The following is a 72,089-nucleotide window of genomic DNA, read 5'->3' as shown; positions in this document are numbered from 1 at the left end:
GACTGGGCTCCATTGAGATGGAGCAACCCTCACTTCAAATTTTGTCTCGTGCTCCTCTACAAAAGAAGGTAAAGTCTTTAACATTCCAAGATTATTCTCTATGGATACTTCCGTTCCTGCATCTCCCTACAATGACTGTATGTCCCCTGGATAAATCTTACGGTCCATGTTGATTTTTGGGATTGGTGCTGACTGCAACGTGGCATTGCCATCTTTTCCGTTTTTGATTGTTTCCCACAAGGATTGTGGCCATGGCTCGTCCACTTCAGGAATTAGTTATATTTCTTGAGACTTGGCCTCATCCGTTGTGTTTGCCACTACCCTCGTATCCAATGGTGTTTCATTCTTGGGTTTCGTTGGTTCACCCATTTTGTTTCCATTATGTGTGCTTTCATCCTCCTTTTAGGTATCGGCACTACTTATTCAGGAATGTTCAATATTTCTGGCTGCATTAGAGCTTGGGCTATCTCTATGAGCCGTCTGCACATTTCCAACCATTTTGTTTCAACTTCTGGGTGCAGATACGTCAACCATCTATGTTCTAGTGTCTAGTTGTTTTCAATCTCACTTTGTAGGCTTGCATCATGGTATCTTAGTGCTTAGTTACCTTTTCTACTAAAGATTAAACCACCCAATAAAGTATTTGATACTTCTACTCCCTCGGGTTTTCCTTTGTTTTCTTGCTCACGCTTGAGTTGTTCCCTTGTTTGGTGCACTCCTTTTCCTTTGTTTTCTTGCTCACGCTTGAGTTGTTCCGAGGTTGTTCCCTTGTTTGGTGCAGTTCTATCTCTAAGGCCATATTTTTCCTTAGCCATTTTGCTTTCGTTTTATCTCTTTTTTCTTTCCACAATTTTTGTTGAGTCCTTACTATCAAGCTTTCAAACTTGGTTTGTTCAGGAGGTTTTGGTTCGACTGCTTCCGATGTGTTTTTTTCTGCTTCTTGAGCTCGAGCTCTAGTCACTACATTGACAGAAACTGTTGGCTCTGACCCAAATTTTCTAGAACAAGGCAAACCCCCAATGCCATCACAATTTCTTTTCCCTTGTTATCTCGATTCTTTGCACAGTGTTGGATCGGGTGTTCTTTCCCACAACCTTCACAAAATCCAAATATCTTCATTCTCTTGCCCTTGTCTGGACAAACTTGTGCCCAATGATTACCTCAACATTCATAGCATGGACCTTCCGGAAAAGGAGCTTGTGGTGCCCCTATTGGTTGTCCTATCCTAGGAGGATATCCTTTCGGTTTGTAAGTTTGTTTTACTATGAGCATGAGCGTGTTTTTGTCCATTTGTACTAGTTTTTTGCTAGTTGAGCCACATGTGAAGGTTCTATAGTCTCATTTGAGCTTGCCCAAAAAGGATAGTCCTCATTGGTATATGATATTCCCACATGCTCTCTCCCATGAGTTTCCTCTGGTTTCTCGTAATAAGAAGTTGGCAAAAATATCTATTGACCCATGAGTGGTTCTACTGGCTATGTATAACGAACAATGGCTCTATTGCCTTGAGGTAAAGGTGCTAGTTTCCCCACACACGTTGTGGCTTGTCCACCCCTTGTATTGCATTTTTTTGGCTCTATCTTTGGAAAAAAGATCATGCCCCCTCACCACTTATTTATACGGTTGAACTTTCCCATCTTGGTTTTAGAGAATGAAATAGAACGGGTATTTCCTTGTTACTCGTGTCATTTGTATGGTTTGTCTACTATATTAAGTTGAAAATTTGGTAATGAAATGTCTCATGTACATGAAGATTTGTCAATTTCACATGGTTTTGTTTCTTCTTCCTCTACAATGGCTAATAACTCACACTTAGAACAAGGATTACTAAATATACAACCAATTACCAAACTACCCAATCATTTGAAGATTTAGCACAAGTCATACAACAATTTAAAGAGTTTCTTTGGGAGTAGAATTGTGTCTTATCGAATGATTTATAAGTTGGTCTACTACTTGTGCAAGATGTGCAACATGACATACATGTCATGCGAGGCAGTAAACCCATAAGCAAGCTCCCTCATTGGCTTAGTCATAAAGGAGAAAATGAGGTAGAATGATAGCTTGTGAATTTCCTTGAAGGATTTTATTCAACCAAGCTCTTCACCATGGGCTTTTCTTATTCTATGGTGAAGAAAAAAGCCACATATATGTGTAGATTAATTTAGTTTGAACTTGATTGCTACCATAAGAATAAGGATCTGATACCAAGGGTAGATGAATTTTTTGATCAATTACATGGAGCATGCTATTTTATAAGGTAAGAATTCCAAAGCAGTTCAAGCAACGCCCAAAAGCAATTCAAACAGAGAGGGGTCTTTGTATTGTAGGTTTATACCCCAAGAGTTTGAGAGAGTATGATGTGCCTAAGAAAGATTAGTTATCCATGTTCAAGAATCCTAAGAACCCATCGGACTATGAGAAAAGGTGCAAATATATGTACTTACATTTTATTCGGACTTGGTGTTTTTTCACTCAAATGTATATCAGAAGACCACAATTCAAAAGACTAACATTTGCAATGGCCCATGTATGGAGTTTTGTCCACAAATAGTGGGAGAGGGAAGATTGGTAAAGTTTGCATGGGAAAAGTTTGTAGTTGAGTATATCTCAAAGCTAGAGAAGGGGGTACTTCAACACAGAATAAGCACCATGGCTAATAGTGGACCACCCAAAGGGTTATGGGCAGTCCATTTCAAAGGATGAAAACAAGTCACAATTAGAAGCAAATTTTGTGTGAAGCGACTCACACTAGCAACGACAAGTGAGTAAGTGACCAACAAAGTTATGTCATTACATGCATGGAAATACATAAATAATACAGTTAACAAGGTGTGTGAGGCCTTAACGAGCGCAGAGAGGAGGCTGTATACAATGGCAAAGAGTTATCAACAAGAGGCAAGGATCATTGGATCCTACATCACAAATATTGAAGCAATCATGCAGGGAGTGGAAGAGAAGATGACCAATGCAGTGGTGGAGCTAGCATCTCTATCTCTAGAAATATGTGTTGATGATCCACAAAACATGGCTTTGGAATTGGAAATTGAGTCGAGCAAGGGATCCATCAACATGGTTCATGAGATGTACAAGCCTATTGATATATTCTTCAGCCATGCAAGGAATGGAAGACAAGATGGCCAATGCAGTGGTGGAGCTAGCATCTCTATCTCTAGACATATGTGTTGATGATCCACAAAACATGGCTTTGAAATTGAAAATTGAGTCAAGCAAGGGATCCATCAGCATGATCAATGAGATGTACAAGCCTATTGATCTATCTCACCTAGAGGATATGTAGTGCAATGCTTATTAATGTGGAAATTTGCAATGTTTAATATGTGAAGGAGTACAAGCGGAAGTGCGACGCGAGAGAGAGTGCGAGAAGAAGAGCACGACGATATGGTGAACTCGCTCTACTGTAATGTGTAGAGCATAGTGAGTTCTTATTAGGTTTTTACAAAAGAATATGTGTGCATACCTAGCGGCCCGCCCACTTACCTGGGCGACCACATTGGGCTTTATACCCCAACAACCTCCCACTTAAAGTCCAATGTGGTACTTTAAGTGTGAGAGAAGCTACTATACAAGCTAATATACAAGAGATGTAGAGAAGTGATGTACTACCCTCCACCTAACTGCTTGCGAAAATGCGCAAATCTCTCTGAGGGAAGTCCTTTTGTAAGTAGATCAGCAGGATTTTCTGTGGTGTGAACTTTGACAAGCTGAAGTTGCTTATCCTCGATCATTTCCCTGATGAAATGATACTTCACATCCACATGCTTTGTCTTTGAGTGATAAACTGGATTGCGAGCCAATTGTATAGCACTTTGACTATCACAATATAACACAGGCATCTCTTCTTTGATTCCCAAATCTATTACTAGTCGATTAAGCCAAATTGATTCTTTGCATGCCTTTGATGCTGCAACATATTCAGCCTCTGTAGTAGACTGAGTAACACAATCTTGTAATCTAGAACGCCATGATACTGCTCCACCAGCCAATGTAAAGACATACCCTGACATAGACCTTCGGTTGTCTAAGTAACCTGCATGATCTGAGTCTGTAAAACCCTTTACACTTAGCTCCTGACTCCCATAGCATATACGCATACTCTTTGTAGCTTTCAGGTATCTCAATATTCCTTTCACTGCCTCCCAATGTTTCTTGCCTGGGTTTGACATGTATCGACTTACTACTCCCACTGCAAATGCAATGTCTGGGCGAGTAGCAATCATTGCATACATCAAACTACCCACTGCAAACGCATATGGAATCTTATCCATTTCAGCATGTTCTTCCTCAGACACAGGACAATCTTGTTTGCTAAGTTTCACATATGGTGTCAATGGAACACTCGATGCCTTTCCCTTCTCCATATTGAAACGTTGCAAAACCTTGTCAATATACTCTGTTTGAGATAACCAAATCAACTTCTTTGATCTGTCTCTCTCAATGCGCATACCAAGTATATGACTTGCCTCACCCATGTCTTTCATGTCAAACGATTTTGCCATCTTTGACTTCAAAGCTGAAATTTCTTCCAAGTGCTTGCCAGCAATCAACATGTCATCCACATACAAAATAAGGATCATCCAACTGCCATCCTTAGCCTTTTTTGTATATAGACAGTGATCGAACTCACTACGTTTGTAGCCTTGAGAAAGCATAAACTTGTGGAACTTATGGTACCATGTCCTCGGTGATTGTTTTAATCCATAAAGACTCTTTAACAACTGGCATACCAAATCTTCCTTGCCTTTCTCAACAAACCCTTCTGTCTGCTGCATGTAAATTTCCACATCTAAATCACCATGCAAGAACGTTGTCTTGACATCCATTTGGTGCAACAACAAATCTAATATGGCAACCAATGCAAGAAAGCATCTCAATGTAGTCATCTTGACCACCGGAGAGAAGACTTCATCAAAGTCAATGCCTTGTTCTTGCTTAAAGCCCTTGACAACAAGCCTTGCTTTGTACTTTGGCTGACTATCATGAGCGGTGATCTTATACCTATAAACCCATTTACAAGGTAGAGCCTTTTTGCCGTGTGGTAATTTAACTAGCTTCCATGTCTCGTTTTTATGCAGAGCTGTCATCTCTGACTGCATGGCCAATTGCCAATTCCCGAAGTCCTTCATTTGCACTACTTCCTTGTAACATGAAGGCTCATTGCAATCAGTCAACATGACATAGTTCATAGATGGAACAAACCGATCAGGAGGTCCCGTGATACGTCCAGATCTACGCAAAATAGGTGGCTCAGGCTCAGCCACAACCTGTGGTTCCAATCTATCCTGTCCTTGCTCCTCTTGAGCCCTGACATTTTGTCTTGCACGTGCAAGTCCATCTTCTTGGAAGACAACTCTTCTAATCTCCTCAATCCTCTCTGGTTTAGAATGATATTTGGATTCATTAAAGTGAACATCATTGATGAGGATAACCTTTCTGGATTCGGGATCCCAAAGTCTGTACCCCATCTCACCAGAATTACCATAGCCTAGAAAGATGCACTTTCTACTCTTTGTCTCAAGTTTGTTCCTAAATTCCTTTGGAACATGAGTATATGCCTCACAGCCAAAGACTCTGAGATGCTTGTATGAGGGCATTTTGCCTGACCATACCATCTCTGGCACTGAATCCTTCTGCAAAACCTTGCTAGGAGATCTATTTATAAGATGAACAGCTGTTGATACAGCTTCAGCCCAAAACCCATTTGGCAGTTGTGCATTAGACAACATACTTCTGACCTTCTCTTGTATGGTCCTATTCATCCTCTCACCAACACCATTTTGAGGAGGATTGTAAGGAGCAGTAAGTTCACGTTTTATACCTTTTGACTCACAAAAGTCCTGAAAGGCCTTTGAAACATACTCTCCACCATTGTCAGTGCGTAAGCATTTAAGCTTCTTGCCACTCTGATTCTCCACAAGTGTCACAAACGTTTTGAAAACACTAAATGCTTCATCCTTGTGCTTGAGAAAGTAAACCCATACTTTCCTCAAGTAATCATCTATAAATGTCATAAAGTAAGAAGCTCCGCCTAGAGATAGGTTAGGCATAGGTCCACACAAATCACTATGAACAAGTGCCAACTGTGTATCTCTTCTACTGCTTCTATGCTTATGTGGCTGATGTGTTTGCTTACCATACAGACAATGTTCACAGAATTTAAAATCATTAAATGACAAGCCAGGCAAATAACCAGAACGAGACAAGATTTCCATTCCCTTCTTGGACATATGTCCTAACCGGTTATGCCACAAAGAAACGTTCGGCTGCTCGGTTACATTGATTACATTTTTAGAGACATTTGATACATAAATCATGTAAAGTCCTCCGGACTTTACTCCATGTGCTACTGGCATAGAACCCTTGGATATCTTCCACATGTTCTGTCCAAAAGTGGTGACGTAGCCAGCATCATCAAGTAAACCTGTGCTGATCAAGCTCTTTGTAATTGCGGGAACATGTCTCACATTCTTCAGCGTGAAAGAAAAGCCATTCTGAAACTTCAATTGAACATCTCCAACGCCTAAGATCTCACATGTCTATCCATTGCCTAGCCGAACATGATCTTTACTGGTCACATAAGAGGTAAACCACTCCTTCTTTGGAGACACATGAAGTGATGCCCCTGAGTCTATAATCCAGTCACTCAGTGCATTTCCATCAGATGCTGTAAGAAGAGCTAAGTCCATTGTATTTTCAAGAAGTAGATATCTCCTAACACTAGACTGTCATCCTCTACAACAGTGTTTGTCACATTTATTTCTTGAATCTTCACTGAGGACTTGTTCTTCTCACCATGGTCTTCAGCTTTCTCTTTTCCTTTTTCTGCTTTCCATTCTCTGCAATCTCTTTTCATGTGACCCTTCTTGCCACAATGGTAGCATTCTATGTCACTCTTGCCTTTAGCACTGCAGGACTTGCTACGAGACTGATCCCTCTTTCCACCTTTGTACTTTTCTTTGGTCCTTCCCCTAACAACTAAGGCTTTTCCTTTGCCTTTGTCCATTGTCTTTCTGTTGGTTTCTTCAGTAAGCAGACTGCCTTCTACACCTGCTATGGTCAAACCATCTGGAGGTGCAAAATTACTCAAAGCTGTGCGAAAAGTGTCCCAACTTTCCGGCAATGTGATCAACAGGAACATAGCTCTAACAGGTTCATCAAACTTTACACCTTGAGCTGACAACTGACTGTAGATTGTGTTGAATTCATTCAGATGATTGGACATAGGTGTCCCTTCTTTCATCTTCAAGTCAACAAGCTTCTTAAGCCAGTATACCTGTGAAGCTGCACTCTGCTTCTCATAAAGATCACTCAGCTTGAACCATGCTTGATAAGCCGACATCTCGTCTGCTACATTGAAGTAAACGCTTTCTGCCAAAGTCAGCATAATGGTAGAAAGTGCCAATTCATCCATTTCGCTCCATTCATCTTCGTCCATATCTTGTGGTTTTATCCCCTTGAGCTTTATAGGTTTTATTTGCTTCTTTTGTACCAACACGTGCCAAATCTGCTTCTTCCACAATGGGAAATTGGTTCCATCCAGCTTCTTGATATTGTAAAGAGCAGTGTCCTGTGATCCAGCCATAGCTACGCTTCACAGTAGTTTACTTTCCTGGGAAAAATTCGGCAGAGTTTCCCCTGTAAACTGACCTCTGAACCAATATCAACCTGTCAAATGAACCAAGAAAGCTTCAAATTCTGCAGAAATTTTGGCAGAATCTCCTTTGTAAAATGGCTCTAGTGTACTCAAAAACAGATCAAAAACAGCTCCAAAAAACCATTGTCTCTCTAACACTGTAAGCTATGGGTAAACGTGTCCTGCACCTGTACTGTCTCTAACTGCTGTCTCTGACTGTCCTGTCACTGTCTTGTAAGCATAGACTATGACAATTCCTCAACGGCAGTAAAGCAAAGATGCAATCCCAACTGTCTAACTCACAGTCAATACATCCTAGCTGCCTATCTAAGGGTGCTCGAGGGATCGCTCCAAGACCTATATCACCAAAAGGATCTCAACATTCGAGAATCCCCCAGCTCAATAAAACCTCACTCGACCCTCAACAAAGTCTACAGTAAATCTGACAATACATAGACTTCCCACAAAGTCATACATCCACAAATTTCCCACTATATGATGTAACTGCTGCGGTAGTTGTTTGCTGCGTGACTCACAGCCAGCAAACCCTCAACAGACATACGTCATCTCTGACAATACATCCCATGTGGAAGTACCTGCAATGTCAGGATGAAATCTGGAATATCAAGCAGCAAACACAAGCTACCTGATGAACTAGTGGATGTCACCTACAGTCTGTGTGTAGATGCGTCCGTGTCGTATGTGACACGCCTCCAAGAACTATGAGCCGTCCTTCGATGTGTAGACAGCCACAAATCAACACTCTGGGAGTGCCGATATCCTCAGCACCTGCAGTCGTAGGCCGAAACCCCAAATTTGCAGAGTCGGATTTGTACCCGTTGAGACCACGTAGTCGAAAATGGCCTGCGCAAAACTTTGTCGAAGCCGAGCGGTGGCCAAGATGACCTCAGAACGGTGGCCGAGATGGCCGTGTCTTCGCCTGTCAAATTTCACTCCAATCTGAGCAGGTGACTCTAGCTACCTGCAAATGCTGCCCAGAGCCTCGATCTGAGCTCTGATACTAGTTGAAGGAGTACGAGCGGAAGTGCGACGCGAGAGAGAGAGAGTGCGAGAAGAAGAGCACGACGATATGGTGAACTCGCTCTACTGTAATGTGTAGAGCATAGTGAGTTCTTATTAGGTTTTTACAAAAGAATATGTGTACATACCTGGCGGCCCGCCCACTTACCTGGGCGACCACATTGGGCTTTATACCCCAACAATATGTAGGTTGTGTGTCCTTCTCATATGAGGATATGTCCCATCTTCTAGATTGATATGAGCTAGGAACATGATGTAATCAAGGAGCTCAATGGATAGTACATGTTGCCTTTAGAGATGCAATGGCAAGAAATCGCTAGTCTCTATACCAATTTTTATAGGAGAAGCATAGGAGAATGTGAGGGTGTTACTTGGCCTAAGGATGCTAGCTTGTAATGGCTTGTGTTAAGACTATTCTTATGTAGTAGTTGGGCTAGTTATATTGGCTTTTCCACTCAAATGTGAACCCTAGGAGAGGAATGTGGAAAACTATAAAAATCTTTTACTAATCAAGAGAAGCTTGTGGAGTGGTTCACCTATTTTAGATCTAGAGCTCTTGACATGATGTGAGTAGCTTTCATTGAACACATCTATGCTTTATTGTGATCCTGTCTTCTCCAATTTCTTCAATGCTTACTTGTGAGATGACCTTTACTACAATAAAATTTTCATTCTACGATAATCTTCTTGCTTTCATCATTGTAACAAATGCATAATGCAATGTTGATTGCATAATCTTATTTATGTTGGAGTTTCTTGTGCCTAAGTACTGTTTTCTCTCCTTTGAGTTATGTATTGATGAGGGTTAGTGCTAATGGATATGCTTGGAATAGATCTATCATAGCTTCGGTGTAAGAAGGGCCTCCTCTTCCTCCAAGGAGTGGTGCTACATCACTAGCTTCTTATTGAATGTACATGAGCCCTTTGCAAGATAAGACTTTGCTACAAAGCACCATGGGTATGGATTGAATAGTTGAGTGACACTCAGGGAGTGAGCTTGGTGTTGAGTATTGGGTTCACAATGGTGGTTATGCAATCCTTGTTTCTTTTTCTCTTCAATTTGTAGTGGATTTGGGACTTGCCACATTAGGAAGCGGATGGAGTTTAGGAGGGCCTCTTTATTTTCTATGAGATTATGGAGGTGGTTAACATTTTGACAAATAGGTGCATGTCATGTGCGCAAGAATGGTGGGTGTGTGAGAGACATGTAAGAGTGGTCAAAGGATGCACTCCCCCCCCCCCCCCCCCCCCCCCCCCCTTCCCCCCCCAAAAAAAAAGGAGATGGACAACTTTATGATTTTTGGCCTTCCATAACTCCTACATATGATCTCCCATTTGAACGAAGATTATAGATCTATGATCTATGCACCAAGCTCCTTTCCATATATATGCTACATTTTCAATTACATTTTGGGAAAAAAGAATGAATTCAAATAAACTAGTTATTTTGTTTGTTTGAATTCAAAAGTTGTTCTTTGATTGCTTTCTCAATACTAAAGGCTTTGACTCCCTTAAACTACTACATAAAGAGGACCTCCTTAACCCCATTATCTTCTTGATGCCATAGATATAAGTTGGTTTGGATATCCCCTTCCAATGACTTTTTAGAGGATTTGTGTCTATTCATGGAGTGTTAGGTTACTTAACTAGCAACTACCCAATCTTGATTTAGTATTTCACTTTACCGACTTAATTACAAGCAAGCCTGAAAAATTCACTTTCCAAAACATACATGTATGTTGACTATGCAAGAAAGAGAGAGTACAAGCAAACTTGCCTTTCGAATGAAAAATTAGTTTTTAAAATTCACAAGTATGTTAAGAACTATGCACGAAAGGTGAGAGTGCCTAAATTTTGTACCTTGGTTGTTTCTCTACATTGAAGTATAACTATAATTTTGTGTGTTTTGCTACCATGGGTGACAAACACAATCATGGGCTCCTTTGGGGTTTTTGGTTCTTCTTTTTGTTTCCATACATTCTAGGGGTTGCCAAACTAGGGTTGCTTGGTTGCAACTACAATCTAGTTGTATGAAATTATGGATTATGATTACATGTGATTGTCGGCTATTTGTATGTGATTTCAAGAAACACATGATGTTAGATGAACTTTAATTGTTGTCTAGGAACGTCAAGCTTTGTGTTATAGAGGTGATCATTTACTTCCTTTTCTCCTATTATCTTTGAAACATCGTCTAAGCTATGCATGATAAAGGTGATCACTAACTTCCTTTTTCACTTATTTACTTGTTTTTTAAACTCCTTTTGTGTCATAGATTTTGTGATGTGACAAAAACATTATCATAGCTAGCACATCATTGATACATATTGACAATACCTTACACTAGATTGATTAGGTAATACAGCATAAAAGACTCCTTTTAGAGTTTTGGGAAAAATCCAACTCCTACCAGACTTATCATTTTCAAAAAAAAATTGTGTTTGAGCTTGAAGCTAAAAGACCACTTCTTAAGGGAAAAATAAGTAACATCCAAAATTCGTTACTATTTGGTCATAAAGTCTATGTTTTGCTCCATTTTGTCAAAAATGGAAAATTTTGTAGTTCAATCCCATTTTAAAGAGTATAGAGATTTTTCTAGACCACCAAACTACTTTCCCAACAAACTTCAATGGGTTGGCGATCAAAATCCATGGTTGTAGAAACCCCACAGTTTTAATTTTAAGCATGGAATCGATACAAAAATATCACAAATTTTAATTATGTTGAACTACCACCAATAAGATGTTCACATATTGCCACTAAGTATGTGTTTCCATGATACACTTTAGTACTATCCATTCATACAGTAACATAAAAACATACTAAGAAGTACTAAATTTGTTCACATGAAAACTCCGACTTCTATAATGTGGCAATTAGAATTTTTCAAAACCTTTAAAAATGTAGTAAAATTCAAATTGTGCATTGAGATTTTGATACAAGTTACAAAATTACCATGATTCTCCAAATGAAACTATCAATATTGAAAAGAATATAATGTGACTCAAAATGAGTATGATTCTTGTAAAGTCAAACAATTGTCTCAAGGTTGTGTTGCTAGTTGTATGAGGCAGTGGGTGCCACAAAACTGAAGGAAGAATGTTTATAAGGTATTGAATCCATAAATCCAATCAATTTTGCCTTTAAATTGAATCAAGGAAGAATGTTTATAAGATATTGAATCCATAAATCCAATCAATTTTGCCTTTAATTGCATGCAAGCTACCGAAGCAAATTGCCTAAGTGAAAATTTTGTCAATAAATTAGCACACTTTAAAATAGAACATAGCTTAAACTAAGAGAATTTTCTATTCCTTAGAAACATGCAAATGTGTGGACTATTAAAAATGTAATTATACCGCACTTTATCCATCAATTGGATGGATTCTACGGTGGTCTATTTCAAATATTATGAAAAACAGCAGAAAGTAACACACATTTGTTTTAGGTTGAGAAACCTTTTGCAAGCACAAGGTTAAAGGTGGAATTCATAGCTCCAAGAAATTCAAAGTTTTTTTACAACTCACAAGCCAACTTTGTGGATTTTAAACACGTTAAAACTAATTGTGCTTCCCTTGGATGAAATATAGAAACTGCTCAATTTAGAGAACATATAAGTGTCTTGAGAACACAAAAGTGTCTAAGAACATAAAAGTGTCATGCTGCCATTCTAGTATTAAACATTAAAATAAGGACACTTGCTTAAAAAGACATATAACATGGTTAGAGGCCTAAAATTGAAGGCTCAAATGACAAAAGTGCTTAGTTGAGGAGTCATAGTTTGGCAATCTCAACCTATTTAAAGGTGTGTCTGCATGTGTGAACGTGCAAGGGGGGAGAGAGAGAGAGAGAGAGAGAGAGAGAGAGATAGAGAGAGAGAGCCTTTGTTTTTAACAGTGAGAGTAATATTTTAGGCAAGAAAGGTGGGATGGAGCAGTATGTAGGTGAGGTTAATTTCAATGGTGAAGTTACTCACCGTGGTAAGACAAAAGGCACAAGATGTGGATGTTTTGCATGGAAGCAGCTTGATGTGGGTGTTTTGCCATGAGGGTAGTCAATGTACAAATGGCCATTAGGGTCAATTCGAAGGAGTGCAAGGTCATCAAAATGCAGTGATCTCACCATTAGGGGTGAAAATATAAAAACAACATTTGTGACTAAGCAAGTTTACATGGTAGGAACATACCCATAAGGTTAAGAAACATTAGAAGTAGATTAAAAAATGTCACTAGCTATGAGCAAAGGACTAATGTTGGAAAGAGGTGCTGAAAGGACACTAAGGTAGTTCACTTCCAAATGTTTTGGTTAAGTTTGGTTCTTCATGCTGAAAGGACACTAAGGTAGTTCACTTCCAAATGTTTTGGTTAAGTTTGGTTCTTCATGTGGCACAAAGTGTGGTTGTGGGTGTGCAAAGTTGATCATTTGCCTGCCTTTTGCATTCTCACAAAGGAAATAAAAGGTTGAGTTGTTGGATTGTAGTGTTGGGTTATGAAATAGGATATACAAGGTAGCATTAGAGATTGTAGGGAGCCAACAAAGATAAATAAAGAGAGGATAAGGAGATTTATATATCATCTTTGTTCAAAAAAATATATCCCAACAAGAAGCTCAGGAAGGAGAAATATAAATAGACCAAGGTGTGTTATGACAATTTAACATCACAATAGGATATATAGGACATGCAAGACAACCTAAAATATTTTGGGCCTTGAGAATGGACTCATGGTGTGAATAACAAAGATAATAGTGTATTTGAGAGACAAAGTGATCACCAAAAGAAATTTTCTTACATTAATCTCATTGTAGAGAGCACAACAGTACAAACGCTCTATGGAGGGATCAACAATTTAGACATATCCTCAGTTCCATGACCAAAGAGGATTAATGCCTTTGATATTTTTGATCAAAAAGGTTTTCTTGAGAATAGGTTGGCAATGCACTAGGTGGGAAGTTCCTCCCAACCTAGTGGTTGGTGTAGTGGTGAATGTGGGGCACTAGGTGGGGAGTCCCTTGTCCCTTCAAAATTTATTATATGAATACAAGTTGGAGTTTTGAGTTGCCACATATTTCAAACAACTCAGGCCTAAAGATCGCTAGCAAACCTTAGGTCTATAGAAAGCATGCTTTATTGCACGAGGGCATGTTTAAACGACCTTCTCTCTCCCTCTCTTCTTACAAGCAGAGCCCAAAAATGTTCCCAAGTTAGAAAGGAGGGGGGAAATTGGATGTAATGTCTCATCTTTTTTATAATTAAAAAATAGAAAACCTAAAGTTAAGGGCAATAACTGCTTATTTGAAAGTACACTCATAGCTCAAAAGATTCAAGATACTACTGGAACCTACTCTCTCAATGGGGTCTCTCTCCCATTAAAAGATGTAATGTGGCTTAGATGTCATGCATCTTTCTCATTGGCACACAATAATAGCTCTGGTTCATCTATAATGTGGGGTTGTATATATGGCTCCTCCTCCCCAAGATATATAGGAATCTAGCTTAACCAAACAGTACTTTTCAAGCTCATGCAAAATGCCTTGATGAAGTATCTTTGCTAATGTCAAGGTAGCTAGCAAGCAACTATAGTACTTGATAATGTGGCAATGGACTAAGATATGATCATGCATTAACAAGGGCTACTCTGTAGTAGAATGACATCCCAAATGTCTCTAGTTCCCAATCCACACAATCTATCATAATGCTCGGAATTTCTTCGAAATACACACCTCTTGGACCATAATATATCATACAAATGAAAATGTAGTGCTCCTATATGCTATGTAGACTCATCCAAGTGCTCATGTCATCTAAGGATACCAGAAAGTCTTATCACCCCTACCACACCTAGTCATGGGCATTTATTTCGTAGGAGATCCCATTATCTGGGAGAAAAGTCACTTTCTCAAACAAGGGCACAACCACTATAGGTGTTGTGCATACTCTTGCCTCGATGACTTCCCATGGAGCCAAGGCCATCTCACTTATCATGTGCAACATAATAATCACCGCCGACAATCCATCCACATGGCCATAATACTCCCTATCCAGTCCATCGTGCTCTACCAAACATTGCCTCCATGCCTATTGCAGGCTTAGTCCAAGGCAACTTTTGAAGGAACATAGCATTTCTCCTTTGCATCCAAGTACTCTGTTTGCTCATGCAAATGAGCCTCTGACCCCTTGAGAGAAAATTGTAGCTCTTTGACATAATCCCCATATGAATTTACACTTACACCCCCATTTGACTACCCACCAAAAGTGAGCTGACATGCAGATCTCACCACCCGTTGCAACTAAACTATTGAGAATCCAAACTTAGAGAGAGAGAGAGAGAGAGAGAGAGAGAGAGAGAGAGAGGGGTCCCGGAAAAGAACTTTTAACATCGTAGGAATACTCTAAGAGACCTCCAAGATCTGTCCAGAGAGAGAGAGAGAGAGAGGGGTCCCTTGAAGAAAATGACATGAAGATGGGATTGTCTTTTGATTGCAAGAAACTTGGAGATGTGACTTAGTGAACCTAGGTCTTCAAAATATTACTTTGTTTGCTGCTGACAATGCAGCTGATTTGAGTATATGTAAGAGAGAGGAGGGCCTCAAGTGTGATACAGCAGAGCTCCCAGAGGTTTCCAAGCTAGCCTAGGTCAAGGGATAGATAACCATATGGCGATTGTGGAAAGCGTAGGGTAGGGCTCCACAGATCGTCAGGTGCTTCCACCATTGACACAGCAAAAATGAGAATTGATCTGACCGGTAAAATTGAGAGAGCGTTTCCATTACAGCAATGGCCTCTTCTGATATGCAAATGACCTATCACCCAAAATTACAAAGCTCAAGTGGAGCACCCACAGACCATGGATCTTAGACGTCTATGTGAAGCCGAACAAGGCGCAATGACGACAAGGGCAGCTCCACTCTCCACTCTTTCTGCTTCTTAGTCAAGCCTCTACCTTTGCCAGCTTGTTGTCTATTGGCTTGAACATTTGCTAGCTTCCACACAGCCTTTCCCGACTCTGTCTCGACTGATACAAGCTGCAAAATGCTGTCTTTTACGACAGGAGAAGTTTTTGTGTTCTCGTTCTCAGGTGCTTCCTCGTATCTCACAAGCATCGGCAGCTCTTTAAATCTCATGAGCTGATCTGGTACTTCTACCACCCTTTCAGCCCCAGGAGAGGAAACCTAAAATACAGCAAATACCTTGTCATTTGTGCCAAAACAAATGAGCATGACCAGAACCCAAAGAAAAACCAGTGTCAATTATAAGTGTCCTACATACATAAGACAATGCCTAGTTAATTCCCCCTCTTATGAGGGATAGAAAGAAAGAAAGTCTGCCGTCGTCAACTTCCCATGTGGCACTTATCGACAAGCTTTGTCCAACAGTCCACAAATGCTTCCAAGAGTTCAATGCTTTACTAAGGTCCCATGTAGGCCAAACAGTAACTAAATGGACCTTACCTCAAGTGCTAAATTATCAGGAACAGCACCAGCTTGCCCAGCTTCTTCAAGGCGCTCTTTGTATATACTCGAGAAACTTTCAATTTCAACCATGCTAGGCGATCCATATCTGCAGAAAGTATTACAAGGATTTGTGCGTTTAAAGTGAGTTTACCATCATTTTTTCCTACTGTAATCATTACTCTTCTAATAATTGAGGAAAGTACTTGTCTGAATGTTTGTCTAGCCGAACATAAACCCGGTTCTCAAAAGATGTCTTGAATGCATACAAAGAGAAGTTATCACCAAACTCCTCCAGAACTCCCTTGGCAATCGACAATGCCGTCTCTCCCCACTGTGCTTGGCTTATTTTCACACCACCTCCATCTCCCCCATCACCAACCTGGTGCCAAAGCATATACAAACAAGTGAGTGGCACTACACATATGTGCTCTAACGCACTTCTACTAAATGATTTACAAAATATCTATGAGCTACTGCAATCTCTCTCTCTCTCTCTCTCTCTCTCTCTCTCTCTCTCTCTCTCTCTCTCTCTCTCTCTCTCTCTCTCTCTCTCTCTCTCTTCAAGGAAATAAAAGGAGCATCTCTCATGCTAAGAAGCAATCATTAACACAAGGAAAGAAGTAAAGATTTGTGGCAGTGTAAAACCTAGATCTTCACCATTTCAATTCCGTCGCAGCTGACATTGGTATCAGAGCTTTGAAGATTTGCACTAATCGGCTAATCCCCAAAAAAAAAAAATCCTTGTGTTTTTGGCAGCACTTCGATGATACTCCTCCCACTCTTGGAGCAACACGCCTGCCATAACGCGTGGGACCATGCATTGTGAGCGTCGAAAAACAGCAACCAATTGTATACCAGGCGTTGTATGCAAGGTGCACCAACGAGGGGGAAGAGAGTCTCCAGAAGATTAGTCTGCGACCTTCCTTGAACAAAGAGCAGAAATCCTTGCATGGTCAAGACTCGTGGTGGTAAGGAGATCTCCACCAATTCAAAAGGCAAGCAAGTTCCCCCTTCAGATCCTCTCATGAGTCCTCCCCCTACCCCTCCATCCTTGCCACCAAATCCCATGAAGCAGATGATGATGGAGATGATGCAGCAAGACGAAGCGCGCCACCAAGAGCGTGTGGACACGGAGGAGGCACTTTGACAAGAACGTGTGTAAATGGCGGAGCGAGAGATACGTCAATAGACGGCCGAAGCCGAGCTCGTAGATGGAAGCGCGAGGCAGACGCCGAGGCTAGCAGGCAAGAAAGGGAAGCCATGCGTGGTCTCATCACAACTTTTGGTGGTCCAATCCGATACCTCTTCTTTGGAGCCAGATTATGAAAAGCTTGCCAAGACAATCTCGGAGGCAACCAATGCTACACGGATTATCAATGAACCGATTCCAAAGAAGATTACGTTCAGTAAGTACGGCAGTAAGATGGATGTTATTGTCATCTATTTTTGGTTGCATCAATTTACATACTATTTTGCGGTTGTTAAAAAATCTGATAATAACAAAGTTCTCTTGGCTTCCATCATGGGTGATGCCATCATCTAGAAGGATGAGTGGATGGAGAAGAAGGACGAAGCCCACAAGGCGGCCTATTCTGATTGTCTCCTCGTTCCCCTTCTCGAGCTTAGTTGGGAGGAGTTCAAAGAGAATCTAAAGACTCGCTTCTTGCCTCCACAGTACGTAAAATCCGATTGAAGAGGATTTTCGGGCTTTGTCTCAACAAGGTAAGGTTGTGATGTCATACGCTACCGTGTGTCCCAATTAGTTGGACAATTGAGGAAATCGGAAGAGAATGGTTGGAGGTCTTTCTCTTTGGATTGGACCACTCGATCAAGTTTGGCGTGGAAGCTGGTGATCCAAAGACATTACAAGAGCCAGTACGCTTGGCTCAACTCCAAGAGATAAAGCATAACAAGGGTAAGCTCAAGACGGCCTACGCTAATGGTACCTCTTCCTCTCATGACTCCTCTAAAAACAAGGAAAAAAATTTGAATGGAAATGGTAACAATAAAAAGAACTCTCCAAATTCTCAAAGATAAGGATAAAGAAAATCTGATAAACCTCAACTCACACCTGATGAGAAAGTTGTTCAAGGAGTCGTAGGTGGTCAATTAAGTAAAAAAGAACATGCACTATATGCAAAGGAACATAGGTGTTTTCGTTGTCACGTAGGTCACATGAAAAAGGATTGTCCTACGAATGAATCTAAAAATGAACCCAAGACGAGCAAGGGGACTCGTGAGGGTGGTTGGGACCCGACATGCCGTGTCGTCCCTCTTTTCTCTCTCTCTCTGTCTCTCGCTCGTTCATTGTGTTCAGTTCAGTTTTTCTTTTCAAGTGAAGTAAAGTAACCTTCTGTTTGTGCGGAGTACTAGATCCGAGCTAAATCATTAAACACTTCCGCTACACTTGACATTGGTGTTAGAGCTCTGTGCGTGCTTCGACCTCGCGAACTCAAGGAAAGAACAACCAAGAACCCAAAGAACCTCTCTCAGTTTTTTTTCCCCAAAGAATCTATGTCCCGATCCCATACTTATTAGAGACTCCCACCCTTAGTCCATCGCGCATCGCGCGCGCTCCCGTCTTCATTGTTATGTCTTTGAACGAAGATCAACATCGGATACATGAAAATCCACATCCTAAGTACCAAGATCTGCTTGCCTCCTATGCGGATACAAAAGGAGTTGGAGAAATGATCCCTAACCCTCTTCTGCATTCGCATTCGCATGCATCCACTTCCGTTGACAAGCAGCCCTTGGATAATTCTCCGAGCACCCTTACCTTTCATCTTCACTTGCAATGTTTTCACGACGGGACTTCGAGTGGTAGTACTTGCTCGCAAGGCAAAGTCATCATCAAGCTAGTATTCTGCGACATTAGTAAAGCTACCTAGTAACTCGGTTGGTTGGTGTTTACATCGCAACAGTACCTACACCCGCATTATCCACAAGTTTGAAGGAGTTTTCATCAGCTTATGCATTTACAAGCATCAGAAGCATTCAACATTAGAAGTACAAGTAGAAGTTCGAGAAGTACAAGTAGAAGTTCGACAGTTGTGTCTCACCTTTAACGGGGGGGATGTCACGATGTCACGAGCGCACTGCACTTGTGCCACGTGGACAAGCTTTTGCTACACTTTAGCGTCAGTGTAAGGTGCAACGGAATGAATGTTGTACTTTCTCAAGATGAGTGCTCCGAGCTGTGCTCAAGGTTCCTTTTGTTCTTATGGAAGGAAGAGCTTTCCGTTCTTAATGAGAGAGTACAATGATCACAAACAAAGCGAATGGACACTGTGCGAGAAAGTGTATGAGACTGAGAGATAGAGAGAGGAGAATACGACACCAGAGACGTTGTAAAACCCTCCTCCGAAGGCCCCGAGAGTGGTCTACTATTGATTGCACAAACTGGTACAAAGTTGATGCATGAATCTGATGCAAGTCTAGGCTATGTCGAGGTCGACTACGGGGATGACGAGATCGACGCGAAGGCTGAAAACTGATGCTACTTCCTTGTTGTCCCAAAAACGCTAATGGGCTGAAATCTGTTGGGACCAAAAACGCTGGTTTGGGCTGAATTCTGCTGGATGAAAACGCTGGTTTAAGCTGGCAAAAATGCTGATATTCTGATGCTATGCACTACTGAAAATGCCGAGGTGTGGCCGATCATGGGCTGCTGAAAAACGCCAGCAAGGGGAGTACTATGGGGATGAGGCTTCTTGATGAAAAACGCTGGATGCTGATGGTTCTTGCTTGGAGAAAAACGCCACCAAGCGGGGGATCTTGCTTGAGAGAGAGGGGGGGGAACCTGCTGCCTGTGACCTGTGTTCTCCTTCCTCTTCTGCCAATTAGTGCTAGCATAGGTTTGCTTATATACAAACTTACTCAATTTGCCCTACCTACTTTCCAACAAAAGTCACTTAAATTAATAAGTGAAAAATGTCAAAAATAGGGAAAACAGGTTAAATGCACTGAAAAAATCCCCTGATTTCTGATTGGAATCTAATGGTCATGTTGTGTGCAACCAGAGGATATGCATCTACTCTAAGTGTCTGGACATGCACGGTCTGCGAACAGACTCACAAAAGCGCCAAATCACTTCCTATTCTAGAATGGCTAGACTGAACTGAACCCTGATCATACTGTAGCTTGTCCACAGACACATAGGGTTGGATGTGTCACGTGACATCCCCTCCTTTTCAAAGTGAGGTACTAGTACCGAACTGTATGGCGTCGAGAGAGATCGTCATAGCATCCGGAATCCTGGAAGGGACTCTTCGCCGGCCCACTCTGATGTATGGGTCGTGCGATACTTGAACTTCATAAAGATCTGCAACGCTTGCTTCTTTGGGCCGCGTCGAAAGCGACACAAAGTCTTCTTCAATGCTTAAACTTTGTCTAGAGTCATGCTTCTAAGTTCTTCCTTCTTCAAGAATCTCCATGGTTGAAAATTCATGAAACCACTTCCAACACAAAACCATAAACATACCTATTCCATGTAAAGTGAGTGGAAAAAATCTTGGCTTCCTCAAAGACTATGCATGCATGATGCAACATGAACAAAGAGACGAAGTGCCAAACCGTTCATCAATCACACGCAAACAATGAGATCGAATCTTTCTCTTCTGATCTAAAGCAATCAACTATGGCAATTCACTACGGAAATGCCCATGCTTGGTGTTCATACTTTCATGTGCTCTTTCTACAATTGTGTTGTGCCAAGGAAGAGACATGGAATGTGACTTCCTTGAATTCATACTGTTCAGCTTTTCATGAACAATCTGCATACAATTGTGCTCATTCATGAGTGAAACGTGCTCAACGTACAATATGTCATGCCTAGTAATAGGGATCACATAAAGACGCTGACTAAAATACAGGAAACGATCACGAATGAAACACTCGACCAATGCGTGGGTACTAATCATGCGAACACATAATACTTCTTGTAAGGGTTCTTTGGACCTAGGCGCGAGAGCCAAGATCGGTTCTTCTTGAAGGGGTTCTTTGGACCTAATTCGAGAGCCAAGGTCAATCCTTCGTGATTAATCGAATCTGCAACGAGGTTAGCTTTGCTAGAAAAAGCATCCACTAACACATCATCCTTGTGAACAATCACATCATCTTCATGAAAATCCTTATGCTTGTGAGAAATCACATCTTGATCATCATGGAAATCATCATGCTTGTCATTGTCAACCAAATCATCATCATGCAAATCATGTGTGTCATGCTTTGGAGAAGAAGAGACTGAGAGAGTCTCCTTTTCCCGAATCTCTTGCATCTGTGCCTGAACTTGAGAAAAGAGTCGCAAGAATTCTTTCATGTGTTGGTCGCTCTTTTCTTTGATGGCTTTGTTCTCACGATCAAATTCTGCTTGTCTTGCTTTGTTCTCGCGATCAAATTTGGCTTGACTTTCTTTGGCTTCCAAGTCGTACTTACGCTCTATGGCTGCCATGCTTTCTTCGTATTCACGATCTATGTCTGCCATTTCTTCTTCCTAAGCCTTTTTGTCTGCTTTTCGTGCTTCACGGTCTGACTGTCGTTCCATAAACAATTGCTCTAACTCCTCCATAGGAGTTAGTGCAATCCTTGGCGTAGATGGGGTAGGGGGAGGGTCGGAAAAACCTCTTGGTCTTCTTCGCCTCTCTCATGCTCATCACCTCCAAGCGAAGTATTCATTCCGCTTCGAGTGATGACCATCCACTGAAGTCGTGGGTTCTTGTGGGTTCTTGTGGTCTTGGGTTCTTAAGTTCACGAGGAACTTGGGTTCTTGGGGGTCTTGGGTTTTTAAGTTCACGAGGAACTTGGGTTCTTGCGGATCTTGATTCTTGAGGTTCTTGAGGGTTTTCTTTCGCTTGCAATGTGTTTGAGAAGGATCTTCTCTTCACCCGAGTTCTGCTCTTTTCCGCGGGGGCACCTCTTGGCGGCCTTGCGCTCCACCAAGGTTGCTTTTTCCCACCTCACGTCAATTGGCCGGCCGCTAAGTGCACGGTCTGCTCTCAATGAGAGAAAAGAGGCACAAGGGGAGGCTGAACAAGCCCTTCTTTCTTGGGTTTCCTGTCACTCTTCAAAAACACGATTAGGAATCGACACGCCCAAGCGAACTTGGGTTCGTGCAACCTCAACAAGCCAAAAAAAAAAAATTATGTGGTTCTTGTGGTTCTTTCCTTGAGTGATACAGAACACTGCCAAAGCTCTGATACCAATGTAAGGTGCAGCGGAATGAATGTTGTACTTTCTCAAGATGAGTGCTCCAAACTGTGCTCAAGGTTCCTTTTGTTCTTATGGAAGGGAGAGCCTTCCGTTCTTAATGAGAGAGTGCAATGATCACAAACAAAGTGAATGGACACTATGCGAGAAAGTGTATGAGACTGAGAGATAGAGAGAGAAGAGAATACGACACCAGAGACGTTGTAAAACCCTCCTCCGAAGGCCCCACTCTCATTGGCGAGAGTGGTCTACTATTGATTGCACAAACTGGTACAAAGTGGATGCATTAATTTGATGCAAGTCTAGGCTATATCGAGGTCGACGACGGGGATGACGAGATCAACGCGAAGGCTGAAAACTGATGCTACTTCCTTGCTGTCCCAAAAACGCTAATGGGCCGAAATCTGCTGGGACCAAAAACGCTGGTTTGGGCTGAATTCTGCTGGCTGAAAATGCTGTTTTGAGCTGGCAAAAACACTGATATTCTGATGCTATGCACTGCTGAAAATGCCGGGGGTGTGGGCGAACATGGACTGTTGAAAAACGCCAGCAAGGGGAGTACTAAGGCGAGGAGGCTTCTTGATGAAAAACGCCATGCTGAATGGTTCTTGCTTGGAAAGGAAAAACGCCACCAAGGGGGGGATCTTGCTTGAGAGAGAGGGGGGGGAACCTGCTGCGTGTGGCTTGTGTTCTCCTTCCTCTTCTGCCAATTAGTGCTAGACTAGGTTTGCTTATATACAAACTTACTCAATTTACTTTCCAACAAAAGTCACTTAAATTAATAAGTGAAAAATGTCAAAAATAGGAAAAATAGGTTAAATGCACTGAAAATTCCCCTGATGGGATCTGACTGGAATCTGATGGTCATGCTGTGTGCAACCAGAGGATATGCATCTAATCTAAGTGTCTGGACATGCACGGTCTACAAACAGATTCACAAAAGTGCCAGATAACTTCCTATTCTAGACTGACTAGACTGAATTGAACCCTGATCATGTTGTAGCTTGTCCACGGACACACAGGGTTGGATGTGTCACCAGCATGTGACTACTATCTATCCTTTTTGTTGATTTCTTTCTTATTATCTATTTACTTTCACTTTTTGGAAACACCCCTCGGGAAATCTAACTGCCCTGCATTGCATAGCTAGTGTGGAACTGTCCAGAGGGAGTCCAGGCCTGAGGGCAAGAGAGCACTAAGGTTGGACAAGGACTATGGTTAGCCAAGTGGGGTCATTGACTAGCCAAAGTGGAATCCTTTGCTATAGAGGCTACATTTCAGTTCTGGACGTGGCCGCAGTGTACAAAGAGGGTCGGATGACCTAGACAGATACAATGGCAGTATCTCCTAAAATTTAGGGAACTGCTATTTTGGGACCTGAAAATGTGTTGACGTCATTACCTTCGGAATGACAAGGGGAACATTTTCTTACTCTACCGTGAAGTCAACTGGGCAACCGGTTGGGAGATTTTTAGGCGGCAACCCCGAAACGGGAAAATGCTTGTAAATGTGCCAAGTGGCACCTTCTGGTGCACTTGCCTCATGCAACAAGAAGTGGCGCTGAATTTAGGAGGGAGAGAGCCTCATTTTCAGTTTTGTCACACGTTAAGAGCTATGGAGTGCTTGCTTTCCCTCTTACGCACAGTGCGGTGCCAGGAGTGATGCCCTGCACGCTACGCACTTCCCTCTCTCTCCCCTTTGGCAGTATGTTATGCCCCTCTAGTGGGCTCTTCATTTGACCAATGTACAGTTGTGTGGGTTCATGCGCGATTGCCGAGGCAAGAGCCTCTTGCACAGGTACTGGATTAGCTAGCGGCTAATCCCCCCGCAGGTACAGGTGAATTCGGAGAGGTTTCGCGCCAGAAATCTCGTCCGATTCAAAGGGCAAGTAGCCCTACACGTGCGGGAGCTCGAGGACTTGCTACGGATGCGACCGGCACGCGAAACGGAGCCCGAAACAGTGAATTACAGCCTGCTGTGTATTTTTGCAGGTTTAGGGTTTTGGCCCTAAACGGCCCCTAATACCCCCAGGAGGTTCGGGGACGCAAGGGGACCGCTGTACAGGTGATCTGGCGCATTTTCAGGGCTGAAAACAGAGAATTCAGCGTGCTGCAGATTCTCGCCAGGTTTTGCAAAGTGCCCGTATGCGTCGGGAAAGTCAGTCAATGCGTGGGAATACTGACTGTGAAGGGTCCTAGTACATTTATGCTGCCGAAATCAGGCCGGAACAGTTGAAATTCAGCCAAGTTTGTGCGGGGCAGCTTGTAGGGATCCACAGCATTTATTCCCTCTTTTAAAGAATAAAGAAATACCGAAAGGGGCGCCTAAGTTAGGGGCCAATCTGGTGTCGGTCTTCTCATACAGGTGCATTCTAGCATCTGTATCCCATTCCCCTCTCTTGTGTCACTATAGCGCAGGTAAAATAGACGACTAATAATGGGTGAAAGCTAAATCAAGGTTTGAAGTAAAGTCTACCGCCCTTTTTGGATTGAACAGGCCGGTTTCATGGTTCCATCGACGGGATTAAATCACTTTTTCCTATAGAAGTGAACCTTGGTCAGATTGGGCTTGAAGACACAGGGGATCATAGACCAGACACAGGGAATTGCAATTATGGCTGACAGACCAGATTATGTGACTGAAGAAGTTTCCTCTTCACAGGGTCAACAGACACATGAAGTGGGTGAGTCCTCAAGACCACCACAGACAGATGACGATATATTCAGGACCCAGTTGGCTACTGTTGTGGCTATGTTCACACAAGTAATGCAGAATCCGAGGTTTTTAGCCTTTCTGCAACCTCCTGTTCCGTCTCAACAAGTTGAGTCACTGGATCATATTCAAAAGCCTGTTAAGGCTCGAGCACAGGTGATTCATACCGCACAATCAATGGAAACACCTGTACACTTGATGGAGAACATGCAGTCTCCAAAACCTATGCCTAAGGTGCAAGAACAGGTGGCTGAGATGCCAGTCTTTCAAGCTGTACCAGTTCAGCCCGCCACCTTTCAGCAGCCTATAGCTGGTTCTAATGGGCAGGGAAGCAACCTACAGGCTACGCAACAGGTCTTCCCACCACCTTCAGTACACCCTGGCTATTTTGGAGGTGGATCCGTATTCCAGAGCATGGCTGGTCATGCACCTGGAAATCAGTTTTATACGCCAGGAACAGTGTTTGGGGGTGCTCAAACGATGATGCCTAACCCCATGTACAGTGTCATGGGTATGCAACCAGGGTTTCAGAGCACTCAGGGCCAATTTGGGATGCCACAGGCAAATTTTGGTATGGCTGGAATTACAAATCAGCAGCCAAATATGGCATTTCCAGGTCAAGTTAATAGCAGCCAAGGAACACAGATGAACCCTAATAGTGTTCCCATGTTTCAGTCACTTCCATATGACAATTTAACGCCGCTGGAGAGGCCAACTCCATACAAAGAAGGTGGCAAAGGTGTGACTTTCACGACCTTTACAGGGTTTGATGACAGGAAGAAGGCTCTCTCATTCCTCCAGCAATTTGACAAGGCCTATGCAGGGGGAAACTTTACAGAGGCTTCAAAGGTCCGCAAGGCAGCCACTTTCTTGACAGGGAATGCGGGACAATGGTGGACAACTTTATTGCTTCAAGGGCAAGCTCCGTCCACATGGATTTACTTCAAGCAGATTTTTGCAGCAGCATGGTTATCTGATGACTTTGAAGCAAATGTCATGACAGAATGGCACCAGCTAAATGCTGCCACTTGCAGAAATCTGGATGATTACAATCGGAAGTTTTGGAAAGCTCTACTTCCAGTAACTTCCTATAGGTTTGTGCCATTGACAGAACAGATTGAAAAATACTGTTGTGGCCTACCCAAAGGATTGAGAAAATACTGCACGAAGACAAAAGTCACTACTTTGACGCAGCTCATCGAGGTAGCAAACACTGGCAATGGTTTGCTCAAGGGAGAAGACTGTGAATTTAACACTGGCGTCAAGGCAGGATCAGGCAAGAAAAATTCAGCCAAGAAGCACGTTCCCAATGAGGCTCCTAAAGGGACTAATGAGTCAGCCAACGCAGGGAAAGACAAAGCTACAACTGAATCAGAAAAAGGACCAGCAAAGAAATGGAAAAGACGTTTTCCTCGCAAGTCAGAAGAGCAAAAGAAGGTCCTAAGGACAGAGAACAAATGCTTTATATGTGAGCAGCCTGGCCACATTGCTTACAATTGTCCTACAAAGAAAAGGCCAGCTGATTCTGATGACAAGGAAGACAAGAAAGGAAAGAAGCCCATGGCTGGTCTAGTGCCAGATATGGTGGGCGACAAGCCAAATTCAGATGCAAGTGAGCTTTGCAGAGCATGGGGAAAGGTCAGGGATCAAACAGTGCTTATCTTCTTTGATCCAGGTGCCAAAGCCAACTTTATTTCCCCAGAATTGGCTTCAAAGTTGGGAATCAGACCTGAAGAGATGGGGTATACAGCAGAGGCAGGTTTGGCATGTCCTGGCCATACAGAGGCTGTGACACCCATCATTGGAAAGTTGCGTCTACATATCCAGTCCTATGTAGATGCTGAAGAATTTTACATCATGCCACTGGACGGATGTGATGTGTTGTTAGGTATTCCTTGGTTGTTTCGTGTACAGGGAATCATGGATGCCTACAACAAAAAGATCACTGCACAGAGTAGGGGAAAGACTCACATTCTGGATGTAAAGCTTAAAGGGGAGTCTATTCCTACTGTATCAGCTTCTGCTATTACTTCTGTAATGAAAAAGCATCTTTCTGCGTACTTGGTTTTTGCACGTGAAGTGTCAGATTGTGATGAATCAAATTTATCTGTGCTAGATAAAGAAAGGTCAATGTTTTTACAACAGTATAGTGACTGTTTTTCCGATTCATTACCGTCTCAATTACCGCCAGAGAGACCCGAGGACCATGCGATAGATTTGGTGCCAGGCAGTAGCCCACCAAATAAGCCTCCGTACAGGGTTAGTGCAGCTCAGCAGAAAGAGATAATGGGCCAAGTACAGGAGTTGTTAGAAAAGGGGCTGATTCAGCCCAATTCATCTCCATTCTGTTCTCCAGTGTTGGTGGTGCAGAAAAAGGATGGCTCATGGCGTATGTGCATCGACTACCGTGCACTGAACAAGAATACCATCAAGAATAGGTTTCCTATACCTAGAATTGATGATATTATGGACAAATTAGAAGGAGCAGCTATGTTTAGCAGGATAGATCTAAAGAGTGGGTACCATCAGATCCACATTAGATCAGAGGATGTGCACAAGACTACTTTTAGAACAACGTTTGGCCTTTACGAATTTTTAGTGATGCCCTTTGGTCTCACAAATGCTCCTGCTACGTTCAATAGGATGATGGACAGAATTTTCCGTCCACACCAGCAGTTTGTTGGTACATTCTTTGATGACATGATAGTCTACTCAAAGAATGAAGAGGAGCATAGGCATCACTTGGCCATTGTGTTCAAAGAGCTACGCAGTCATAGGTTGCTCATCAATGCAAAGAAAAGTGAGTTTTTTCTGGAAGAGATTCACTTTCTGGGACACATTGTCTCAAAGGATGGTGTCAGAATGGATCCTGCAAAAGTTGAAGCGATCAAGTCATGGCCAAATTTGAAGACGGTGCATGATGTCCGAAGCTTTTTGGGACTATGCTCCTATTACAGAAGGTTTATCCGAAATTTCGCTGAGATTGCTTCACCTTTACATGCTCTTCAAAAGAAGGCAGTCACCTTTAGATGGACACAGAAAGAGATTTCAACTTTTAATCTCTTAAAGGAAAAGATGACTTCAGATCCAGTCATTGTGTTGCCAGATCTTAGGAAGTCATTTGTCGTCCAGTGTGACGCATGTGGTAGTAGCATTGGTGCAGTGCTAATGCAAGATGGCAGGGTAGTAGCCTATGAGAGCAGAATTTTGCAAGGGCCAGAGATGACCATGCAGGTCTATGAGAAAGAGTTATTGGTTGTGATTCATGCGCTCTTAAGTTGGAAACACTACCTGCTAGGTGCAGATTTCGTTGTCCAAACGGATCATCAGACCTTGCGATACTTCTTGACACAGAAAAAGTTATCTGAGAAGCATATGCGATGGGCAAATATCTTGTCCATGTTTCATTTTCAGATTGTGCATGTGGAAGGCAAGAAGAATGTTGTGGCTGATGCCTTGTCAAGGAAGCCACAAATTTCAGCTGTGTCGATTCCTTATCATCATGAACTTGATGATATGAGAGAACAGTATGCAAATGATGAAGATTTTGCAAGGGTCTTCGAGCAGCTAATGGATGGACAACGTCATGAACACTATCTTCTTAAAGACCGGTTCATGATGATGCATGGCAGATTGTGTGTCACAAAGCCATTGCGACGCAAAGTTATGGAAGAGAGTCATGTCCCACCGTATGCAATGCATCGTGGTATTGATGCTACAGTTAAAGCGGTTGATACATTCTTCTACTGGCCTACATTGAGAAGGGATGTGGATGCCTTTGTGCAAGAATGCCTAATATGCCAAAAGGTCAAGTTTGACAGGCAAAAGGCACCAGGGTTATTACAACCACTACCTATTCCAGATAAACCATGGGAAAGTATTGCTATGGATTTTATCTTTGATCTTCCGAGAACGCAGACAGGAAACGATGGTATTTGGACCATTATTTGCAGATTCAGCAAACAGGCTCATTTTATTCCTGTCAGGAAGAAGATAAAGCCAGATCAGATGGCACGCTTGTTTATGAGCAATATTTTCAAGTATCATGGCATGCCACAGTCGATTGTTAGCGACCGTGATCCACGCATGACAAGTTTGTTCTGGAGAGGCTTGTTTGAGAATATGGGCACCACGCTCAAATTCTCTTCGTCATTTCATCCTCAAACAGATGGGCAGTCAGAAGAGGCAAATTCTACTGTCCTAGATCTGCTGAAGTGCTATGTGTCAGAGCCTAAAGGAAAGTGGGAGCAGTATTTGCCATTGGTGGAGTATGCATACAATAATACAGTGCATTCATCAACTGGCAAGGCACCTTTTGAGATAGTTGAAGGTGGCAAGAAAGTTCCTCCCATACTGCATACAAAGGACAAGATATTTGAAGCAGATAAGTATGTTCAGGACATGGATGAAATGTACAAGAAGGTCAAAGTGGCCTTAGAAAGGACTCAGGCAAAGCAAAAGAAAGCAGTTGATCGTCACCGTCGTGAAGTGGTATATTCACTTGGTGATTGGGTGCTTTTACGCTTTGAAAAGGCAAGGTTAAAGAAGATGAAGGGCAAGGAAAGACTGTTTCCAAAGCTCAGCATGCGTTACTATGGGCCTTTTCAAGTATGCAACATAATCAGTGATGTTGCATATAGGCTGAAATTGCCTGACAGTTGGAAGATTCACAATGCATTTCATGTGAGTCTTCTCAGACCCTATGTGGGTGATGTGCCAGAAGATATGCCAGCTGAAGATCAGCCGGAAGTCGAGGAACTTGACGAGATCTTGGTCCCTGAACAGATTTTGGCACACAAAGAAAGGAAAGTGAAAGGCAAGGTTGCTAGGCGTTACTTGGTAAAGTTCAGAAACTATCCACCAATGGATGCTAAGTGGATGGAAGAAGGTGAACTTGCAGAGTCACCAACTGTGTTATCACTTTACCTTGAAGCCTTCGATTTGCAACCTACCTTGACCCCTTGAGTTTCAAAGCTAAATGGATTGTCAGTGTGACAATGGCTTCTGAAACAAATGCTGTACATGGTATTTAAAGTGAGCTCAAATCAAATACCTGTTACATAAATGCTAGAGCTGTACAGATTGTCAGTTTGGCAATTGCTCTTATGGAATGTCCAAAAGTTGGTTAGTGCTATAGAAGTGAGTATTTCTTGTCAGTTTGTCAAGGATATAGTGATTGCTTCTATTGAAGAGTACATGTGTAACTGCATTCTTAAACTGTCGGTTTGGGTATGCTCGAAAGTGTTACGGGATCCAACGTGTACTATAAGACAGTGGCAAAATGTGCAGCTACCATTTTGTCATTGGAAAGTTAGTGACTCAAAGCAATGGCAGAGTGCGAAGCTACCACTATGTCATTGGGACAGGGTTCACACGCAGGCAATACATGAGTCGACGAGGTGTTGAATACACCAAGGTTGACAATGAGCATGTATGTGTCGTATATGTGTCGACAGGTGTTGAATACATCAGTGTTGACAGTAAGCATGTACGACATAGATGCAAACGAGGACGTTTGAGATTTCAAGAGGGGGGTATGTCACCAGCGTGTGACTACTATCTATCCTTTTTGTTGATTTCTTTCTTATTATCTATTTACTTTCACTTTTTGGAAACACCCCTCGGGAAATCTAACTGCCCAGAGGGAGTCCAGGCCTGAGAGCAAGAGAGCACTAAGGTTGGACAAGGACTATGGTTAGCCAAGTGGGGTCATTGACTAGCCAAAGTGGAATCCTTTGCTACAGAGGCTACATTTCAGTTCTGTATGTGGCCGCAATGTACAAAGAGGGTCGGATGACCTAGACAGATACAATGGCAGCATCTCCTAAAATTTAGGGAACTGCTATTTTGGGACCTGAAAATGTGTTGACGTCATTACCTCCGGAATGACAAAGGGAACATTTTCTTACTCTGCCGTGAAGTCAACTGGGCAACCGGTTGGGAGATTTTTAGGCGGCAACCCCGAAACGGGAAAATGCTTGTAAATGTGCCAAGTGGCACCTTCTGGTGCACTTGCCTCATGCAACAAGAAGTGGCGCTGAATTTAGGAGGGAGAGAGCCTCATTTTCAGTTTTGTCACAGGTTAAGAGCTATGGAGTGCTTGCTTTCCCTCTTACGCACAGTGCGGTGCCAGGAGTGATGCCCTGCACGCTACGCATTGCCCTCTCTCCCCCCTTTGGCAGTATGTTATGCCCCTCTAGTGGGCTCTTCATTTGACCAATGTACAGTTGTGTGGGTTCATGCGCGATTGCCAAGGCAAGAGCCTCTTGCACAGGTACTGGATTAGCTAGCGGCTAATCCCCCCGCAGGTACAGGTGAATTCGGAGAGGTTTCACGCCAGAAATCTCGTCCGATTCAAAGGGCAAGTAGCCCTACAAGTGCGGGAGCTCGAGGACTTGCTACGGATGCGACCGGCACGCGAAACGGAGCCCGAAACAGTGAATTACAGCCTGCTGTGTATTTTTGCAGGTTTAGGGTTTTGGCCCTAAACGGCCCCTAATACCCCCAGGAGGTTCGGGGACGCAAGGGGACCGCTGTACAGGTGATCTGGCGCATTTTCAGGGCTGAAAACAGAGAATTCAGCGTGCTGCAGATTCTCGCCAGGTTTTGCAAAGTGCCCGTATGCGTCGGGAAAGTCAGTCAATGCGTGGGAATACTGACTGTGAAGGGTCCTAGTACAGTTATGCTGCCGAAATCAGGCCGGAACAGTTGAAATTCAGCCAAGTTTGTGCAGGGCAGCTTGTAGGGATCCACAGCATTTATTCCCTCTTTTAAAGAATAAAGAAATACCGAAAGGGGCGCCTAAGTTAGGGGCCAATCTGGTGTCGGTCTTCTCATACAGGTGCATTCTAGCATCTGTATCCCATTCCCCTCTCTTGTGTCTTGAAAGTACAGGTAAAATAGACGACTAATAATGGGTGAAAGCTAAATCAAGGTTTGAAGTAAAGTCTACCGCCCTTTTTGGATTGAACAGGCCGGTTTCAGGATGTGTCACGTGACAATCAGTCTTAGTATAGCTTAAGATCTAGCCTGGCACTTTGTGAGCCTCTAGCAAGACGTGCATGCCCAAGCAGGTCATAGTTGCATACCCTCTCTTGCACGGTAAAGTCATTCCAGCATAAGCATTCTACCGCATGCCATTTTACCACGTGTGAACCACCTCTTATCAGGCTCTTTAATAATAAGTGATTTTTGGCTTATTATTGAGATCGTGGGTTGGAGAAAAAGCTTGCTCGACACAATCTTATGGTACTATATATGGAGCATGGGGAGCGCTTGGAAGAGGCATAAGAGACAAGAGAAGTAGACCTGCAGCACCGCAGGACCCGTACCCGCAGATCAGTACCAGTGTTTCCAGCCCTTCGAGACTATTGTCTCAGGCATGCCATGTAATCTAAATATCTGGGCAATTAACAATCTCGCTAAATGATTCGGCTTGACTATTTTCTTCACTGGAATGAAATGGGCTTGCTTGCTAAATTTGTCAATAACAGTCCAGATACCATCGTGCCACTCTGTGTCTTCGGGAGATCAAAAATGAAATCCATAGTAATACTTTCCTAGGGGTGGGTGGGAATGGGCAAAGGCTGTAACAATCCATGTGCTTTAGGCCTGTCAAACTTGACCTTCTGGCATACCAAGCAACTGCGTAAAATCGTCCACGTCCTTCTTGAGTCTCGGCCAAAAGAAGTATCTCTCTACACCTATCAAGGTGGTATCAAATTTCAATGCCGTGATGACCCGTAAATGGTGGACAGTGGCATTCGGTTAGAACCTTTTCCCTCAACGGCTGTGTAATGCACAACATCATTTTCTTCATTAAGTAGCCATCCCGAATGGAATATCCCGCTACTATCTCCCCATTCTGTATTCGACTGAATACATCTGCAAAATTTGGATCTATGGCGTACTAATCGACCATGTCCTCGAAGCTTCTATGATGTATCACAGAAATAGCCAAGACCAACAGCTTTCGGGACAAACCATCTGCCACCAAGTTGCTCTATCCCTGCACATGGACAATCTGGAAGTGAAACTGTGACGAGATGTTAGCCCACCTGTCACGTGACACATCCAACCCTATGTGTCCGTGGACAAGCTACAGCATCATCAGGGTTCAGTCAGTCCAGTCAATCTAGATTAGAAGTGATCTGGCACTTTTTGTGAGTCTATTCGTAGACCGTGCATGCCTAGTCACTTAGCATAGATGTATATCCTCTGGTTGCACACAGCATGATCATCAGTATTCCCTTCAAAATCCATCAAATTCAGTCAGGGAAATTTTCCAGTGCATTTAGCCTATTTTTCCTATTTTTGGTATTTTTCACTTATTAATTTAAGTGACTTTCCAACAAAAGTAGGTAGGGCAATTTTGCTAAGTTTGTATATAAGAAAACTAGAGCTAGCACTATTTGGCAGAAGAGGCAGCAGGAGCTCCCCGCTTAACAGGCAACTTCTCAGCAGCACCCGCAGAACCCCCCAAACCTTGGCGTTTCCTCTCCAAGCAGGTAGCGTTTTGGTATCCAGCAGAACCTCCCATTCCTTGGCGTTTTTCCACAGCATTGCATCGCCACAGATACCCAGCTTGCTAGCGTTTTCACTAACGCTACCATCAGCCCCAAGATTTGCAGATTCCCCATCAACCCTAGCGTTTTTGCTAGCGACAGAGCAACACCAGCGTTTTTGGTTTTCAGCCCAAATTGCAGCAGATGTGCAGCGTTTTCAGCAAGCCTTAGGAGCAGACAATTCAGCCCCAGTTGGATGCAGAAGATCCCCCATTTTCAGCCCTAAAAACGCAGCCAAAACAATCATTTTCAGCCACCGAAACAGTCCCGAAATTCAGCAGTTAGAAGACCACAGATTTCAGCCCTAAAGTCGTCGTCGTCATCACTGTCGTCGTCGTCGGCATAGTCCCAGATTGCATCAGTCCATTGCATCGTCATTGTACCACTTTGTGCAATCATAAGTAGACCACTCTCGCCGACGAGAGTGGGGCCTTCGGAGGAGGGTTTTACAACGTCTCTGGTGTCATATCTCTCTCCTCTCTCTATCTCTCGGTCTCATACACTTGCACGCACAGTGTCCATTCACTTTGTTCGTGATCATAGCACTTTCCATTAAGAACGGAAGACTCTCCCTTCCATAAGAACTAAAAGGAACCTTGAGCACAGTTCGGAGCACTCATCTTGAGCAAAGCGCAAACAATCATTCCGGTGCACCTAACATTGGTATCAGAGCTTTGGCAGTGTTCTGTATCACTCAAAGAAAGAACCACAAGAACCACAAGAATTTCTTTTGCTTGTTGAGGTCGCACGAACCCAAGTTCACTTGGGCGTGTCGATTCCTAATCGTGTTTTGTTGAAGAGTGACGGGAATCCCAAGAAAGAAGGGCTTGTCCAGCCTCCCCTTGTGTCTCTTTTCACTCATTGAGAGCAGACCGTGCACTTAGCGGCCGGCCAATCGACGTGAGGTGGGAAAAAGCAACCTTGGTGTGAGCGCAAGGCTACTAATGGGTGCGCCCGCGGAAAAGAGTAGAACTCGGGTGAAGAGAAGATCCTTCTCAAACGCGGTTTGCAAGCGAAAGAAAACCTCAAGAAACTCAAGACCCTCAAGAACCCAAGTTCCTCGTGAACTTAAGAACCCACAAGAACCCACAATTTCAGAATGACCGTCACTCGAAGCAGAATGGATACTTCGCTTGGAAGTGATGAGCATGAGAGAGGCGAAGAAGAATTTTCCCCACCAGGAGGTTTTTCCGACCCTCCCCCTTCACCATCTACGACAAGGATTGCACTAACTCCTATGGAGGCTTTCGACAAGAGGATGATGAACAGGAAGTTAGGAAGCGCAGAAAGAATCGCAGCCATAGAGTGCAAATACCAAGAAGAATGGCAGCTGTAGCGCATAAGAGCGAGCAAGTACCCTTGGAAGCCAAAGAAAGACTAGCAAGATTTGATCGCAAGAACAAAGAAAGAGAAGCAAAATTTGATCGTGAGAACAAAGCAAGAATGCAAGAGTTCTTGCGACTCTTTTCTCAAGTTCAGGCACAGATGCAAGAGAATCAAGAAAAGGAGACTCTCCGTCTCTTCTTCTCCAAAGCATGACACACATGATTTGCATGATGATTTGATTGACAATGATTTGCATGATGAATTGATTGACAATGATCAGCATAATGATTTGGATGCTTAAGACAAGCATGATGATTTGCATGATCAAGATGTGATTTCTCACAAGCATGATGAGTTGCATGAAGATGATGTGATTGTTCACAAGGATGATGTGTTAGTGGATGCTTTTTCTAGCGAAGCTAACCTCGTTGTAGATTCGATCAATCACGAAGAACCGATCTTGGCTTTCAAGTCGATGTCCAAAGAACCCCCACAGGACGATTCGATCATTCAAGAAGAAGCGATCTTGGCTCTCGAGCCTAGGTCCAAAGAACCCTCACAGAAAGTATTATGTGTTCGCATGATTGATACGCACGCATTGTACGAGTGTTTCATTCGTGATCGTTTCCTATATTTTAGTCAACATCGTTATGTGATCCCTTTTCCTTGGCATGACATACTGTATGTTGAACACGTTTCTCTCATGGATGAGCACGAATGTATGCGGATTTTGAATGAAAAGCTGAAAAGTATGTATGTAAGGAAGTCACATTCCATGTCTCTTCCTTGGCATGACACAGTTTCCGGACGAGCACATGAAAGTATGAGCACCAAGCGTGGGCATTTCCATTGTGTTTTGCCACAGTTGATTGCTCTAGATTATAAGAGAAAGATTCCATCTAATTGTTTGCGTGTGTTTGATGAACGGGTTGTCACTCCGTCTCTATGTTCATCTACATTGCATACACAGTCTTTTAGGAAGACAAGATTTTTTCCACTCACTTTACATGAAATAGGTATGTTCATGGTTTTGTGTTGGAAATGGTTTCAGGAATTTTCAGCCATAAAGATTCTTGAAGAAGGAGAAATTATGACTCTAGACGAAGTTGAAGCAACGAAGGAGCCACAAAAGACTTTGTGTCGCTTTTGGCGCGGCCCAAAGAAGCAAGCGTTGCAGACCTTTATGAAGTTCAAGTACCGCACGACCCACACATCAGAGTGGGCCGGTGAAGAGTCCCTTCCAAGATTCTGGATGGTTTTGGCGATCTCCCTCGACACCATACAGTTCGGTACCAGTACCTCACTTTGAAAAGGAGGGGATGTCACGTGACACATCCAACCCTATGTGTCTGTGGACAAGCTACAGCATCATCAAGGTTCAGTCAATCCAGTCAGTCTAAATTAGAAGTGATCTGGCACTTTTTGTGAGTATATTCGTAGACCGTGCATGCCCAGTCACTTAGCATAGATGCATATCCTCTAGTTGCACACAGCAAGATCATCAGTATTCCCTTCAGAATCCATCATATTTAGTCAGGGAAATTTTCCAGTGCATTTAGCCTATTTTCCCTATTTTTGGTATTTTTCACTTATTAATTTAAGTGACTTTCCAACAAAAGTAGGTAGGGCAATTTTGCTAAGTTTTTATATAAGCAAACTAGAGCTAGCACTATTTGGCAGAAGAGGCAGCAGGAGCTCCCCGCTAAATAGGCAACTTCTCAGCAAAACCCCCCCAACCTTGGTGTTTCCTATCCAAGCAGGTAGCGTTTTGGTATCTAGCAGAACCTCCCATTTCCTTGCGTTTTTCCACAGCATTGCATCGCCACAGATACCCAGCTTGCTAGCGTTTTCACTAACGCTACCATCAGCCCCAAGGTTTGCAGATTCCCCATCAACCCTAGCGTTTTTGCTAGCGACAGAGCAACACCAGCGTTTTTGGTTTTCAGCCCAAATGCAGCAGATGTGCAGCCTTTTCAGCAGGCCTTAGGAGCAGACAATTCAGCCCCAGTTGGATGCAGAAGATCCCCCATTTTCAGCCCTAAAAACACAGCCAAAACAGTCATTTTCAGCCACCGAAACAGTCCCGAAATTCAGCAGTTAGAAGACCGCAGATTTCAGCCCTAAAGTCGTCGTCGTCATTACCGTCGTCGTCATCATCATAGTCCTAGATTGCATCAGTCCATTGCATCGTCATTGTACCACTTTGTGCAATCATAAGTAGACCACTCTCACCGACGAGAGTGGGGCGGAGGGTTTTATAACGTCTCTGGTGGCATATCTCTCTCCTCTCTCTATCTCTCAGTCTCATACACTTGCACGCACAGTGTCCATTCACTTTGTTCGTGATCATAGCACTTTCCACTAAGAACGGAAGGCTCTCCCTTCCATAAGAACTAAAAGGAACCTTGAGCACAGTTCGGAGCACTCATCTTGAGCAAAGCGCAAACAATCATTCCGCTGCACCTAACACCACCGCATCTGTTTTTCCGATAGCTGCTTCTGTGACAAGAAGTAGCATAAACTCTGGTAATCAGTGAAGACCGTAAAATCGGCTCCGAGTAGGTAATGTCACCACTTAGTAAGAGCATGCATAACCGCTGAAAGCTCTTTCTCATATATCTGTGCTGTCAATTCCGGCTTTGAAAACAATCGACTCTCATACGCAATAACATGGCCTTCTTGCATTAAGACCGCACCCAGACTACAACCACAAGCATCACAATATACTTCGAGTGACTTCTGCAAATCCGGCAAAGTCAAAACTGGTCCTGAGTCAATTTCTCTTTCAATGTCTGAAAGGCAGTCACCTCTGTGGGTCCCCACGAGAAAGGTGTCACAAAGTGATGATGTGGCGGACAGCAGAAACCCTAATTTCTGACTGAAACCCTAAAATTCCTGCAAACCCTAAAATCTGCCAAAAATCCTAATTTGCAGCAAACCCTAATTTCTGGCTGAAATCCTAATCTCAGCAAACCCTAAAACTGCCGGGATGCCACGTGGCAGCAGCTAGTACAGATTTCCGTGATTTGCGGCGCGTTTTGTGGCCAACGGTACGGAAAAGCATTGCTTTTTCTTCTATGCAATGAGAAAGAGAGAGAGAGAGAGAGAGAGAGAGAGAGAGAGAGAGAGAAGCTTTTAGGCTTTTGCTTTCAGGCTTTTGGGGCTCTGCTTTTGGGCATCCCTTGTAAACCTTTAAATAAGTGGTTTGGGCCTTCACTTCTCACAGCATCTGGACGCAGAGTCTGAGAGTGAATCCCGAACCACTCTCTTGTACTTTGAACTGATTAATATAAAAAGAAATATCGTAAGGGGCGCCAATCTTTGGGGCCAATATCTCTAGGCACGAAACTCCGCCAGGCCAGTGCAAATCTATTGTGATCTGTGGATTGTTTGAAGTGGTTATTTGGTGCTGTCGCGATTGATTCTTGACTTGGGGTGTCCAAGTCTGTTACAGTGGTATCAGAGCACGGCCGATTTCTCTTCTACGGGAAATCCGATCCCCATTTTTTTTCGGCAGCACCTATGGCTTCAAGCAAGGTTTAGTCGACTCCCTCTGCATCTGGGGATGCGGACAAGGATCACAACGAAGATTCAGGCAGAGAGTATGGCCCGCCTCGGCCTACTCAGGCGGAGCGGCGAGAGATGGAACGTCGCCAGTTGATCGGTGATGCAACGAAGATGATGCTCACTTTTGCGAAGGACCCAAAATTTGCAAAATATATGAGCGAGACTTCTTTTCAGGAAGTGCATGAGCAGTGGCAGAAAACCACTACACCCACTCTCAAGAAACCTTCTGCTCACAAGAAATATTCAGAGAAGGAATTAGAAGAGGTGGTTGATGCACGCATCGCCCAGCTTTTTGACGCGCAAAAGAAAGCCAAAAAGCACGGCAAAAAGAAGAAGAAAAGCACTGACTTCCCGGGATATTTGGGTCGTCAGTCATCTTTTGATAAGGCAAAGAAACAGAAGAAGCGTGTTCGATTTGAAGGAGTACCCAGTTCTTCTTCTTCTTCTTCTTCTTCTTCTTCTTCTTCTGGCAGTTCTTCTAGCTCTTCAGATTCGGGTGAAGAAGACAGAAAAGGTAAAAAGCGAAGCAAGAAACAAAGCTTCGAAAAGGGCAAGAAAAAGGCAAAGAAGGCTAAATCTCGCCCAGAGCCTGACACTTCTACTGAGGACTCGTCTACAGACAGCTCAGATTCTGATGATGGAAACTTCTATGCGAACAAGAAGAACTTTTATAAAGCCAACAAGTATGACTTTCTCGAAGATAAAAGCAAGAAAGTCTGAGAGTTTAAGAAAGGTGGCCACTCGATCAAGTTTGATACCTTTTCAGGATACTCATATGCTTCGAAGGCTTTGTCGTTTATACAACAGTTTGACATTGTCGCTTCTTTTAAACAAGACTGCGCCAGTTAAATGGTTGAAATTCAAAAAGCTTTTTATTTCTTCTTGGTTGACGCAAGAATATGAACGAGATATACGAGCTCCTTGGAACCATCTTCGGATGACCAAGAAAGATACAATCAATGCTTATTGTGAAAGATTCTGGAGCTCTTTTCTACCCGCCTCTTCATTCAAGAAGATCACGTTCAGAGAACAGATTGAGCGGTTCACCTTGGGTCTACCTACAGAGATCCGTGATCATTTCTTTGAGCAGAAATCAGCTTCTATTCAGGAGTTGATGAGTCATGCGAAGCGGGGCTTTGCCATTCACTCTGGCAGTCTGACTTACCCCACAGATAAGAACATGACACAACGAGCCGAACAGACTTCTGGGAATGAAAGTAGAAAGAAAAAGAGCAACCCAGAGAAAAAGGATGCACGACCCAAGCTTACTCCTCAGGAGCGAGCTCCATTCATCAAAGAAGGGAAGTGCTTTGGATGCGGGGAACCAGGACACATCTCCGCGAAGTGCCCTAAAAAGGCACAGAAAGAACAGAATGATAAGGACGACGACAGGCCTGAGAGTTCGAGAGCAGCTGAGGAACGTGGACAAAAAGGCAAGATGAAAACAGGACTGGTTCCAGATTGTGTGGGTACCGATCCCGACACCATGGAGAGTACAGAACTTTGCAGAGCTTGGGGCAAAGTGAAAGATCAAGAGGCCTTGATTTTCTTTGATGGAGGAGCCAAGGCCAACTTCATTTCACCGGAATTGGCGACGAGGTTCCAGCTTACTCTCGATCGGATGGGACCACTTGCAGAGGCAGTTCTAGCGGCACCCGACAGGGACGTAGCCATTACACCTATTGGCAAACTTCGGTTGCATTGTCAGGAGTATTTGGGGCATGAGGACTTCTTCATAATGCCTTTGGAGGGTTGTGATGTTCTCTTAGGGATTGAAGATTCCCTGGTACCACAAGAACAACGCTGTGGTCAATTATCGGGCAAGAAAAGCGACTTTGACTACAACGAAGGGAAGAACAATTGTACTTGATATTAAACTGAAGTGCGAGTCTGTCCCTATTGTATCGGCTTCGGCCATTTCAAAATTAATGAAATCCAATCTGTTTGTTTACTCGATCTTTATGAAAGAATTGAGCGATAAGGATAGGACAAATATGTCTAAACTTGATAAAGAATGCCAAGATTTTCTTCACTCTCACGCCGATTGCTTCTCAGAGGGCCTACCAGGATAGTTACCACCTGCTCGTCCTGAAGATCATACCATCGATCTGATACCTAGAAGCACACCACCGAACCGGCCACCTTACCGTGTGAGCCGAGCACAGAATGAAGAGATTATGAACCAGGTGAAAGACCTCTTGAAAAGGGTCTTGTCCAGCCTAGTACTTCACCTTATTGCTCTCCAATGTTGTTGGTTTTGAAGAAAGACGGATCTTGGAGGATGTGCATCGATTATAGAGCTCTCAACAAAATCACCATCAAGAACAGATTTCTGATTCCTAGGATCGACGATATACTCGACAGATTACAGGGATCCTCGTGCTTTAGCAGGATTGACTTGAAGAGTGGATATCATCATATCCGAATCGCGCCGGGAGACATCTACAAGACAGCCTTCCGGACTACTTTTGGGTTATTTGAGTTTTTGGTGATGCCTTTTGGCTTAACCAATGCTCCTGCGACATTTAACCGGATGATGGATAGGATTTTTCGGGAGTACGGACTATTTTGTTGGCACTTTCTTTGACGACATCATTGTTTTCTTCAAGAATGAGGCAGAACACAGAGATCGTCTGCTTCAGGTCTTTCAAGCATTACAAGATCACAAGTTAGTGATTAATGCAAAGAAAAGTGAATTTTCCTACCACGGATACGCTTTTTGGGACACATCGTCTCAGCAGCTAGAGTGCAAATGGACCCGACCAAGATAGAGACTATCCGTGATTGGCCCGATTTGAAGAATGTCCATGAAGTTAGAAGCTTCTTGGGACTGTGTTCGTACTACAGGCGGTTCATACGAAAGTTTGTAGAGGTTGCTTCCCCTTTGCATATCTTGACACAGAAAGGAGTCCCTTTCTCGTGGGGATCCACAGAGGTGACTGCCTTTCGGACCTTGAAAGAGAAATTGACTACGGGACGAGTTTTGACTTTGCCGGACTTGCAGAAATCATTTGGAGTATATTGTGATGCTTGTGGTCGTAGTCTCGGTGCGGTCTTGAGGCAAGAAGGCCATGTCATTGCTTACGAGAGCCAATTGTTCTCTAGGCCGGAGATGACAGCACACATATATGAGAGAGCTTTTGGCGGTTATCCATGCTCTTACTCAGTGGCGGCACTACCTACTTGGAGCGGATTTTATTGTCTTTACAGACCATCAGAGTTTGCGCTACTTCTTGTCACAGAAGCAGCTTTCGAAAAAGCAAATGCGGTGTGCATCTTGTCACAGTTTCACTTCCAGATTGTCCATGTTCAGGGACAGAAGAATGTGGTGGCAGATGCTTTGTCTTGGAAGCCGTTGGTTCTGGCTATTTCCACGATACATCATAGGAGCTTCGAGGATATGGTCGATCAGTATGCCACAGATACAGATTTTGCAGATATTTTCACACGGATACGGGATGGGGAGACAATAGCTGGATACTCCCTTCGGGAAGGCTACTTGATGAAAAAGACTATGTTGTGCATTACGCAGCCGTTGAGGGAAAAGGTTATGAGTGAATCTCATTGTCCACCTTTTACGGGTCACCGCGGCATTGCTACCACCATGAAGGGGGTAGAGAGAGACTTCTTTTGGCCGAGACTCAAAAAGGATGTGGAAGAGTTTATGCGCAGTTGCTTAGTATGCCAGAAGGTCAAGTTTGACAGGCATAAGGCACAGGGATTGTTACAGCCTTAAGTGGTCACGATAATATCTCGACTGCTATTGACAGATTTAGCAAACAGACTCATTTCATTCCAGTGAAGAAAACAATCAAGCCGGATCACTTAGCGAGACTATTTGTGGCCCAGATCTTCAGATTACATGGCATGCTTGAGACGATTGTCTCCGACAAAGACCCCAGATTTACGAGTTTGTTTTGGAAGGCAATTTGGGAGAACATTGGCACGCGGTTGCAATTCTTGTCATCGTTCCACCCGTAGACTGACGGGCAATCCGAGATTACCAATTCAATGGTTCTAGATTTATTGAAGTCTTATATCTCAGATCAGAAGACTCAATGGAAAAGATACTTACCTTTGGTGGAATTTGCCTACAATAACACGATACACTCTTCAACGGGGAAGGCGCCATTTGAGATTGTTGAAGGTGCTGCGAAGGTTCCACCCTTCCTAAGCACGAAACATAAGATCTTTGAAGCGGATGAAAAATAAACGCGAGATTTGGATACTGCTTTTGCCAAGGTTCGCGAGACTTTGCAAAAGTCTCAAGAACGACAGAAAAAGGCAGCGGATCGCCATCGTCGCGACCTGAAATTGAAGGAGGATGATTGGGTGATCTTACCTTTCGAGAAGACACACCTACGAAAGAAAAAGGGAAAGGAGAGGTGTTAGGTGCAGCGGAATGATTGTTTGCGCTTTGCTCAAGATGAGTGCTCCGAACTGTGCTCTCAAGGTTCCTTTTGTTCTTATGGAAGGAAAAGCCTTCCGTTCTTAATGAGAGAATGCTATGATCACAAACAAAGTGAATGGACACTGTGCGTCAAGTGTATGAGACTGAGAGATAGAGAGAGAAGAGAGATACGACACCAGAGACGTAAAACCCTCCTCCAAAGGCCCCACTCTCGTCGGCAAGAGTAGTCTACTTATGATTGCACAAGTGGTACAATGACGATGCAATGGACTGATGCAATCTGGAACTATGCCGATGACGACGACGGTGATGATGACGACGACTTTAGGGCTGAAATCTCTGGTCTTCTAATTGCTGAATATCTGCTAATCTTTGGGACTGCTCGGTGGCTGAAAATGACTTTTGGCTGCGTTTTCGAGGCTCAAAATGGGGTTCTTCTGCAACCAACTAGGGCTGATTCTGCTACTGTCCCATAGGGCTGAAAACGCTGCTGTTCTAATGCAGCAATGGCTGAAAACCACTAATGTTGGGCTGCCTTGTATCCTTAGCCAAAAACGCTAGGCTTGATGGAATCCAAAAATGTTGATGGGCTGAGATTGGAAACGCTAGCAATTTGAGGTGCTCACGATGAGAGGAATCTGCAAACGCTAGGTAATGCTGGTGATGATGGCGACCAAGGCAATGCTGAAAACGCGAGAATGGGGGGGGGGGGTACTGTTGAGGTTGTCCAATCCAAAAACGCTAGGCTATGGGGGAGCTCGGCGCTTGAAGGTTCTTGTTGAGAAGAATGCCTATTGAGCATGTGCTCCTGCTGCCTCTTCTGCCAGAAAGTGCTAACTTGGGTTTGCTTATATATTAACTTAGCAAAATTGCCCTACCTACTTTTGTTGGAAAGTCACTTAAAAATAATAAGTGAAAATACCAAAAATAGGAAAAATAGGCTAAATGCACTGGAGAATTCCCCTAACTGAATCTGATGGATTCTGAAGGGAATACTGATGATCATGTTGTGTGCAACCAGAGGATATGCATCTACACTAAGTGACTGGGCATGCACGGTCTACGAATAGACTCACAAAAGTGCCAGATCACTTCTAATCTAGACTTGACTGGACTGACTGAACCCTGATCATGTTGTAGTTTGTCCACGGACACATAGGGTTGGATGTGTCACGTGACATCCCCTCCTTTTCAAAGTGAGGTACTGGTACCGAACTGTATGGCGTCGAGGGAGATCGCCAATAGCATCCGGAATCCTGGAAGGAACTCTTCGTCGGCCCACTCTGCTGTGTGGGTCGTGCGGTACTTAAACTTCATAAAGGTCTGCAATGCTTGCTTCTTTGGGTCGCGCCGAAAGCGACACAGTCTTCTGTGGCTCCTTCGATGCTTCAACTTCGTCTAGAGACCTGCTTCTTTCGTCTTCAAGAATCTCCATGGCTGAAAATTCTTGAAACCACTTCCAACACAAAAACATGAACATTCCTATTCCATGTAAATTGAGTGGAAAAAATATTGTCTTCGCTAAAGACTGTGTATGCAATGGAGATGAACATAGAGACGGAGTGACAACCCGTTCATCAAACACATGCAAACAATGAGATCGAATCTTTCTCTTCTGATCTAGAGCAATCAACTGTGGCAATTCAAAACGGAAATGCCCATGCTTGGTGCTCATGCTTTCAAGTGCTCTTTTGGGTATTGTGTCATACCAAGGAAGAAACATGGAATGGGACTTCCGTGAATGCAACCATTTCATCCTTTCATGAATCATCCGCATACATTCATGCTCATCCATGAGAGAAACGTGCTCGACATACAATATGTCATGCCTAATAAAAGGGATCACATAAAGATGCTGACTAAAATACAGGAAACGATCACGAATGAAACACTCAAACAATGTGTGCGTATCAATCATGCGAACACATAATACTTCCTGTGAGGGTTCTTTGGACCTAGGCTCGAGAGCCAAGATCGCTTCTTCCTGAATAATCGAATCATCCTGTGGGGGTTCTTTGGACCTCGACTCGAAAGTCAAGATCGGTCATTCGTGATTGATCGAATCTACAACGAGGTTAGCTTCGCTAGAAAAAGCATCAACTAACACATCATCCATGTGAACAATCACATCATCTTCATGCAACTCATCATGCTTGTGAGAAATCACATCTTGATCATGCAAATCATCATGCTTGTCAGTGTCATCCAAATTATCATGCTTAGCAATATCATTCAAATCATCATGCTTATCTTTGTCATCCAAATCATCATGCAAGTCATTGTCAATCAAATCATCATGATGCTTGACACAATCATACAAATCCTGTGTATCATGCTGTGGAGAAGGAGAGACTGAGAGAGTCTCCTTTTCCTGATCCTGTTGAATCTGTGCCTGCATTTGAGAAAAGGGTCGCAACATCAAGCATTCTTGCTTTGGTCTCGCGGTCATATTCTGCTCGTCTTGCTTTGGCTTCCAAGCGGGCTTGCTCGCTCGCACACGCTATGGCTCCCATTCTTTCTTGGTACTGGCGCTCTATGGCTGCCATCTTTTCTTCGTGGTCACGCTCTATTTCTGCTTTTCGTTCTGCATCTCTTGCTTTGTCTTCTAACTTCTTGTCCATCATCCTCTTGTCAAAAGCCTCCATAGGAGTTAGTGCAATCGGTGTCGTAGATGTGGAAGGGTCAGAAAAACCTCCTGTGGGGAAAATTCTTCTTCGCCTCTCTCATGCTCATCACCTCCAAGCGAAGTATCCATTCCGCTTCGAGTGATGACCATTCTGAAATCGTGGGTTCTTGTGGTCTTGGGTTCTTAAGTTCACGAGGAACTTGGGTTCTTGGGGGTCTTGGGTTCTTGGGTTCTTGAGGGTCTTGAGATTCTTGAGGTTTTCTTTCGCTTGCAAACCGCGTTTGAGAAGGATCTTCTCTTCACCCGAGTTCTACTCCTTTCTGCGGGCGCACCCCTTGGTGGCCTTGCACTCACACCAAGGTTGCTTTTTCCCACCTCACGTCGATTGGCCTGCCGCTAAGTGCACGGTCCGCTCTCAATGAGCGAAAAGAGACACAAGGGGAGGCTGGACAAGCCCTTCTTTCTTTGGATTCATGTCACTCTTCAACAAAACACGATTAGGAATCGACACGCCCAAGCGAACTTGGGTTCGTGCGACCTCAACAAGAAAAAAAAATCTTGTGGTTCTTTCCTTGAGTGATACAGAACACTGCCAAATCTGATACCAATGTTAGGTGCAGCGGAATGATTGTTTGCGCTTTGCTCAAGATGAGTGCTCCGAACTGTGGTCAAGGTTCCTTTTGTTCTTATGAAGGGAGAACCTTCCGTTCTTAATGAGAGAATGCTATGATCACAAACAAAGTGAATGGACATTGTGCGTGCAAGTGTATGAGACTGAGATAGAGAGAGAAGAGAGATACGACACCAGAGACGTTGTAAAACCCTCCTCCAAAGGCCCCACTCTCGTCGGCGAGAGTGGTCTACTTATGATTGCACAAGAGGTACAATGACGATGCAATGGACTGATGCAATCTGGAACTATGCTGATGACGACGACGGTGATGATGACGATGACTTTAGGGCTGAAATCTGCGGTCTTCTAACTGCTGAATATCTACTAATCTTTCGGACTGTTCGGTGGCTGAAAATGACTGTTTTGGCTGCGTTTTCGAAGCTGAAAATGGGGTTCTTCAACAACCAACTAGGACTGATTCTGCTACTGTCCCATAGGGCTGAAAACGCTGCTGTTCTAATGCAGCAATGGCTGAAAACCACTAATGTTGGGCTGCCTTGTATCCTTAGCCAAAAGCGCTAGGCTTGATGGAATCCAAAAATGTTGATGGGCTGAGATTGGAAACGCTAGCAATTTGAGGTGCTCACGATGAGAGGAATCTGCAAACGCTAGGTAATGCTGGTGATGATGGCGATCAAGGCAATGCTGAAAACGCGAGAATGGGGGGGGGGTACTGTTGAGGTTGTCCAATCCAAAAACGCTAGGCTATGGGGGAGCTCGGCGCTTGAGGGTTCTTGTTGAGAAGAATGCCTATTGAGCATGTGCTCCTGCTGCCTCTTCTGCCAGAAAGTGCTAACTTGGGTTTGCTTATATATTAACTTAGCAAAATTTCCCTACCTACTTTTGTTGGAAAGTCACTTAAAAATAATATGTGAAAATACCAAAAATAGGAAAAATAGGCTAAATGCACTGGAAAATTCCCCTAACTGAATCTGATGGATTCTGAAGGGAATACTGATGATCATGTTGTGTGCAACCAGAGGATATGCATCTACACTAAGTGACTGGGCATGCACGGTCTACGAATAGACTCACAAAAGTGCCAGATCACTTCTAATCTAGACTTGACTGGACTGACTGAACCCTGATCATGTTGTAGCTTGTCCACGGACACATAGGGTTGGATGTGTCACGTGACAAGAGGCTTTTTCCAAAGCTTAGTATGAGATACTACGGACCTTTCCAGATTACTGAAAAGATAAATGATGTCTCCTTCCGATTGAAACTGCCAGATACTTGGAGGATTCACAATGCATTCCATGTGAGTCTCTTGAAACCTTTTAAAGGTGATGTGTCTGATGATGGGGAGCCTGATGAGCAACCCGAAGTGAAAGAAAACGAGGAGATCCTTGTTACTTAACAGATTTGGCACATAAAGATACGAAGACTAAAGGTAAAGTCCGAAGGCGGTTCTTAGTTAAGTTCAAGAATTATCCTACACTAGATTGCGAAGTGGATGGAGGAGGAGGACCTAGCAGATACTCCTCAGATTGTGAAACTTTACCTCGATGCTTTTGGTTTAGCATAGTCTACTCCAAATGGAACCCAAAATTCAGCTTGGCCGGAGATCTGGTGCAGTGGGATGCACAAGAGGGGAGTCATTCCGCTCCTTTGTCAACAGATGCCTTGATTTAGATACTAGAGTCACTAATGTCTCTTTGAGCTCCAGGGATACTGAGAGCTGACAGTATTCTGTTGTATGACTTTATGAAATGGAATTCCTGATAATGATACTGATTTGTTTCTTCACTTCTTTTGAGTGCAGGAACTGATAGACGAAATGACTGCAGCATTTTGGTCTAGTTGATCTCGAATAGACATGGTTGCAATAGGGGTTAGTCAATCGGACATCGATGAGGTCCTGATTGGACCTAGATGTGATTGCTAGCTACATTGCCGATAAATCATGCTCTAAGATCCGAATGAATGTTGAATGTCATGTGATGTCCTCTGATGTCGTGTGATGTGACTGTCGATTTGGTACATGTGCTAGATGTGTGTTCCTAGTACATAGGTACTAACAGTCGGTGTCTGCTAAGACGGTTTATGGCTTTTGTTAGTTTTGCAGGCGTCATCGCGGTCGATTACAATGCTTTCAAGAGGGGGGTATGTCACAAAGTGATGACGTGGCGGACAGCAGAAACCCTCATTTCTGGCTGAAACCCTAAAATTCCTGCAAACCCTAAAATCTGCCAAAAACCCTAATTTGCAACAAACCCTAATTTCTGGCTGACACCCTAATCTCAACAAACCCTAAAACTGCCGCGATGCCACGTGGCAACAGCTGGTACGGATTTTCGTGATTTGCGGCGCATTTTGCGGCTAGCAATACGGAAAAGCATTGCTTTTTCTTCTACGCAATGAGAGAGAGAGAGAGAGAGAGAGAGAGAGAGAGAGAGAGAGAGAGAGAGAGAGAGAGAGAGAACATCGTTGCTTTTTTTTTCTCTCTGTGAGAGAGAGAGAGAGAGAGAGAGAGAGAACATCGTTGCTTTTTTTTTCTCTCTGTGAGAGAGAGAGAGAGAGAGAGAGAAGCTTTTAGGCTTTTGCTTTCAGGCTTTGGGGCTCTGCTTTGGGCATCCCTTGTAAACCTTTAAATAAGTGGTTTGGGCCTTCACTTCTCAGAGCATCTGGACGCAGAGTCTGAGAGTGAATCCCGACCCACTCTCTTGTACTTCGAACTGATTAATACAAAAAGAAATACCGAAAGGGGCGCCAGTCTTTGGGGCCAATATCTCTATGCAAGGAACTCCGCCGGGCCAGTGCAAATCTATTGTGATCTGTGAATTGTTTGAAGTGGTTATTTGGTGCTGTCGCGATTGATTCTTGACTTGGAGTGTCCAAGTTTGTTACAAAAGGGACTCCTTTTTGAGTCAAGACATGCAAAGGGGAAGCAACCTCTGCAAACTTTCTAATGAACCATCGGTAGTAAGAACATAAGCCCAAGAAGCTTGTCACCAGCGAGTGACTACTATCTATCCTTTTTGTTGATTTCTTTCTTATCATCTATTTACTTTCACTTTTTGGAAACACCCCTCGGGAAATCTAACTGCCCTGCATTGCATAGCTAGTGTGGAATTGTCCAGAGGGAGTCCAGGCTTGAGGGCAAGAGAGCACTAAGGTTGGACAAGGACTATGGTTAGCCAAGTGGGATCATTGACTAGCCAAAGTGGAATCCTTTGCTACAGAGGCTACATTTCAGTTCTGGATGTGGCCGCGGTGTACAAAGAGGGTCGGATGACCTAGAAAGATACAATGGCAGCATCTCCTAAAATTTAGGGAACTGCTATTTTGGGACCTGAAAATGTGTTGACGTCATTACCTCCGGAATGACAAAGGGAACATTTTCTTACTCTGCCGTGAAGTCAACTGGACAGCCGGTTGTGAGATTTTTAGGCGGCAACCCCGAAACGGGAAAATGCTTGTAAATGTGCCAAGTGGCACCTTCTGGTGCACTTGCCTCATGCAACAAGAAGTGGCGCTGAATTTAGGAGGGGGAGAGACTCATTTTCAGATTTGTCACAGGTTAAGAGCTATGGAGTGCTTGCATTCCCTCTTATGCACAGTGCGGTGCCACGAGTGATGCCCTGCACGCTACGCATTGCCCTCTCTCTCCCCTTTGGCAGTATGTTATACCCCTCTAGTGGGCTCTTCATTTGACCAATGTACAGTTGTGTGGGTTCATGCGCTGTCGTGCTGTGACATGTATATAGTGGGATCACATGCTACAAGAGTTATCTTGTAACTTTTTAGATACATAATTATATTTCCTATAATGTACATATGCATATGTAAGTATAAAAATAAGCTTTCTATCTCATCTTATTATTTATCTCAAGGCTAATGTATTCTTACTTTACCATCAAAAAAATACTATGGGAAAAGTGTCAATAGCTCCGCCTCTTTAACTTGGGGCAAAATGCATTGATTCTTTATTTCTACTATTTCATTATCATCTCACACCCTAGCTAGATCCTATATCTAGGGTAAACTCCAATATATATATATTCTATGTATTTTTTATACTTTTCTTATATTTCTTTTTAAATAGCTACTAGGAGAGAATCAAATCCTAGTGGGACACTAGGTGGCATGATTTCAAAGATACACTTATTTTAATGCATTATTGCAAGCATGGTTACAAAACTTTGTCAAGGAGAAATGTCATGCTTTCATATGGCATGAGGTGTCCTTGGGAATTAAATGAAAGTCAAGGCTAAGGAGACCACATGAAGACTTTTGCTACCATAAATGGACCCTATTTTGATGAATTTTTTACACAAGGTTCCAATCCGAATTGGAGAATGATTTTAAAATGAAAATCGTAGCTAATGAGCTGAAGTTTCTGCCCATAATTTTACTTTTTTATTTGGAGCTACGGTTCATGAGATATGATCAAAATACTGGACCCCAGTCTCCCCACATCATGCAGGGGCAGCTCATTTCCAACTTTTCCAATTCCTGTTCACACTGGCTCCTCTCTTCTTGTGTAAACCCTTGGGAGTTCCCTTCACCTATAAAAGGGGACTTCTTCTTCCTTGGAAAGAACTCAAGCATTCAAGCCATTGATGAGAGGAATTCTCGAGGGAGTGAGTAGTAATGCCTAATTGTACTTAGCCATTAACATAAGCCCAAGCCTACACTTTCTCCTAGAGGGAGACTAGCCATTCTTGCAACAAGCTAACCTTGGAAGATCAACTCTAATCAAAGAAGGTCTTGCACTTGGTGTATCAATCAAAGTGGAATTATCCACTCTTCTTCTCTCTCCCATCAATAATGGTGCCGAAGGGTTTCAAGTAAGATGTGTTCTACATTGATGTTTTCTTGATTTCTTGTTGTTTTCATTTTCATCTCTAATCCAACATATATATATGTATCTAATCTCATCTCCTTAACCAAACCTATCTCTCTCATTCTTAGTAATTCATCCTCTCTAGGTTCTCTTTGCTGCAGGTACATCTCTCCCCGCAGTATCCTTATTGCCTACGGGCAAGAATAGGGCTTGGCAGAGAAACTTCTCATCTCTTCACTTCTCTCATATCTGCATTTCTCACATACTATCCTAGATGAATAACCCACATGATGATCATTTCTATCGCTTTCACTCTGTACGATCTATTAGAATTAACGTATGGATTAGTCGTAAAATACACTTTCAACAACGTATAGTGTTTCTCTTCGGCCCTGAAAGGCTCAATGAAATACTTCTATCACCGGATCCCATCATACTACCTCTCATAGACTATAATTTTTCTTTTGATGTAAGCGTAGTTATCTTGCTATGAACCAAGAGGATTTGTACACACAATTAATCCCAATCACTAGGCAAAATATATATATTATGGTAAGCACAAAACTACAATTCCAAAGAACAATTCGTAGCCTATTTGGTCAGCCAAGATTGAATGCCATTAACTCATCCATTAACCCTTTCATATTACCCATGATACGATATGACCATAGCCTTGATGTTTTCATCTTCGTATTGTTTTGACATTCTCTTTTGCGTTCTTTCTTTGTGTGTGTGTGAGTGCAAGAGAGAAAGAGTGAGTCTTCTTTGATTGCACTTCTTTCCAAACCCTAGTCTTCATGGCATCTATGGTTTAACTCCTTCATATAGTTTTTGTTGAGTTCTCTCACAAACTCACAGCCATAAGCCCGGTGCTTTCCTGGCAAGACCGCAAATTTCTCGACATATTTTTGGTGAACCCGACGCGAAACTGCTAGGGTGAGAGTTTGTGGGTAACCATGGGTGATCATGTTAAGCAACAGGGTATGCATTTTGACCCAGCAACAATGCAAATGTTTCAAGCATTTGCAATGTTCATGCAACAACAACATGCTACTGAAAGAAGGGAGATTTTAGCAACGAAGGCCATACAAGCGGTCGTCAACAGAATGGATCAGTTCAATGGCAAAGATGTAACCAAGTACTTACGCGAGTATGTGAAGGAGATGGAGCTGCATCGCGTGTCAGAAGGTGAGATGATTCAAAGCTTTGAGCTAGTTGTTGCTCCAGAAATTAGGGAGCATGTTAGGGCAATTAAAGATGGGCATGGAAGAAATTGGGAAGAACTCAAAGTAGCTTTAAAGGAGGAATATTTCATGGAGGACTCTGAGAGAGTGACCAAAAGGACATTCTTAGAATGGGTAGTCAAGCCAAAGCAAGGACTATCAATAACAGAGCTACTTAGGGAATTTGAGCGGCGCTATGCACAACTCACTAGGACAGAAAGGGCCACACTAGATGCAAAGAAGACAGATCTTTTCTTACAAGCTGCAGGTAAAGAGTTTCAAGAAAATTTGGAGCTTCTTCTTGAAAATAAAGATGCTGAGCAAGGACTAAAGACTGGAATGAGGTTGAAGGTGCTGTCTCACTGCTTGCCAAACGACAAAGAAGAAGGGACAAGATGGTAGTAAACAGTACAAGTCCTTCCACCTCAACTTCTGACAAAATGGTAAAGTCTACTTTTATCGCTCCTAAGTTTGATGAGTCCATGCTAGATGAGCTTGTGAAGGGAATGCGTGACTTGAAGGTGAAGTTTGCAAAGCTTGAAGAAAAAGGCCAACCATCAGGGCCACTTCCTAGGCAAAGACAACAGCCCAAAGAAGGGTTTGTTAATAGATGTATTTGGTGTGATAGTACAAACCATGTAAGAAGGGATTGTGATGATTTTAGTGATGCTTTGTCAAAAGATGTTGTCTTTTTTAAGGATGGTAAAATCCACTTAAGAGAGACAGGTCTACCCTTGAGAACTAACTTTGGGAAGGGGGGAATGCAAACCTTAGTTGAAGATATGGCAACCAAGTATGCCACCTCTTCAGTTGAGGCAGCTACTTATGGAGTAAAAATTGAACATTTTTGTGATGAAGAAGTGAGTGACCATCATGGTCAAATTTGGCCAAATGTCATGCAATTAGCTAAAAAGGGAAAGCTTACAAAAGAGATTCTACATGAAGCAGGTGATTGCATACGTCTAGAAACAGGATGGAATGATCCAGTGGACTCATTGTCAGTGCATGCCTACATTACAAAATGCCAACAAAATGAGGCAATTGTAGAAGAGAAGCGCAGACGTGAGAATGCTGATGAAGGACCATCAAAAAGAGCTTCTAGAAGTGGGGGAAGAAGCGACTCAATGCCTTCTCAAACACCCTCAACACAAGGAGCATCTCCACCTGAAGTACTCATGGAGGAGTCTACAACAGGAAAGAAGAAAGAGCCAATGAAAGGTAAGACAAAAGGCCCAACTTATAAACTACAATCTGATATTGAGGTTGCTACAAATTTAAAGAAAGTCTTGGAGGAAAGGATCTTGAATAGCAAGATTGAGTTTACTCTGGGAGAAGTTCTTGGCATTGCAAAGCGTGAATTCCATGAGGAGATCATTGACATCATCAAGAGAAAGAGGCAAACCCTTGCTGAAGTTTCTCGTCCACGGGTTGAAGGGGAAACCTCAAAGACACAAGGGATGCAACTGCAAAATAAGGAGAATGATGGAGCTGTGGTAGGATGCTACCAATCTAGTGGGAGAGTGAAGCAAGTGCATTTCTCAAATGATGATGAAGAAGTTGAAGATATTCCTAGGAGTTACTATTCACGAAGTCATTGGGCAAGGGCTACTACAGAAACTTTGGTCAAGGTAGGTGATCTTGAAGAGCCATTTGTTGCCTTGATTGACCATGGTTCAGAAATAAACATAATGTCAAAGAGTCTCTACAACAAGTGCAAATGGCCGATGGACACAGATCATGGCTGGATGGTAAAAGTGGCAAACAATTCATCCGGTGAATTGTATGCAGCATGTCCAGGTGTGAAGGTAACAATAGGTGATGTAAAGATTAACCAAAACTTCTTTGTACAGGATCCATCTTCATATCATCTCATCCTTGGACAGCCCTACATTGTGGGAGTTCGAATGGAAACAAAGGTAATGGACGATGGTTCAGCATATGCTAGGATACGTAGCAAAGATGGTAAACGTGCTGTCCAATTCCTCACAGTTTGTGTAAACCATGAAAGAAATCGTGACAACCTCAGAGAACATCCTCTACCAAAGGTGAGCAAAGAGTTTCATGATCATAGAGAAATGATTGGTTTTGGCCAAGTACCATTGTAAAGCGGGATTGCAGTGGTACAGAAAGAAAAAGGGTCTCGCCTGATCCAAAAATAGGTGAAGCATTTTCAACGAGCTCCTTGGTAACAAAGAATGGATCAGTATGTTTTACAAAACTTGAAGATTTGAAGAGATGTGAGAAGCAATATGTGCATAATGTACAAATAGGCATGAAAAAGAGTGAGTTGCTAGAGCCTACTGAAAATGTTTTGGGTTTGTGTGAACAAGTTTCTTTTGTAGATACTATGGGTGAGCTTGATGCTATAATGAGGTCTAGTTTGCATCTTGAAAATGAAGTTGTGGAAGTTTGCTCTATGGAAATGTATCAAGTAATAGAAGCCTTTAAAGAAAGCCAAACAGTTGGCCCAGAAGTCCATGTTCAAACTAAATACAAGAGTGTAGCAAAGAAGGTGAAACCAGTAGCTTCACCTTTACCACCCAACAACAGGGAAAAGATTGAATAGGCTTCTTTACAACCAAGTTTGCGGAATCCTAAAAAGATCGGGCATACCTTCACAAAGGAGTCTTTTCAAGAGTTGCAGATTGGTTGCGAGGAGTTTCTAACACAGGAGGAGACAAAGTGCTTCAAAGAAATGCTTTCAAAGCATGGTAAGGCTTTTGCATTTGAGCCACATGAGATAGGATGTGTTGATCCTTATATTGTAGCTCCTATGGTAATTTTCACAATACCTCATGTGCCTTGGAATCTGCGGCCTATTCCGGTTCCAAAAGCTCATTTGCCAAAGTTAGTAGAGCTACTGAATGAGAAAATCAAAATGGGAATCTTGGAGCCTTCTTGTGCTCCATACTCAAACAGGTGGTTCACACTTCCAAAGAAGAATGGTTCTCTACGCTTCATCCAAGATATGCAACCAGTGAACAAGGTGACAATTAGAAATGTAGGAACAGGTCCAATTGTGGATGAATTTGCAGAGGCGTTTGCAGGGAGGGCAATCTACTCAATGGAGGATCTCTACTCAGGGTATGATCAATTTCAGCTTGCAATCGAAAGCAGAGACTTGACAACCATGAGGACACCTTTGGGTTTGGTAAGGATGTGTACCTTGCCACAGAGAGCAACCAACTCGGTTGCACATATGATGAATGGGATGAATAAGGTCTTACGTGACTTTATTCCTCAAATCACAATGCCTTTCATTGATGATTTGCCTATCAAAGGATGTGAAGAAAGTGACAAAGATGAAGCTTTGGATCTCAAGGGATGTCGCAGGTTTGTGGTAAATCACATAAATGATTGTGATAAAATTTTGTCTAGGTTGGAAGAAGTGAATCTTACATTGTCAGGGAAAAAGTCTATGTTTGGTGTCAATGAAGTGCTCATTGTGGGGCACATGTGCGGGCCATATGGTAGGAAACCTTGTCCATCAAAGGTAGATGCCATCCAAAGAATGAAAGAAACATGCACTAGCATCACTGAGGTTAGAAGGTTTCTGGGAGCATGTGTCTTCTATGTTATTTGGATTCCACATTATGCACATGTAGCTGATCCTCTTTATCAGCTGCTTAGAAAGAATCAAAAGTTTAAATGGACAGAAGCACATGTAAAATCCATGAAAAAGCTAAAGGAGTTACTCCAGTCAGCAACGACTTTAAGAAAGGTAGACTATGAGTGTCAAAGGCCAGTGATTGTGACAGTAGATACCAGTCCTACAGGGATTGGATGGGCAATAGGACAAGATGACAAAGAAGGACACAGGTATGTGGTAAGATTTGGAGCAAAGGTACTAAGTGCTCGCCAAAGAAACTATCCACAGATAAAGAGAGAGTTATGGGGTATGGTTACAGCCTTGAAAAGTGGGAAAGAGTACCTAATTGGTGCATGTGTGGTTGTAGAAACAGATTGTCTACCACTTCTTGGGATGATTACAAGCTGCTCAACACCAGACATTGCTATGTTGCGGTGGATTGCTTACATTAAGTCCTTAAATCCCGAGTTTAAGCACATTGCAGGTAAAGACAATACAGTGGCAGATATGCTATCAAGGGCAAGGTATGAAGATGAGTCACAAATGATTGATGAGGGAGATGATGTAGGCACAAAATTCTATTCTATCTCTCATGTCAAAGGTAACAATGTCTGCATGATTAATTCACTTGAATTGTTCTTGAAAGATCTTTATGAAGGTGATTGGCTTTCTATTGGAAGGTACTTGAGTACTCTAACAAAACAGGATGATTGGTCTGAACATGAATTCAAGAGGATACGCAGGAAAGCATATGGTTACTTTCTGAGGGATGGTTACTTGTGGAAGCATCATAAACAAAAGGGTGCTACACCACAAAGGGTTATATGTAAAAAAGAGACTCAAGTAAAGCTCATGCAAGAGTTTCATGAGAGTTTATGGGCTGGACACAGGGGTGTGTGGGCAACCTTCTCCAAGTTGAAAGAAAAATACTGGTGGAAGGGTATGTATAAAGATGTATCTCAGTTTGTAGAGTCATGTGTAACTTGTCAAATGTATTCAAATGTTCGACATCGTGATGGATTGCACCCTACATATCCACTAGCCATGCACTATAAATGGGTTGTGGATCTAGTCACGATGCCTTTAGGACTCTGGCAGATGAGATACTTGGTTCTTGCACGAGAGGACCTAACTAACCAGGTTGAAGGAAGAGCATTAAGAGCTAAGACCACAGAAGCTGTGTGCAAATTCCTTCTTGATGAGGTGATTTGCCGTTATGGTTGTGTGGGAAAAATCACTGCAGATCGAGGTGAACTGGATGCCGAAGAAGCAAGGGAGTTCTTTTCTAGATTAGGGATCAAGCTTTCTCTTACTACAGCTTACAACCCTGAAGGCAATGGAAAGAGTGAAAGAGTGCATCCTCCTATCATCAAAGCTTTGGCCAAGGCTTGCGAAGGAAGAGTTGGTGAGTGGCCAAAACTGTTACCATATGCTTTATGGGCTGATAGTACAACACATAGCTCAGTAACTGGCTACATGCCTGCGGAGCTAATGTATGGTCAAAAGCCAGTGATGCCGATTGAGGATACAATTCCCACATGGAATGTACTACCTTGGCAAGAGGGGCTTAGTAGGGAAGATCTCCTTGCATTGCGCATAAGGCAACTAGAGAGAAGACCTGGAGACATTGAGGCTGCAAAAGAACGACTCAAAAATGCAAGATTGAAAAACAAGGACTACTTTGATAAGCGACATCGGCTCAGGAGCAAAGCAATTGACAAAGGTGACTGGGTTTTAGTGTATGATAGTAGCCTTGATAACCAACACACAGTCATGCGTAAGTTTTCAAAAAGATGGTTTGGACCATATGTTGTAAAACATGTGCATGAAAATGCTACTTACAGCTTGTCTGAACTAGATGGCACAGAAGTAAAGATTCCCATTGCAGGAAAAAGGATCAAAATGTTTAAGAGAAGAGGAGACAATGATCCAGAAAATGCTGATGAGGAAGAAGAGCAAAACACAGGTGAAGATCAAAGTGAAAATGAAGCTCTCGAATCATCCAGTGAAGATGAAAGCAAGGATCATGTACAAGAGGGCTGATCTTACAAAGAAATAATTTGGCACATACCGGAGGATGTGCAGGTTTAGAGGGGGTGGATGTCGTGCTGTGACATGTACATAGTGGGAACACATGCTACAAGAGTTATCTTGTAACTTTTTAGATACATAATTATATTTCCTATAATGTACATATGCATATGTAAGTATAAAAATAAGCTTTCTATCTCATCTTATTATTTATCTCAAGGCTAATGTATTCTTACTTTACCATCAAAAAAATACTATGGGAAAAGTGTCAATAGCTCCGCCTCTTTAACTTGGGGCAAAATGCATTGATTCTTTATTTCTACTATTTCATTATCATCTCACACCCTAGCTAGATCCTATATCTAGGGTAAACTCCAATATATATATATTCTATGTATTTTTTATACTTTTCTTATATTTCTTTTTAAATAGCTACTAGGAGAGAATCAAATCCTAGTGGGACACTAGGTGGCATGATTTCAAAGATACACTTATTTTAATGCATTATTGCAAGCATGGTTACAAAACTTTGTCAAAGAGAAATGTCATGCTTTCATATGGCATGAGGTGTCCTTGGGAATTAAATGAAAGTCAAGGCTAAGGAGACCACATGAAGACTTTTGCTGCCATAAATGGACCCTATTTTGATGAATTTTTTACACAAGGTTCCAATCCGAATTGGAGAATGATTTTAAAATGAAAATCGTAGCTAACGAGCTGAAGTTTCTGCCCATATTTTTACTTTTTTATTTGGAGCTACGGTTCAGGAGATATGATCAAAATACTGGACCCCAGTCTGCCCACATCATGCAGGGGCAGCTCATTTCCAACTTTTCCAATTCCTGTTCACACTGGCTCCTCTCTTCGTGTGTAAACCCTTGGGGGTTCCCTTCACCTATAAAAGGGGACTTCTTCTTCCTTGGAAAGAACTCAAGCATTCAAGCCATTGATGAGAGGAATTCTCGAGGGAGTGAGTAGTAATGCCTAATTGTACTTAGCCATTAACATAAGCCCAAGCCTACACTTTCTCCTAGAGGGAGACTAGCCATTCTTGCAACAAGCTAACCTTGGAAGATCAACTCTAATCAAAGAAGGTCTTGCACTTGGTGTATCAATCAAAGTGGAATTATCCACTCTTCTTCTCTCTCCCATCAATAATGGTGCCGAAGGGTTTCAAGTAAGATGTGTTCTACATTGATGTTTTCTTGATTTCTTGTTGTTTTCATTTTCATCTCTAATCCAACATATATATATGTATCTAATCTCATCTCCTTAACCAAACCTATCTCTCTCATTCTTAGTAATTCATCCTCTCTAGGTTCTCTTTGCTACAGGTACATCTCTCCCCGCAGTATCCTTATTGCCTACGGGCAAGAATAGGGCTTGGCAGAGAAACTTCTCATCTCTTCACTTCTCTCATATCTGCATTTCTCACATACTATCCTAGATGAATAACCCACATGATGATCATTTCTATCGCTTTCACTCTGTACGATCTATTAGAATTAACGTATGGATTAGTCGTAAAATACACTTTCAACAACGTATAGTGTTTCTCTTCGGCCCTGAAAGGCTCAATGAAATACTTCTATCACCGGATCCCATCATACTACCTCTCATAGACTATAATTTTTCTTTTGATGTAAGCGTAGTTATCTTGCTATGAACCAAGAGGATTTGTACACACAATTAATCCCAATCACTAGGCAAAATATATATATTATGGTAAGCACAAAACTACAATTCCAAAGAACAATTCGTAGCCTATTTGGTCAGCCAAGATTGAATGCCATTAACTCATCCATTAACCCTTTCATATTACCCATGATACGATATGACCATAGCCTTGATGTTTTCATCTTCGTATTGTTTTGACATTCTCTTTTGCGTTCTTTCTTTGTGTGTGTGTGAGTGCAAGAGAGAAAGAGTGAGTCTTCTTTGATTGCACTTCTTTCCAAACCCTAGTCTTCATAGCATCTATGATTTAACTCCTTCATATAGTTTTTGTTGAGTTCTCTCACAAACTCTCACAGCCATAAGCCCGGTGCTTTCCTGGCAAGACCGCAAATTTCTCGACAGCGCGATTGCCGAGGCAAGAGCCTCTTGCACAGGTACTGGATTAGCTAGCGGCTAATCCCCCCGCAGGTATAGGTGAATTCGGAGAGGTTTCACGCCAGAAATCTCGTCCGATTCAAAGGGCAAGTAGCCCTACACGTGCGGGAGCTCGAGGACTTGCTACGGATGCGACCGGCACGCGAAACGGAGCCCGAAACAGTAAATTACAGCCTGCTGTGTATTTTTGCAGGTTTAGGGTTTTGGCCCTAAACGGACCGTAGTACCCCCAGGAGGTTCGGGGACACAAGGGGACCGCTGTACAGGTGATCTGGCGCATTTGCACGGCTGAAAACAGAGAATTCAGCGTGCTGCAGATTCTCGCCAGGTTTTGCAAAGTGCCCGTATGCGTCGGGAAGTCAGCAATGCGTGGGAATACTGACTGTGAAGGGTCCTAGTACAGTTATGCTGCCGAAATCAGGCTGGAACAGTTGAAATTCAGCCAAGTTTGTGTGGGGCAGCTTGTAGGGATCCACAGTATTTATTCCCTCTTTTAAAGAATAAAGAAATACCGAAAGGGGCGCCTAAGTTAGGGGCCAATCTGGTGTCGGTCTTCTCATACAGGTGCATTCTAGCATCTGTATCCCATTCCCCTCTCTTGTGTCACTATAGCGCAGGTAAAATAGACGACTAATAATGGGTGAAAGCTAAATCAAGGTTTGAAGTAAAGTCTACCGCCCTTTTTGGATTGTACAGGCTGGTTTCAAGCTTCTAACTTCATGGACATTCTTCAAATTGGGCCAATCACGTATAGTCTCAATCTTGGCCGAGTCCATCTGCACTCGGACAATGTGTCCCAGAAAGTGTATCTCTGATAAGAAAAATTCACTTTTCTTTGCATTGATCACCAACTTGTGATCTCTCAATGCCAGAAAGACCTGTAGCAGATGTTCTCTATGTTCTGTCTCATCCTTGGAGAAGACGATAATGTCATCAAAGAAAGTGTAAACAAAAGATTTGTACTCTCTGAAAATCCTGTCCATCATTCAGTTAAAGCTCACCGGAGCATTGGTAAGGCCAAAATGCATCACCAAAAATTCATATAAACCGAAGCTCGTCTGAAAAGCTTTCTTGTAGACATCTCCTGGCGAACGTGATGATATCCGCTCTTCAAATCGATCCTGCTGAAACAAAAGGATCCCTGTAGTCGGTCAAGAATATCATCGATCCTCGGAACCGGAAATCCGTTCTTGATGGTGTTTTTGTTGAGAGCTCTATAATCAATGCACATTCTCCAAAATCCGTCTTTCTTCAAAACCAACAACACCAGAGAGCAGTAAGGTGAAGTACTCGGCTGGATAAGACCCTTTTCCAAGAGGTCTCACACTTGGTTCATAATCTCTTCATTCTGGGCTCAGCTCACATGGTAAGGTGGCCGGTTCGGTGGTGTGCTTCTAGGTATCAGATCAATGGTATGATCCTCAGGACGAGCTGGTGGCAACTCGCCTCGCAGGCCATAGTTACCCGGAACGCGGAACGCGAACGGCAACGGGGACCCCCGCGGAACGGGGGAACGGCCAGGGGTCCGAAACAGGAATGGCGTGGAATGGGAGGCATAAAAAACACCCAAATATTGCAATTTTTAGCTCTACATGTTTGAAATTTGAATACAAGTAGTATTAGAGTCCTTTGACTCTAATACTCACAAAAAACTCAATTTGAAGACCTCTAGGCCATGGATGATGCGAGAGGGAGAGGGAGAGGGAGAGGGAGAGGGAGAGACTCGAGAGGGAGAGGGAGAGAGCTTGAGAGAGAGAGAGAGAGAGAGAGAGAGAGAGAGAGAGAGGGAGAGAGCTTAAGAGTGAGAGGGAGAGACTCAAGAGAGGGAGAGAGCTTGAGAGAGTGAGGGGGAGAGCTTGAGACTCGAGAGTCGAGAGAGCTTAAGGCTTAAGCCTTAGACCTTGAGGGCATGTGAGTTTGCTTGAGAAGGGAATGGGTGTGAGGGGATGCATTTTGAGTCCTTGCACACTTTAAAAAACACCTAATGTTCACTACAAATTTGCAAAAAACTGCCCATTTCTCCCCATTTTGAGAGTTCGCCATTCCGAGGCCGTTCCGAGCCGTTCTAGACCGTTCCGGTATCAAGTGGTCACCCGGAACGGCAAAACATTCCCAGACGTTCCGGCCTTGCAAGGGGGGAGGGAACGGCGTTCCGATGTTCCAGGGCCTAGGGAACACGTTCCCCAGTATCTATGTCGCAGGCCCTCAGAAAAGCAATCGGCATGAGTGTGGAGAAAATCTTAGCGTTCTTTATCAAGTTCAGACATATTTGTCCTATGTTCATCATTCAACTCTTTCATAAAGATCGAGTAAACAACAGAGTAACCGCGAAACGTTTCAGCCCCGAAACGTTTCACCCCAAGCTAAGGCCTCACTAAAACGTCTGGTCGAAACGACCATTTTGTGTATATATAGAGTTATGTATCGACAAAATAGGTGTTCACAGTGCAATGAGTAGACACATGCTATGTTAACCTTGAAATAGCATATACATAATAAATAAATAACTATTTAATGGCCAAATTCTCTAGAGGAAATTTTTTATTTCAGGCGTTTCACTCCAGGCGTTCACCTTGCAAGTGAAACGTTTCGGCCGTTTCACCCATTTCGTGTTTCAAGCCTGCTGAAATGCGTTTCGCAGTTACGCTGCTCTCAAAAGCATTGGCCCCAAGTCGGACGCCCTTCACTGTATTTCTTCCTTATTATTGATCAAACTACTTTATGACATCACAATGAGACCACACATAATCCCATTGTAAATCGGTGCCCTTGAATTTAATGTATAGGCCCACGAGACCCAAAAGCTTCAAAAGCATGCAATTTTACAAATTGGCCCCAAAAGAACCTTAAGCCCACATAGAGAATTTGCTAGAAAACCTTGCATTGACAATTAGCCACGTCATTAGGTTGGCACGCTTTTGGCACATTATCAGTTTACACAAGTCCTAGGATTCACGCATTTCAGGTTGTATTTTTCGAGCAACTACTCATGCACTCTCTCTTTCTACTCTGGCTCTTTTATCTGCTCACATCTTTTCTCCGTACGGTAGACTACACCACATCATTAATCAGTGGCACGATGCTAGATATAAAATGGTTGGCTTGAACCTCTATCAAAAATGAGAGGCTGTGAGAGCAAGTACTTGATGCTTTGCTAATTTAACTCTTTGTCATAAGTGATATATTTATCGTCACAAGGTTTAAACTTATGACGTTGAAATGCAATTGAATGATTATCTTGCCTTCAAGGTGGAACCAAACGTAGTGTACCATACGTATACGTAAGTGCACTCTGTTGTATTGAACAGTTCGGGTTGTGAGGTACATAAAAGTGCGTCATTTGTAGCATTTAAAATAAGCCATCACGACTTCGACCCAGTCAAGCATTTGATATCTCTTGTGCTTCCGACCATGGACCCCACAGATGCATACTAACCCTTGGCATTTGCAGATGATCAAACCTTACTTTGCATAAGCCAGAAACTAAAGATCATCACCCCTCATGTTTTCTCACAGATGCAGCTTCAAACTCCTAACCTCATGGTACATTTACACGATCTAACTTGTTTGCGTGAAATTAAGCATACAAGGGGTAGAATTGTTAAACGTTCGTGCAAACTTTATTTGCAGTGCAAAGTTTTGAATGGAATCACGATGAACACATACCATGACGTCTTGTACACCTTCTCCCTCTTCTTCCAGCATGTCATCGATAAAAGAGTCACCTTCATCCACCAACTCTACTAGCCCAATCAAACAAGCCAGAAAAGAGTCAATGAAGCAGATTGCACATAATCTGAAATAATTGCATTTATTGAACCAAAGAGCGACCAAAACTGCACTAATGATGAATATGCAAAATCGGCTCCCCCATGCATCCACGTTATACTATATCATGCTTTACACCTAATTCAATGCAAATGCTGTGAACTTCCAAACAGTTTCTTCACACGTCAGTCATGCAACCACATGCAAAGAAGTAGACAGGATAAAAAAGGCATACAACCATCATCAGCGTCGCCCTCAACAAACTCATCATCCGTATCCTCAATTTCTTCGCCATCAAAATCCCCATCTTCATCATCAAAATCTTCATCTACATCATCATCCAGGCCTTCATCAAGTTCCTCCTCTTCCTCAGAGTCCTCTAGCTCATCCACCACAAACTTCTTTGGTGCCTGTTTGGATGAATCCTTCGCCTTGGCTTGGACTGCCTTGGCTCCTGTAGAAGAACTTCTGCTCTTACATTGTGAAGGGAACTCTGTCTTTTCTTGAACTGACCTAGAGAAACTTTTGGGTTGAGCTTGTACTGGCTTCAAAGAGCTTCTTGTTTCAGGTTGCTTTGGCCTGGTGAAGTTGCTTTTCTGAGCTTGCAACGGCTTGGACGAGGACTTTGTCTTGGCAAGAGAGTCCTCACTTGCATTCACATGGCCCTTCTTACGGCTAGGGCTAGAATTCGAGCTGGGACTGGGATTTCTGAGAGCATTCTTCTTTGGGGCGTTTCTAAAGCCCCTTACTGAGCTATAGCTAGGGTGGGCAGCTGCAGAAACCTTACTACTAACAAATGGATGCAATCCAAACCTCAAAAAAGAGGGCTTCAGCTCTGTAGAGCAGAAAACCTCGCCGGCTTTACAAAAGGCGGGAGACGTGTGAAGAATAAAAGACTTTCTGTATGAAGAGAAAAGTCTTCCAAACCCCACAGTTCGGCAAGCAATGTAGACATTAGACGTGATCGGATACACTGCCGAGCTGCTGCTCGTGCTGCTTATAGATTTACAGAGGCAGTGCATCGTCGTGTCGCAGTAGCATGCAGCTGTTTTGTGTTAAGTTTGAGATATTATTAAGGGAAAATTACCAAATACCCCTCTAATTTGTGGAAATTCCCAAAATACCCCTCAAATTTCAAAAATTCCAAAAATACCCTTGTATCTATTTTAGCTGGATTGTTCCCGATTTCCTAATCTTTATTCTTTTTTGACAATGTACATCCGTTTTTAGTGCTTAGCATGTAATTTGTCACAAATTACCTCCCAAAGAAAAGACAATTATGTCTAAAAATAATGAAGCAATTAGCCTACATAACCAACTCAAATTCTAGTTTTAGTATCTTGTATTCATAACAATCAATCTTCTTATGAAGACCTACAATTTTTTTGATTTTTGAATAAATTTACTCTCACAACTAGGGGTATTTTGGGAATTTTGGAAAATTTGAAGGGGCATTTTGGGAATTTTTTACAAAATATGAGGGGTATATTGGGAATTTTTGAAATCTGAGGGTATTTTGGGAATTTCCACAAATTAGTGGGATATTTTGGTAATTTTCCCTATTATTAACGATGGGTTTCTAGTGGGTATCGGTGGCTGGGGGGAAATAAAAGGAATCTTGGAAGGTGCCCATGAACGTGGACTAGGTTGTGAGAATTGGCAAGCGCAATACCAAAGCCATCTGCGGATGGTTGAGTGGTTAGTACGAAGATTTCATTCTGCTACGTGTGGTTATGAGCTCGATTCCCACGCTTGAACACAAGCTTTTGTAGTGCATGGAGCCTCAAACTTAGCCAACAAAGGAATCCGAGGAAGATTTCGTTCTCCTACGTGTGGTTATGGACTCGATTCCCACCCTTGAACGCAAACTTTTGTAGTGCATGGAGCCTCAAACTTAGCCTAGAAAGGAATCCGAGGAGAATCGGGGCAATATAAATTGAAAGCTACCAGTAGGAACCTTGGCTTTGAGGAGATTTGGTTTTCTAGCAGGAGGTACCAGCCGGATGAAACTCAAAAAAATCATAGTATTAGTTTGAAGTGGAAAGGGAAGGGTGGGAATATGAGGACTAGTCGAAGGCTGAGTGAGAAGGGGAGGAGGCGACGTAGAGGCCATGCTTTTCTTTGCCTTTTACCAATGGGGATGAAGCCTTCTCTCTCTCTCTCTCTCTCTCAGCCTTGTGAAGGCATGCAGCCTCATGAAGGTCTTTTCATCCCCCCCCCCCTCTCTCTCTCTCTCTCTCTCTCTCTCTCTCTCTCTCTCTCTCTCAAGGAAGAGGTGCTAACCGTCTGCTATAGGAGGGCGAGTAGAGGCAGGCAATGGAGGCATTGGTAGGGAGGATGGCACAAGGCATGGCATGTGTCATAGAAAGGAAAGGATGATGAGGGACGCAAAGCATGGCGAGGAGGGGATAGTTGGGGGAAAGTGGGGAATCTTTAGAGTATTGGGGTTTTTCACTTAAAGTGAGCTAGTAGGGGCCAGTAGAGGCAAATATCAAACCAAGTATCTTCATTAATTATGTGAAGAAAGTTTACTATGTTGAATATATTTACTTTGTTGGCACTACCACCAAGCATCTAATGTGAAGAAAGTTTAATGTGTTGAATATATTTACTGTGTGGTTATTGTCTTTTGAGATGAATGGAGTGTTAATGCAAGGGACCATAGAGTGGGAACAATGCCTCCAATGGAAAAGTTCTCTCTCCTACCTTTCTCGCGTTGATGATGGAAAAACAAGGTGGGTTTTCTTATTTTATCTATGCCATGTGGCTAGGCGTAAGAGCTCTCTCTCTCTCTCTCTCTCTCTCTCTCTCTCTCTCTCTCTCTCTCTCTCTCTCAAGGGTTCTTCTTCTTCAACAAGGTTCAAAACCATTATAGAAAATGATCCAAAATCTCCTAATTGTGGAGATAACAACACAACCACTCAACCAACGACATCGAAGACCATGATCATGGCATACTTGGTCACGCTGCAAGAGACCGTAAACAAATAAGGTGAAGATTTACGAGCACTTGCAATGGAGAATAGCACGCTAAGGGTTCTTGTGGTTAAGAATGAGAATCTCAAGAGGACACTTGAGATGCAAACAACATGTTTGATGCAACTTGAAGAGGAAGTCAAGAAATGTAAACGCTCTTTTGTGGACTTGAATGCTTTGAAGAAGCGCATGAGCAAAGTAGAGCATGACCATGTATTAAAAAGGATAAATTTGACACCATGAGCTGGGATGTATGCGACATGAAAAATGTATGCACAAACAAGTCTTGGGTAGATGTACGTGGACGGTGGTAGCAATGCGGTTCCTAATTCCTCCCTCATGCAATATGGCTCAAACAAAGAATGTTGAGAATGTGGGTGTGGAGAAGTTGAAGGAACGGGAGAGACATTCCAAGAACATTGTTATTCGTGGAATTCCTGAAGAGAAATTGGAGACGCCTCCTTCTCTTGCCATTGTTATCAAAGATTTCTTCAAAACCCACTTTGGCATGTCCGGAGTTATGATCTATGGAGCACATAGAGTGGGTAAGCAAGGAGCTCCTCGCTCGAGATAATGGCCAATTGTATGCACCATGCCGGATGAGACCAAAAGAAAGATTATCCTTGATAATATTTGAATCTATTTCAGGAATACAAAATGTTTTGTATGTGAAGATTGCACTATTAAGCAACAAAATATGCATCACAAGGCGTATGAGGAGAGGAATAAGAAAAACAAAGAGATCTCTCACGAAGAAAATGTGCCCAAGGAGGAGGCAAGTCCCTCGAACAAATAGGAATGTGCGACTTATTAGGCCGAGTTACAAATGAAAATATGCTTTTGGAATTGCAATGGATACCCATGGAATGCGGGGGTTGGCATTGATGAACTAACAAGCAAAGCCGATGTTTGTACTTCTTGTTGAAACTTGGGAGCATGATACACAAAGGATTAACAGCTTGGAGGATTACAATGTACATTCATTGATGTGGTCAAAGAATCTCAAGCAACGAAGAGGGCAAGGAGGGTAGCATGTATGGTTAAGAAAGGATTGGAAGATTTTGTATCAATTGTGAAAGATGACAAGTACAAACGTTGTGTATGGCTGAAAATTATGACACCAAAAAGAGCACCCATTTTTGTAGCCAGTGTTACATTTCTCATTATGATTCCCCCTTTTATGCTCGCATGGATAGAGATCAACCATTTTTTTATTTAGAAGAGGACATTGCTTATTTCAAAGACGAAGGTGATGTTTTTGACTTTGGGGATGTCATAAAGTCTAATATCTAACTTTACCAAATGATTTTCTCATGTTGAACTGATCATTTAATATAGAAAGATGAAAGGGGGACAAGAGCTAGAACATAGATATGTGTTGTTAGACCTACATCATTACGGGGCCAAAAGAAGAGATGGCTACATCTCAAATGGGGCTCAAAAGGAGATGGTTTGGTTAAGAATAATTTGTAGATAATGGAGCTTAGAAGACCTTAGGGTTAGCCTTATTAAAAACCTCCAAAGGTTAGTGCTAAAAGTCCTTAGACCTAGGACCTTTACGTACTTTAGACCTTAGGCAAGCTAGGCATGTACTTGAGGTGCTTAGTGACTAAGGTGCTTGAGGTGTTCAAGTCAAACATGATCCCTACAAAGGAGGGGGCGAGCCCTAAAGGTAGGGGATGAGAGAGAACACACTCTCAAAAGCCACCCTTTCCACAAGAGGCATAAAGGATAGATGTCAAGCCCCTAGCCATGTTGCCCTCATAGTGTGCATGCATCCTATTGGATGGCCTTTAGGGAGGACCAATGAGAATTTAGATTCAATTAAATAATTATTTAAACTCTCTCTCTCTCTCTCTCAAAAGGGGAAGTTTTATTTGCACTCTTCTTGATAATAAACACATTTTTTTAATTCTGAAAATGAGAAAAGACTATTGAATCCAATATTTTGCGGAGAACATTCAAAGCATTGGACATCAATGGTGTTTGACATGCTTGTAAGATGTCTATGAAAGGTTTATGTTTATGTATGTATGAACACACAAACAACTAAATTTCTATCAAGTTTATGGATCTTTCTCTCTCTCTCTCTCTCTCTCTCTCTCTCTCTCTCTCTCTCTCTCTCTCTCTCTCTCTCAAACATATTAATGTTGTAGCAAACACTTCAATACACATCTTACAAATGGAAAACTTCACAAGTGTCACACTTTTGTTTACCTCCTCCACCCTAAGCACATACAACATCCGCAAGATTGACAAGTCTCACAAGGAATGGAGCATTGTTCACAACATAGTTGTTCACACTCCCCAAAATAGTCATTTTCAATGGCCCAATCCTCTCCTCCAAATCACAATTCAATTCAAAGGTATGCCAACCATTGCATCACATATCTTCTCCCTTGCATCACCCCCAAAATTTCTTGCAAGAGTGTCTGTTAGCAGCAAGCTAACTCGGATACTATTTTTCGGAGCTTCCATTGTAAAAACATATAATATTTTGATGAATCGGGAATATTGTAACTCTTATTTTCCGAATAAACTTTGTAATTGATGAGCCGGGGCTACAAGCTTCCAGATTGTATCAACCTGTTTTTAGTTGGAGCTCCCAGATTATTAGTTTTGACCACTAAAAACCTTGGCTAAGGTATACAAGCCAATTTTTGTAAGTTTTTCATAAGTTTTTGGATAATGAAATACAACGTGAGCTAATGGTGCTCACTTCTCTCTTTCTCGCGCTTCCTACTCCCTCCCCGGTTGTCACATTGCAGTTGCGTCTGTTGCGTTGCAACCGCCGCAGGTAAGAGCTCTACACATTGACGTAAACATTTCACAGTATTTTGTAGCTTTTGCGTCGCTGATCTGTGGTCTGCGGTCTAATTTCATCATAAGTAGGAATTTACACTTCAAAATCAAAAACTAAGTATAGGCGGGGTATTAGGGCATCATTGCTAAGCATTTAGATGTATTCTGGGCCAAAAACAACAAGGTCAAAAACTCACTGTTGCTGTTAATAATTGTGATTTTTGCACTTGACCTAGAGTGACATTTGAGACCATAAGCATGTGTGCTTAGGTCTTATAAACATGTCCTAGAAGTTTCGTTATGTTTGGATGTCATTTGATGTCCTAACGGATGTGATTTGTTTGCCGATGAGCGATTGGCTTTTGGTGATTTTAGTCATTTGAGTGTAGCTTGAGTTAGATGCGAGTTGTTTGTTTTTTTATTAAGAGATTGACAACCTCTTGTAGCCTCTATGTTCTAGTCGAGTAAGCTTCGTCCCATGGAATGACAATTATATTTGTGGTTCTCGCTATGTCTGCAATAGGATAGAAAGTGAGGTTAGACACCCGTCCCAAATTTGGCGCCACTACCCGGGATCGAAGAGACCTAAACTAGGAAAAAACACGAGCGTCTTGTGAAGTTATCCTTTAACTTTCTTTAGGATCTCCTAGAGTAAAAACTTTCTTTTAAAACCGCATAGCTTAAGATTGTCGTCTTTTGCTGTGTAGAGGTAGCTTGGAAGTAAGTCGTACTCGCTAAGTACCTTTAGGATTGTAGGATTGTAGAATTAGATTAGGATTTTGAGAATGATTGATGGACGAAACAAGTCTTAAGATCAAGGCTCAGAAAACCATAAAAAACAAGAAAACGAGTGTTTGTGGATACTTTCCACAATCCCATTGCAGTAGAACCTAGGAGTAGGGTAAGTAGAATCTGAGGTGGATTTCAAAACATTGCTCTCTCCAACATGAATAAAACAATGATTATGGGAATCTCCTGGATGCGGACGTACAAGGCAGTACCAGATTGGGATACCAATCATCTTAAGCTATCACCTACAGGCGGACAACTCATTATTCCAATTGCACCGAGCAAAGAGGAATGGAAAGGAGGTTACCAACAAAGCAAACTAAAGAGCAATCAATCTTCTCCATCCTATAGAAAAGCAAATGCTACAAGTAGCATGCAAGGAGTCGGATAAATTTGGGACAAGCCGATTCAAATCTGGGTGCCCAAAACATCATCTACTGTACCAAAGACGGTTCCAAAGTTGAAAGCACAAAGAGAAGCATCTTCGAGCAGAGAACCTAAAACAAAATGGAATTGGAAGAAAAAGGAGCACTTATCTTCTCCGCAAACTGTAAAACCAATCAAGCAATGGAGAGTTAAATCTCAAAAGACTCAACCACACCATTCTGACCATGACAAGCCAAGATACCAATGGCGGGTAAAAGCTCGAAAACAACCATTATTGGTACCGACAACTCAGGATATCAATATGCCAAAGCATCCTGATGGTACAATCAAGCAAAGAGCACACAAGCTACAAGATTTGCTCTTTGGAAGACAGCCAAGGAAAACCTCGACATAAAAAACCCTTGAGTTAATTACTCAAGACCCAACTCTTGCACAGCATAATGGTTTTAATTGCATTAATCTTCAAAGCATGGTAGAGCCAACGAAGGCTATGCATAGACACGATTGTTCAAACCATACACACAGTCGTCCCGGAGTACGCCATCTAGGAGGGGTGGAAGGGAGCTAAGTAATTAAGGGCAATGTTTGAAGAGGGAGGAAAAAGTTTGATATGAACGTGTCATTTTTGCAAAATTATCTAATAATACCCTTACAAATCATCCACAGAGAAAATTTAATTGATAACATCTCCTCGATGAGTGTAAATAGTGTATATACTATGAGAAAATCATCAAAAAATAATCTTTTTTGGTTATATTTCATCATTTTCTTATCCAACAAAATACAATAAAGTTGTGTTTGGATTTTCTTAATTATTGGATTTTCACTTTGCTTTTTCAGCCTATTTTGTTATTTTCTTTGATTTTTCAATAAACATGTCAAAAATTAATAATAAATAGCAAATGAGCTTAGATGGAAAAATTGAAGATACATTGATGATCAGAAGACAAAGCGGACGAGCATAAAAAATTTCAATCAAATCGGCAGATGAAAGCGGGAAGCCTAAATTAGGTAGCCAAGACCTACTTTTGTAGAATTCTTGCAAAATGAGCTACAGGAATCCGATTGAAGAAATTTTTGAGTCTAACATAGATTTCATGGCCCAGTAGGACTAACGGGGGAATTTAGAGAAAAATGGTTTAAGAAGTCCGAGTATAGATGTCCGAGGTAGTCTAAAATCAACTCATTTCCACTTGTCGCCCTTGTAGAGAGAGCTTTTGACCTTCTTCACGCGCAATTTTCGGAGTCCACAATCGCCCGTTTACAGCGCCGTCTCACACAAGACATGAGGGGTAAGTTCTATACTTATCAATGATGCATTCTGTATGACTGATAGCTAGTCTAAACCCCATGAAAAAACCCTAGAATCCGAGCAGTGCACGAAATCCTA

General features: G+C 42.7%; 1 protein-coding gene across 4 annotated transcripts; it reads right to left on the bottom strand.

Moving 5' to 3' along the window:
• Nucleotides 1-15,146: 15,146 nt before the first annotated feature.
• On the bottom strand, nucleotides 15,147-64,805 carry LOC147417874 (uncharacterized). 4 transcript variants are annotated; one of them, XM_086507247.1, is made up of 5 exons: nucleotides 63,981-64,805; nucleotides 63,644-63,720; nucleotides 16,351-16,526; nucleotides 16,145-16,253; nucleotides 15,147-15,865 (listed from the first exon to the last, which is right to left on the bottom strand). In XM_086507247.1, the coding sequence occupies exons 1-5, from the start codon at nucleotides 64,765-64,767 to the stop codon at nucleotides 15,548-15,550; spliced, it is 1,467 nt and encodes a 488-aa protein (XP_086363373.1). In that variant the 5' UTR covers nucleotides 64,768-64,805; the 3' UTR covers nucleotides 15,147-15,547. The 4 variants fall into 4 exon arrangements, with proteins under 4 accessions (XP_086363373.1, XP_086363376.1, XP_086363374.1 ...); XM_086507250.1 differs by having other exon boundaries at nucleotides 16,414-16,526; XM_086507248.1 differs by having other exon boundaries at nucleotides 63,984-64,805.
• Nucleotides 64,806-72,089: the final 7,284 nt, after the last annotated feature.

The sequence above is a fragment of the Adiantum capillus-veneris genome, chromosome 30, assembly GCF_014529385.1.
Source record: "Adiantum capillus-veneris isolate H3 chromosome 30, ASM1452938v2, whole genome shotgun sequence".
Classification (NCBI taxonomy): domain Eukaryota; kingdom Viridiplantae; phylum Streptophyta; class Polypodiopsida; order Polypodiales; family Pteridaceae; genus Adiantum; species Adiantum capillus-veneris.
Note: the sequence above shows the minus strand (reverse complement) of the source record. Positions and strands in the feature narration are given on the sequence as shown.

Coding starts and splice junctions, on each gene's coding strand:
- LOC147417874 (XM_086507247.1), bottom strand. CDS start 64,767: ATGCACTGCCTCTGTAAATCTATAAGCAGCACGAGCAGCAGCTCGGCA. Junction 16,254..16,350: donor CTAGACAAACATTCAGACAA/GTACTTTCCTCA, acceptor TACTTTCTGCAG/ATATGGATCGCCTAGCATGG. Junction 15,866..16,144: donor CTGATAATTTAGCACTTGAG/GTAAGGTCCATT, acceptor GCTGTATTTTAG/GTTTCCTCTCCTGGGGCTGA.